The sequence below is a fragment of the Lissotriton helveticus genome, chromosome 11 (assembly GCF_964261635.1).
Source record: "Lissotriton helveticus chromosome 11, aLisHel1.1, whole genome shotgun sequence".
Lineage (NCBI taxonomy): Eukaryota > Metazoa > Chordata > Amphibia > Caudata > Salamandridae > Lissotriton > Lissotriton helveticus.
Genome location: NC_136072.1, coordinates 745,463,498 through 745,535,586, shown reverse-complemented (window position 1 = coordinate 745,535,586; position 72,089 = coordinate 745,463,498).

Sequence of the window (72,089 nt, the reverse complement as noted above, 5' to 3'; positions counted from 1 at the left end):
GGAGACATGACTCCAAAAAATATTTAAATCAGTCATAAAACAGTTGCTACACAATCATAAGCACTGTATGAGTCTCATTCGCCTCCAGTACGTCGACGGCGTTTCGACCCTTAGAGTGAGGGTCTCATCAGGACAGGGAGTGAGGGACGTCTAAAAGACATAATATATATTGTGGAATTTTAATTGTATGTAGTCACCTTGAATATTGGTAAATATTCTAAGAAAGGTGAAATGATTTACCTTAGAATGGGCTAATGAATACGTAACCCATGCGTGTAGAAGTAAAATAAATTTACTTACAGTGAACCCAGCCGGGCACTGTCGAGGGACAGACAAGAAGAAGCATATAATTAGCCACGTGCGTGAAAACATCAAGATTGTGTATCTAAAAGGCACAGAATGAACAGCTTACCACTGTCTTAGACACTTGGTAGTTGTGATATCTCTGTCTCAACAGGGGGAGGTAACGCCCATTAGCAAAATCAGTCAAGGTTCTGCAAATATAATAAACGGTGTCTGAATAATTTAGGAACTGGCAGTAGCTATGTAATTTAAAGTGCTGATTAATCATCACGCTGTGATGCCTACCTGAGCGTGTTGTCCACTAGCACAATTGCTAGCTTCCGTAGTTTGTTTTTTGACAACGGACGGTGCCGTCTCAGCGCGAAATGGCCAGGGGATCCCTGCAAGTGCAGCCAACAATAACGGAATTTAACATGGGCTGGCAGTGTCCCAAAGTTAACACGCGTAAAATCATTTCAATTCACAGAGCCTACCTGGGCGCTTTAACCACTTGCTGGATCGCTACTTTCTGAGAATCGTGTGGTGCCCGGCGGGTGACGTCACTACGTTTTAAGACGTCCGGCATCACACACAAGGTAGATATAAAGGAAAGACTTTGGTGCCGTGTTTATGTTTATGAAAGGAAAGTGAATTCCTATCATTTGCGCTATGGTCTAGGCGGAAATGTGTTAGTGTGCAAAATATACGCCAAACACAAGGATAAAAGAAAACAATTGAGGGAATTAAAAGGCAGGATTTGAGGAAGAAAATAGCATACATTATTTACAATTTCGTACATTTCTATATAATACTCTTGCAATATACGCTGCATTTGATAATCATAGTTTTACAGAGCCAATTCATTGTGTCATCACATACTTCATCATAGTTTCTACATTTCTCAGAGTAATATATTGATAAAGGTGTCTTCAAATGAGGATGATGTACATTTGGCTGTTTCATCAAAACTTATTCCTTGAGCGATCTGCGCTAATAATGCTCTGCGCTCATTATGATATCATTAACATACATATCTCATTTCTCTGTAGACTAGATGATCTGTAGTTTCTGACATTACAGTTCTAAGTAACAAAAATCAAGAGTTTTGACAAGCATAGACTACGTCAATGTAGAGACAAAACCCCTCCACTCATCTGCAGAATTCAAACCTTCATTGATTGAGTTGATTTTGTCTATCCAATGGCATTCACGGCGCTGTAAGATCTGGGTGATATCGCCACCTCTTTCGGGTAATGTTGCAATATCTACAACTTGCCATCGCATTTCATCCGCAGTGTGTTTGAATTCTTGGAAATGTGCAACGAGAGGAGCCGTCAGAACCAATTTTCTTATGCGGCTACGATGTTGCCCTATTCTGGCTTTTATCAATTGCTGAGTTTGGCCAATATAGGGTAGCCCGCATGGACACCATATGCAATACACGACATTTCGTGTATTGCAATTGGAAAAGAAGTCTAGTTTGTGGTCACAGTTGCCATGTCTGAAACTAGTGGTTTTGCAAGTCAGTGGGCAGATCACACAGTTGCCACAAGGATAGTGACCAAGAAGGGGGGGAAGGTTCCAAGCCGTTTCAAGGCTATTAGTCTTCTGAGAAGTTTTTTCGGTGGATGACCTCACTAGATGATCTTTCAAGTTTTTAGCCCTCTTATATGCGAACAACGGTACATCCATTTCGGAGTCAATGCTTTGGATTATTTTCCAATTTTTCATGATTGTTTTACGAATCTTGTTAGTATTGACACCGAAAGTTGTAACACAAACAATTTTGTTCATCTCTTTTTTTGGTCTAGTGATCAGTAGTTCCTCTCGAGGGCAATACCATGCCCGTTTGAGTGATCTACGTACTAATCTATTGGGATATCCTCGTAATATTAGTTTATTTTTCAAAACTTCTGATTCTTTCATATAGTCCTCTCGTCGAGCACAATTCCGACGGATTCTCAAAAATTGGCCAAATGGCAGACCGTCCCTCAATGCGCGCGGATGTTGACTTTTATATGATAACAGAGTGTTTCTCTCCGTAGGTTTTCTATGGAGAGATGTGATCAACATGTTGTCTGCATTCAAGATATTTAAATCTAGGAACGGAATTGTCTCTTTATGTATAGTTGACGTGAAAGTCAAATGGATTTGGACGGTATTCAGATACGAGATAAAATTGGTGAAATTCTCTTCACTACCTCTCCAGGTTAAAAAAATATCATCTATATATCTATACCAGCAATTAATGCTGGTATAGTATGGATTTAGAACATTCAAGACAAAGGCTCCTTCAACGTGGTTCATATAAATATTCGCCAGATTCGGGGCAAAAATTGCGCCCATACTGGTGCCACAACATTGTTCATAAAATTGGCCATTTGAGACAAAATAGTTTCTCTGAAGTGCTATTTCTAACAGAGAAATAATAAATGAAGTAGGCACATTAAATGGACGTGGTCTTGTGTCGAGAAGTTCTTTGATACAGCTGATACTCTCTTTTTGAGGGATATTCGTGTATAAAGATGATATATCAAGGGTGGCTAGCCAGTCAGTCTCATAGTTGTATGGTATTTGCTCAACTAAATTAATCATGTGCATCGTATCACGCACATAACTCTGTTGTAGAGGAACAAAGTCTCTGATAAAAAAATCAATATACTTCCCGATTGGCTCTAAAATTGAGCCACATCCAGATAGGATGGGTCTACCAGGAGGGTGTGTGGTGCTTTTGTGGACCTTGGGGAGAGTGTATAGAACGGGCGTTCTAGGGTTAGATGAATTCAAAAAGTCAAATTCCTTTTTTGTGATAAAGCCTTCATCCAAGCCTTCTTTGGTGATTACCAAAATTTTTTCTTTGATCTCAGAGAGAGGATTCCGGTTCAATTTTTTATAATGTTTCTCTTCAGAGATCTGTTTTGTAATCTCACTCTCGTAGTCCGTCCTATTTTGAATTACAATTCCCCCACCCTTATCTGCGGGTTTTAGTATTATGGAAGTATCATGTTTCAAATTGTTGAGGGCTTGTCTTTCTAGAAATGTTATATTATATGGTATGAATTGCTTATTCTTTTTCAAATTTTCCATCTCCTCCAAAATCATTCTTTCAAAAGTAAGTACTTCTGGTGGCATCATACTATTTGTAGGGTAAAAGGTAGATGGTAATTTTAACCCTGTTGTCGATTCCTGTGTGTTAAATTCACGATTTTTAAAAAAGAATTTTAAACGAATCTTTCTGAAGAACTGAAACAACTCAGATTTCAAATTAAAGTAGTTTGGTCTTTCAGTAATTACAAACGATAGACCTCTACACAGTAGGGAGATTTCAGACGATGATAACACATGATTAGATAAATTGAAAATTGGTATTGTTGCCATATTGTCTCTAGAATCTAGTATGGTTGGGGCCCCCATTGATAGTGCTTGTTCCTCGTTTGTCGCTCTCCTGAGTATTGGTGCCAGACTCTCTTCTTTGTTTTGCCTCCTCTGTCTAAAAAAGGTTGGCCCTGATGGTTGAAATTACTGGGCCCTGGCTGGCCGTCTGAGTCACTGGACCCACCTGATGATTCGGAGAAAGTGACCGGCTGGTTCCTTCTAAATCGACCCCAGGTGTTTTGTCTGTTTTGGTTGGGAAAGGTAGTGAAGTAATCTTCCTTCAAATAGGGGAAGGCTCTCTCTTTATTATAGTTTTTTATGTCCTTCGTGACCTTGTCTGCTTTCTTTTTTAGCTCGAAAGTATTGAATTCTTCTATTGTTTTATTCAATTTGTCAAGCAATGCCTTAGCTTCAATCACTCCGTCCCCACCTAGAAGTTCCTTCTCTAGCTCTTCTATCTCTTTCAACTCAGCCTTAGAATGTTCTATGGAGGTCTCTACACCGAGGACCATCCAATGGCGTGAGCAGGTAACAGAAATTCCACAGAAACTGCCCTTGAATTTAGGGTCTTCTTTAAAAATACCTGGTACGTTTCTTATCTGTAACCCTTGCGGCATAATGCCTGCACGTAAGTAGTCCGAAAGCATCCGACCATGCAGTTCAGTACGCACGTGTTTTTTCTTAGCCTTTTCTATTTTATCAATCAATACTTGTCTCGGGCTGCTGGTATTTACAGGTAAATTCGAAAACAAAGAAGGCCCACTTGTTAATTTAGTGATATAGTCTTCAGTATATAATGGTGCTTCTCTCTCTGCCATCCCTGTCTCCAATATAGAAGAAAACCCTATAAGTGTTTATAGGGAAGGGAAAATCCAACAGAGGTGGATAGATCCCTTGCGGTGAAGCCACCGCTCAAAAATGCGAAAACAGAAAACAAGGGAAACCCTACTCACAAGGAACCAGGGTGAAATGTTTATCCAGAAAAACAACGGTTCCTGTGGAATATCACTCAATAATTCTACGATAAAGAGGGTACTTAATACCTATCCAACTATTAGAGAGAGGGGGTGGCAAAGAGAAAAGACACAACTGAATCAGTATCGAACCATTCTTTTATATGTTTCAATTGAAAAAATCAATAATGCTTTAGACTACAACATATACTACAATATATATAAACAGTGCAATGTGTCCCCAGTGGTTTGTGAAGTAACCAAAACAACGTGTGTACATTTAAGTGAACTATACAGGTTACAATAGTGACTATTTACAGAAAGGAGACATGACTCCAAAAAATATTTAAATCAGTCATAAAACAGTTGCTACACAATCATAAGCACTGTATGAGTCTCATTCGCCTCCAGTACGTCGACGGCGTTTCGACCCTTAGAGTGAGGGTCTCATCAGGACAGGGAGTGAGGGACGTCTAAAAGACATAATATATATTGTGGAATTTTAATTGTATGTAGTCACCTTGAATATTGGTAAATATTCTAAGAAAGGTGAAATGATTTACCTTAGAATGGGCTAATGAATACGTAACCCATGCGTGTAGAAGTAAAATAAATTTACTTACAGTGAACCCAGCCGGGCACTGTCGAGGGACAGACAAGAAGAAGCATATAATTAGCCACGTGCGTGAAAATGTCAAGATTGTGTATCTAAAAGGCACAGAATGAACAGCTTACCACTGTCTTAGACACTTGGTAGTTGTGATATCTCTGTCTCAACAGGGGGAGGTAACGCCCATTAGCAAAATCAGTCAAGGTTCTGCAAATATAATAAACGGTGTCTGAATAATTTAGGAACTGGCAGTAGCTATGTAATTTAAAGTGCTGATTAATCATCACGCTGTGATGCCTACCTGAGCGTGTTGTCCACTAGCACAATTGCTAGCTTCCGTAGTTTGTTTTTTGACAACGGACGGTGCCGTCTCAGCGCGAAATGGCCAGGGGATCCCTGCAAGTGCAGCCAACAATAACGGAATTTAACATGGGCTGGCAGTGTCCCAAAGTTAACACGCGTAAAATCATTTCAATTCACAGAGCCTACCTGGCCACTTTAACCACTTGCTGGATCGCTACTTTCCGAGAATCGTGTGGTGCCCGGCGGGTGACGTCACTACGTTTTAAGACGTTCGGCATCACACACAAGGTAGATATAAAGGAAAGACTTTGGTGCCGTGTTTATGTTTATGAAAGGAAAGTGAATTCCTATCATTTGCGCTATGGTCTAGGCGGAAATGTGTTAGTGTGCAAAATATACGCCAAACACAAGGATAAAAGAAAACAATTGAGGGAATTAAAAGGCAGGATTTGAGGAAGAAAATAGCATACATTATTTACAATTTCGTACATTTCTATATAATACTCTTGCAATATACGCTGCATTTGATAATCATAGTTTTACAGAGCCAATTCATTGTGTCATCACATACTTCATCATAGTTTCTACATTTCTCAGAGTAATATATTGATAAAGGTGTCTTCAAATGAGGATGATGTACATTTGGCTGTTTCATCAAAACTTATTCACTGAGCGATCTGCGCTAATAATGCTCTACGCTCATTATGATATCATTAACATACATATCTCATTTCTCTGTAGACTAGATGATCTGTAGTTTCTGACATTACAGTTCTAAGTAACAAAAATCAAGAGTTTTGACAAGCATAGACTACGTCAATGTAGAGACAAAACCCCTCCACTCATCTCCAGAATTCAAACCTTCATTGATTGAGTTGATTTTGTCTATCCAATGGCATTCACGGCGCTGTAAGATCTGGGTGATATCGCCACCTCTTTCGGGTAATGTTGCAATATCTACAACTTGCCATCGCATTTCATCCGCAGTGTGTTTGAATTCTTGGAAATGTGCAACGAGAGGAGCCGTCAGAACCAATTTTCTTATGCGGCTACGATGTTGCCCTATTCTGGCTTTTATCAATTGCTGAGTTTGGCCAATATAGGGTAGCCCGCATGGACACCATATGCAATACACGACATTTCGTGTATTGCAATTGGAAAAGAAGTCTAGTTTGTGGTCACAGTTGCCATGTCTGAAACTAGTGGTTTTGCAAGTCAGTGGGCAGATCACACAGTTGCCACAAGGATAGTGACCAAGAAGGGGGGGAAGGTTCCAAGCCGTTTCAAGGCTATTAGTCTTCTGAGAAGTTTTTTCGGTGGATGACCTCACTAGATGATCTTTCAAGTTTTTAGCCCTCTTATATGCGAACAACGGTACATCCATTTCGGAGTCAATGCTTTGGATTATTTTCCAATTTTTCATGATTGTTTTACGAATCTTGTTAGTATTGACACCGAAAGTTGTAACACAAACAATTTTGTTCATCTCTTTCTTTGGTCTAGTGATCAGTAGTTCCTCTCGAGGGCAATACCATGCCCGTTTGAGTGATCTACGTACTAATCTATTGGGATATCCTCGTAATATTAGTTTATTTTTCAAAACTTCTGATTCTTTCATATAGTCCTCTCGTCGAGCACAATTCCGACGGATTCTCAAAAATTGGCCAAATGGCAGACCGTCCCTCAATGCGCGCGGATGTTGACTTTTATATGATAACAGAGTGTTTCTCTCCGTAGGTTTTCTATGGAGAGATGTGATCAACATGTTGTCTGCATTCAAGATATTTAAATCTAGGAACGGAATTGTCTCTTTATGTATAGTTGACGTGAAAGTCAAATGGATTTGGACGGTATTCAGATACGAGATAAAATTGGTGAAATTCTCTTCACTACCTCTCCAGGTTAAAAAAATATCATCTATATATCTATACCAGCAATTAATGCTGGTATAGTATGGATTTAGAACATTCAAGACAAAGGCTCCTTCAACGTGGTTCATATAAATATTCGCCAGATTCGGGGCAAAAATTGCGCCCATACTGGTGCCACAACATTGTTCATAAAATTGGCCATTTGAGACAAAATAGTTTCTCTGAAGTGCTATTTCTAACAGAGAAATAATAAATGAAGTAGGCACATTAAATGGACGTGGTCTTGTGTCGAGAAGTTCTTTGATACAGCTGATACTCTCTTTTTGAGGGATATTCGTGTATAAAGATGATATATCAAGGGTGGCTAGCCAGTCAGTCTCATAGTTGTATGGTATTTGCTCAACTAAATTAATCATGTGCATCGTATCACGCACATAACTCTGTTGTAGAGGAACAAAGTCTCTGATAAAAAAATCAATATACTTCCCGATTGGCTCTAAAATTGAGCCACATCCAGATAGGATGGGTCTACCAGGAGGGTGTGTGGGGCTTTTGTGGACCTTGGGGAGAGTGTATAGAACGGGCGTTCTAGGGTTAGATGAATTCAAAAAGTCAAATTCCTTTTTTGTGATAAAGCCTTCATCCAAGCCTTCTTTGGTGATTACCAAAATTTTTTCTTTGATCTCAGAGAGAGGATTCCGGTTCAATTTTTTATAATGTTTCTCTTCAGAGATCTGTTTTGTAATCTCACTCTCGTAGTCCGTCCTATTTTGAATTACAATTCCCCCACCCTTATCTGCGGGTTTTAGTATTATGGAAGTATCATGTTTCAAATTGTTGAGGGCTTGTCTTTCTAGAAATGTTATATTATATGGTATGAATTGCTTATTCTTTTTCAAATTTTCCATCTCCTCCAAAATCATTCTTTCAAAAGTAAGTACTTCTGGTGGCATCATACTATTTGTAGGGTAAAAGGTAGATGGTAATTTTAACCCTGTTGTCGATTCCTGTGTGTTAAATTCACGATTTTAAAAAAAGAATTTTAAACGAATCTTTCTGAAGAACTGAAACAACTCAGATTTCAAATTAAAGTAGTTTGGTCTTTCAGTAATTACAAACGATAGACCTCTACTCAGTAGGGAGATTTCAGACGATGATAACACATGATTAGATAAATTGAAAATTGGTATTGTTGCCATATTGTCTCTAGAATCTAGTATGGTTGGGGCCCCCATTGATAGTGCTTGTTCCTCGTTTGTCGCTCTCCTGAGTATTGGTGCCAGACTCTCTTCTTTGTTTTGCCTCCTCTGTCTAAAAAAGGTTGGCCCTGATGGTTGAAATTACTGGGCCCTGGCTGGCCGTCTGAGTCACTGGACCCACCTGATGATTCGGAGAAAGTGACCGGCTGGTTCCTTCTAAATCGACCCCAGGTGTTTTGTCTGTTTTGGTTGGGAAAGGTAGTGAAGTAATCTTCCTTCAAATAGGGGAAGGCTCTCTCTTTATTATAGTTTTTTATGTCCTTCGTGACCTTGTCTGCTTTCTTTTTTAGCTCGAAAGTATTGAATTCTTCTATTGTTTTATTCAATTTGTCAAGCAATGCCTTAGCTTCAATCACTCCGTCCCCACCTAGAAGTTCCTTCTCTAGCTCTTCTATCTCTTTCAACTCAGCCTTAGAATGTTCTATGGAGGTCTCTACACCGAGGACCATCCAATGGCGTGAGCAGGTAACAAAAATTCCACAGAAACTGCCCTTGAATTTAGGGTCTTCTTTAAAAAATTTTAAGATTTAAGATTTTTTTATCAGAGACTTTGTTCCTCTACAACAGAGTTATGTGCGTGATACGATGCACATGATTAATTTAGTTGAGCAAATACCATACAACTATGAGACTGACTGGCTAGCCACCCTTGATATATCATCTTTATACACGAATATCCCTCAAAAAGAGAGTATCAGCTGTATCAAAGAACTTCTCGACACAAGACCACGTCCATTTAATGTGCCTACTTCATTTATTATTTCTCTGTTAGAAATAGCACTTCAGAGAAACTATTTTGTCTCAAATGGCCAATTTTATGAACAATGTTGTGGCACCAGTATGGGCGCAATTTTTGCCCCGAATCTGGCGAATATTTATATGAACCACGTTGAAGGAGCCTTTGTCTTGAATGTTCTAAATCCATACTATACCAGCATTAATTGCTGGTATAGATATATAGATGATATTTTTTTAACCTGGAGAGGTAGTGAAGAGAATTTCACCAATTTTATCTCGTATCTGAATACCGTCCAAATCCATTTGACTTTCACGTCAACTATACATAAAGAGACAATTCCGTTCCTAGATTTAAATATCTTGAATGCAGACAACATGTTGATCACATCTCTCCATAGAAAACCTACGGAGAGAAACACTCTGTTATCATATAAAAGTCAACATCCGCGCGCATTGAGGGACGGTCTGCCATTTGGCCAATTTTTGAGAATCCGTCGGAATTGTGCTCGACGAGAGGACTATATGAAAGAATCAGAAGTTTTGAAAAATAAACTAATATTACGAGGATATCCCAATAGATTAGTACGTAGATCACTCAAACGGGCATGGTATTGCCCTCGAGAGGAACTACTGATCACTAGACCAAAGAAAGAGATGAACAAAATTGTTTGTGTTACAACTTTCGGTGTCAATACTAACAAGATTCGTAAAACAATCATGAAAAATTGGAAAATAATCCAAAGCATTGACTCCGAAATGGATGTACCGTTGTTCGCATATAAGAGGGCTAAAAACTTGAAAGATCATCTAGTGAGGTCATCCACCGAAAAAACTTCTCAGAAGACTAATAGCCTTGAAACGGCTTGGAACCTCCCCCCCCTTCTTGGTCACTATCCTTGTGGCAACTGTGTGATCTGCCAACTGACTTGCAAAACCACTAGTTTCAGACATGGCAACTGTGACCACAAACTAGACTTCTTTTTCAATTGCAATACACGAAATGTCGTGTATTGCATATGGTGTCCATGCGGGCTACCCTATATTGGCCAAACTCAGCAATTGATAAAAGCCAGAATAGGGCAACATCGTAGTCGCATAAGAAAATTGGTTCTGACGGCTCCTCTCGTTGCACATTTCCAAGAATTCAAACACACTGCGGATGAAATGCGATGGCAAGTTGTAGATATTGCAACATTACCCAAAAGAGGTGGCGATATCACCCAGATCTTACAGCGCCGTGAATGCCATTGGATAGACAAAATCAACTCAATCAATGAAGGTTTGAATTCTGCAGATGAGTGGAGGGGTTTTGTCTCTACATTGACGTAGTCTATGCTTGTCAAAACTCTTGATTTTTGTTACTTAGAACTGTAATGTCAGAAACTACAGATCATCTAGTCTACAGAGAAATGAGATATGTATGTTAATGATATCATAATGAGCGCAGAGCATTATTAGCGCAGATCGCTCAGTGAATAAGTTTTGATGAAACAGCCAAATGTACATCATCCTCATTTGAAGACACCTTTATCAATATATTACTCTGAGAAATGTAGAAACTATGATGAAGTATGTGATGACACAATGAATTGGCTCTGTAAAACTATGATTATCAAATGCAGCGTATATTGCAAGAGTATTATATAGAAATGTACGAAATTGTAAATAATGTATGCTATTTTCTTCCTCAAATCCTGCCTTTTAATTCCCTCAATTGTTTTCTTTTATCCTTGTGTTTGGCGTATATTTTGCACACTAACACATTTCCGCCTAGACCATAGCGCAAATGATAGGAATTCACTTTCCTTTCATAAACATAAACACGGCACCAAAGTCTTTCCTTTATATCTACCTTGTGTGTGATGCCGGACGTCTTAAAACGTAGTGACGTCACCCGCCGGGCACCACACGATTCTCGGAAAGTAGCGATCCAGCAAGTGGTTAAAGCGCCCAGGTAGGCTCTGTGAATTGAAATGATTTTACGCGTGTTAACTTTGGGACACTGCCAGCCCATGTTAAATTCCGTTATTGTTGGCTGCACTTGCAGGGATCCCCTGGCCATTTCGCGCTGAGACGGCACCGTCCGTTGTCAAAAAACAAACTACGGAAGCTAGCAATTGTGCTAGTGGACAACACGCTCAGGTAGGCATCACAGCGTGATGATTAATCAGCACTTTAAATTACATAGCTACTGCCAGTTCCTAAATTATTCAGACACCGTTTATTATATTTGCAGAACCTTGACTGATTTTGCTAATGGGCGTTACCTCCCCCTGTTGAGACAGAGATATCACAACTACCAAGTGTCTAAGACAGTGGTAAGCTGTTCATTCTGTGCCTTTTAGATACACAATCTTGACGTTTTCACGCACGTGGCTAATTATATGCTTCTTCTTGTCTGTCCCTCGACAGTGCCCGGCTGGGTTCACTGTAAGTAAATTTATTTTACTTCTACACGCATGGGTTACGTATTCATTAGCCCATTCTAAGGTAAATCATTTCACCTTTCTTAGAATATTTACCAATATTCAAGGTGACTACATACAATTAAAATTCCACAATATATATTATGTCTTTTAGACGTCCCTCACTCCCTGTCCTGATGAGACCCTCACTCTAAGGGTCGAAACGCCGTCGACGTACTGGAGGCGAATGAGACTCATACAGTGCTTATGATTGTGTAGCAACTGTTTTATGACTGATTTAAATATTTTTTGGAGTCATGTCTCCTTTCTGTAAATAGTCACTATTGTAACCTGTATAGTTCACTTAAATGTACACACGTTGTTTTGGTTACTTCACAAACCACTGGGGACACATTGCACTGTTTATATATATTGTAGTATATGTTGTAGTCTAAAGCATTATTGATTTTTTCAATTGAAACATATAAAAGAATGGTTCGATACTGATTCAGTTGTGTCTTTTCTCTTTGCCACCCCCTCTCTCTAATAGTTGGATAGGTATTAAGTAACATCCACCGTACGCGCAGCGGACGGGCGCAGCGGGCGCGCCTAAGGCAAGCCCGTCTGCGCCCGTCCGCGACCGGCCGGGACCAGGGGCCACGGATCCTGGCCAACTTGTGTCATATACCTCCGCTCAGCTATCTGCTCTTATGGCTCCCATTCCTGTCCCTCCTTCGTTAGTCTCACGCATTGCTTCACTTGGCATCTCTGCGCCTGTCTGCCCAACCTCATCCACCGCTTCCTCTCCCCCCACCTCTTCTCTGACGGCTCACCAGGCAGCCCCTTCTCTCACACCGTCACCCCCCGCAGCTTCGGCCCTCCTGTTAAACACCCGGTCAGCAGTGAAGCATCAAATTGAACTCTTCAACCTCCTATCCTCAGATTGCCCCGACTATCTTTTTCTCACGGAGACCTGGTTCTCTTCTGACTCACTCCCGACCTTTTAGCCATTCTTCCTGACACACACTATGCCCTTCGCATGGACCGCCCGGCCAGTAAAACCGGCGGCGGAGTGGCCATGATTATTCGTTCTTCGCTGAAATTTCAGCTTCTTGACCACTCTTCTATACCCAACGTGGATTTCCTGGTCGCCCGGTCCACTAATCTTGTCGACCCCCTCACTTTTGTCCTTGTCTATCGGCCCCCTCTGCCCATGCCTCAATTTGTTCCCCTACTACAAGACATTTTGGTCACTTTGGCAGTGAACAACTCCGCAGTTATCCTATTAGGGGACTTCAACTACTGGCCTGACAATCCCCGAGAGACTCCAGCCTCCAAAGATTTTTCTGCTACTCTCCAGTCCCTAAACTTTATTCCTTATATTTTTTCACCCACTCACGTTAAAGGTCACACCTTGGACCAAATTTGGTCCCTGCGTCGTCCCCTCTCCGTTCTCTCCACCCTTCCTTGTCTCTGGTCGGATCACTTTTTAATTTCTTTTAACATTCCCTTTCCCTTTTACACAAAAGCCCCTCTCCCCAAAAACCAGATTGCCCGCTGCTGGAACCAGACAGATCTCTCCCTTCTCTCTTCCTCTCTAGCTTCCACTGCACCTGACATAACGGACCTTCCCCTGGAAGATCAAGCCGACGCTGTCCGTGCCTGGCTATCCTCCTCCTATGACCTCGTCGCCCCTCTTAAAAATATCAAATCTGTGCGGCCCCATGAGGCCCACAGATGGTTCACTTATGAACTTAAAGAGCTCAAACTCAATCTTAGGCGATCGGAGCACCATTGGAGGCATAACTATTGCCCCCTTCTCCGTATCAAATATAAAGCACTGCTTAATAGTTACAAAAAAGCCATTATCGCGGCGAAAACCGATTACTTCTCTGAAAAAGTCGCCCGTTCTTTCAACAAATCCCGAGAGATTTTCTCACTTGTAAAACAACTTGCCACATCTGATCGCACTAATGCCAACCTCGCCCCATCCCTTTCGTTATGTCTTTCACTCAACAATTACTTTATCGATAAAATCACCACTATTAAAGCTAACATTCCTGTAGTCTCTCAAACCCAGATCATCCCCCCTCTCCCCCCCCGCCTCTTATGTTGGATCACTTCCCCCCTATCTCTGCAGCACAATTCTCCGATCTGCTCGTCAAAGTCAAGTCGGGATCTCCAGCTGACTGTGCGCCAGCTCGGATCCTTCAAACACTTTTCTCTCACTCTCCTGGACCCCCTCTTACGCTCCTTAATTCATCTCTGTCTCTCGGATCTGTTCCCTCGTCTTTCAAAGCTGCCACTGTTCTCCCAATAATAAAAAAACCTGGCCTGGACCCTTCCTCACCCTCTAACTTCAGGCCCATCTCCCTTCTTCTCTATTTGGGGAAGATCGTGGAAAGCCATGTCACCTCCTGCCTGTCCTCACACATTGAGAAGCATGGCCTCCTGGCTTCCCACCAGGCGGGTTTCCGCCCGGGTCACTCTACCGAGACTGTTGTCACCGCTGTCTTGGACGAGCTTAAGGGAAGGGCCGATTCCAATCTCCCCCAGGCGTTGGTGCTCCTCGACTTGTCGGCTGCGTTTGACACGGTTGACCATGCCATTCTTCTCGACCGTGTCAGCGCAGCCGGCATCAGGGGGGCAGCACTCTCCTGGGTGAAGTCCTTCCTTCTGGATAGGTCCCAGGCAGTCCAGCTCGCCGGGTTCTCCGCTCCTCCCCGCCCTCTTGTGTGTGGGGTCCCCCAAGGTTCCTCCCTTTCCCCTCTTCTCTTTAATCTTTATATTTACCCCCTTATTTTTTCCCTCCGTGAGCTGGGGGTCTCCGTGTACAACTACGCTGATGACCTCCAGCTCATCTTCGATCTCTCTACTCCCGATTCTTCTTCCTTCTTCAGTTCCACCTTAGTTTTTATTTCAGACTGGATGATCACGAACCACCTCAAACTAAACCCTGATAAGACGGAGCTTGTCCTCACTGGTGGTTCCTCCAATCCCTGGTCCCCTGCTTACTGGCCCCTCTCTCTCGGTACCCCCCCTCTTCCAGTCCCTTCTGCTCGCACTTTAGGCATCAAGGTCAGCAATGACCTCTCCATGCACTCCCAAGTTAGTTCTGTAATTTCATCTTGTTTTCTATCCCTCCGTCTCATTCGCAAAATCTCCCGTTTTTTTTCCACCGATGCCCTCAAATCTATCATTACAGCCCTTATCACTTCTCGCCTCGACTACGGGAATGCCCTCTATTCTGGCATCCCCGCTTTTGAGATGCGCCGGCTTCAGGCCATCCAAAATCAGGCCGCCCGGCTTATTTTTCACCTCCCCAAATTCTCCCACGTCACGCCCGTTCTCAAGTCCCTTCACTGGCTTCCTGTACGCTTTCGTTCCTCCTTTAAATTAGCCTGCCTAGCTTTTTTAGCCTTCACTCGTTCCGCCCCTCTTTTTATCGTTTCTCTGATCACTCCCTACACTCCCTCTCGCACCCTTCGCTCATCTTCTCAACTTCTTCTTCAAGTCCCCCGCTACCGTAAAGCCCGCACCGGTGGCACCCGTTTCTCGGTTCTGGCCCCTCAGTTCTGGAATAGTCTTCCATTATCCATTCGATCGATCCCCTCCTACCCAGCTTTCCGAAAGGCATTAAAAACTTTTCTTTTTCTCCAGGCCTTCCCCGGTTAGTCCCTCCGGTTGCAGTGTAGAATCCGTTTTTCCCCCCCAGCGCCAGGAAGCCGCTCGGCCACAGTGCGCTTAATTAAGTTTCTTTTTCATTTCATTTCACAATGTTAGATATAATCTACTAATTAATGTTATGTCTCGTTTATAGATAGGTTGTCTGTTTTTCGCCTGAAAATAATTTGAAATAATATCAGCAGAAACATATATACTGCTTGCAGACAAAGAGATGGTAGATTACATGTAATATGGTGCACATGTGCCTCAGATCACACCAAATCTATTGTATTTTCAATGCTTGTTTACTTTAGTTCCATCAAGAAGGCATTCAGATGTGTCACACATTTGCCATATATTCTGAATGTTAGCACTCTAGTTGTTCATTATATCAAGCTTCACTCACAGTGTGATTTTAGACAGATTAATAGGATTTTAGTTATAATGTACCATGTCTATCCCTGCCGACAGTATATGTGACTCTGCCTAACATCACAATAATGGGTGAATCAAGCTTCAGTCACAGAGTGATCTTAGGCACATAATCAGAATGTTAGATATAATGTACCATGTCTGTCTCTGCCAACAGTATGTGTGACTCTGCTTAAGATCACAGTGATGGGTGAATCAAGCTTCAGTCACAGTGTGATCTTAGGCACATCATCAGAATATTAGATATAATGTACCGTGTCTGTCTCTGCAATAAGTATGTGTGTCTCTGATCATATTATTTCACTCTCTCTACTGTACAAAAACAGGCCACCTATATATATGCAACACATAACATTAATTTGTCATTACATGTAACATCCTGCTCATGTGCCTAAGATCACACTGTGAGTGATGCTTAATTCACCCATCAGTGTGATCTTAGGCACAACGACCAGTATGTTACATGTAATCTACCATGTCTTTAAAAAACATGTACTTTCATATTTTTAAAGACATCAACTGAGCATACAAAAACACAATATGCTTCTTAAAAACTCAATATAAATATTTATAAAGTAGACTCTCTCAATGTTAACATCTCTCACAGCATTTCATATTCTTGTCTGGGTGCATATTTTATTATTCTGCAAGCATTTTCGGCTTGCACCAATGTAAAAAATTGAGCAAGAGTCTTATGAATAGGCCCCTCTTTATTTTATATTCCATCTCATTTGATACCATTACTGAAATACTTTATGCATCACTCCACCATTTCATATGGTTTTCTATCTGGTATTCCTATCCCTCTACATACATTCACTACTTCCACCCATGCTAAAGATTGCACAAGGCGCTTAAAAAAAAGAGCATATTTACAAGACCAATAAAACCATTACACAGTTTCTAAACCAGCATTGAATCCGAGCATAAAAAACTATTTATAAAGAAGTCTACCTTATAAACACACAACTATGTCAAAGATTGTGCACGCAGTTTGTAAATATGTCTCTCTTTTTTTGTATATATCAATTTATGCCATTTAAAAAAATAATTTCCAGCAATGCATCCTTTCACATGGGGCAATCTCATGACCTTACCTTATGTAATGTGAGAGATGTTAACATTGTGAGAGAGTCTAACTTATAAACACACAGCTATGTCAAAGATTGTGCACACAGCTTGTAAATATACACCCAGACAAGAATATGAAATGCCCGTGAGAGATCTTATCACTGTGAGAGTCTACCTTATAAAAACACACCTATGTCAAAGATTGCTTTGTCTGCCTGCATGTTTACAAGCTGCGTGCACAATCTTTGACATAGCTGTGTGTTTATGCATCTCCCCACCATTTCATATGGTTTTCTATCTGCTATTCCTATCTCTCTCCAGACATTCACTCCTTCTACCCATGTTACAGGTTGCACAATGTGCTTCAAAAAAATGAGCATATTTACAACTCCAATGAAACCATTACACAATTTCTAAACCAGCATTGAATTCAAGCATAAAAAACAATTTATAAAGAAGTCTACCTTATAAACACACAACTATGTCAAACATTGCGCATGCAGCTTGTAAATATATCTCTCTTTTTTTGTATATTCTATCTCAATTTATGCCATTTAAATTTTTTTATTCCAAAAATGCATCCTTTCACATAGGGCAAGCCCTAAGTGAAAGGGCCTGCCTCAGTCTTACACCTGCTGTGAGGCAGGCGCAAAATTTTGACACAACAGCGTCCTAAAAGTGACGCAGTGAAATCTCATAGATTTCACTGCGTCATTTGTACAATCCTTCTTTGCCTCAATACGCCCCCTTTGCATACATTACACCTGACGCACGTATAATGTGGCACAGGGCTTTACAAAGTGACGCATCTACCTAGATGCGTCACTTTGTAAATATAACTCAACAAGGTGCAATTTTTACACCACTGCTGTGTCAAAAAAAGTGACGCACCGGCGGCGTAAAAGTGACGCATGGCCTCATAAATGAGGCCCTCAAGCGCACGACAGGGAAAAACAGTATAAAAAATTGTAGTAAAAAAATAATTACCAGCAATGCATCCTTTCATATGGGGCAATCCCATGACCTTACCTTATGTAATGTGAGAGATGTTAACATTGTGAGAGTCTACCTTATAAACACACAGCTATGTCAAAGATTGTGCACACAGCTTGTAAATATACACCCAGACAAGAATATGAAATGCCGTGATAGATCTTATCACTGTGAGAGTCTACCTTATAAACACACAGCTATGTCAAAGATTGCTTTGTCTGCCTGCATATTTACAAGCTGCGTGCACAATCTTTGACATAGCTGTGTGTTTATGCATCTCCCCACCATTTCATATGGTTTTCTATCTGCTATTCCTATCCCTCTCCAGACATTCACTCCTTCCACCCATGCTACAGGTTGCACAATGTGCTTAAAAAAAAAGAGCATATTTACAACTCCAATGAAACCATTACACAATTTCTAAACCAGCATTGAATCCAAGCATAAACAACAATTTATAAAGAAGACTACCTTATAAACACACAGCTAACATTATGGAAAAAGGTAAAAATATAATTCCTTAATTCACAGAGACACACACTATGATACTTGTAAAAAATCTTTAAACTCTCTATCTTTTTTAAAAGAATCATTACTCACCTTTAAAAATGGTTTGGAAGATGTCAAACAGTGTCAGTCACAGTCAACAGATATTCTTAAGCAGAATCTCTGAACAATGCTTCCTTCACTGGCAGCCTTTCACTAATGGCACAGATTCTTTCTGATATCAGAGCCATATTCTTGCACATAGCCAATAAAAAGTCTTCCCCCACAAATTCAAAAACAAACTACACAAGACTTTGAAACTCACATAACATTCACCCATCCCCCCAGTGCTCATTTATTTATTTATTTATTTATTTATTTATAAGTTTATATAGCGCTTGAATCACTCCTACAGGAGTATCTCTGCGCTTTGACCAGGAATCAGCAGCATATAAACAAAACAAAAAAGGGGATGAGTTAGACTTCATATTTAAAAAGAGCTGTTTTTAAAAGTTTGCGGAAAGTCAGATGTTCTTCACATTGTCTCAAGGCCAAAGGTAGCCTGTTCCACAACTTAGGGCCCGTAACAGACAAGGCTCTGCCTCCATGTCTAGTCTTTTTTATGTGGGGGACCACCAGAAGGAGATTGCTACTAGATCTAAGAGACCGTACTGGGGCATAAGGAATGAATTTCCGTTCCAGATAGATAGGTCCCTTTGAGTTTAAACACTTGTGGATCATACAACATATTTTAAATTTGACCCTCTGTCGTATTGGGAGCCAATGTAGGCGGTTCAAGAGGGGTTTGGAAGCAGTTCTCGGGGGGGCATTCAGAACCAGGCGCGCCGCCGTGTTCTGGATCACCTGCAGCTTATCCAACACACCCTCATTGGCTGATAGTAATAAGCCGTTACAATAGTCAATCCGGCTAAGGATCAACGCTTGAACAAGTGTTTTCCTTGCTGCATCAGGTAGGAGCGGAAAGACCTTACGGAGGAGTCCAATAGTGTGGAAGCAGATCCCTGATATATAGTTAGTATGCTGTTTAAATGACAGGTCATGATCGAGTCTGACTCCCAGGTTCTTCACAACCTGTTTAGGTTCAGGGACTGCTCCAAGTTCTGACGGCCACCATTCAGGAGTCCAGAGTATTTTTGCGTCTCCAAATAACATGATCTCCGTCTTAGTGACATTGCATTGGAGGTAGTTGTTAGCCATCCGTTTTGCCACTTCTTTCATGCCTGTCAAAAAGGAGTTCCTGACCTCAGTGGTGAGAGTTTTAAAGGGAAACAGGAGTTGTGTGTCATCAGCGTAGGATATGGGAACAAAACCATATCTACGCAAAACTCCTGCCAGGGGTGCCACATAGATATTAAAAAGAGTAGGGCTCAAGCATGAGCCCTGTGGCACCCCTTTAGATATCTCAGTTTCCACTGAGCGGTATTCACCCATGGTGACTCTCTGGGTGCGGCCCGTCAGAAAACTCTTTAGCCAGTCAAGAGCCTTATTCTGAATACCAGCGTTCGACAACCGTTGCGTCAAGATGGTATGAGACACGGTGTCGAACGCTGCTGATAGGTCTAATAGTACCAGGATGACTGAAAGGCCCTTGTCCTGGTAGGCATGGAGATCATCAGTAACCGACAGAAGAGTAGACTCTGTGCTATACTTGGGGCGAAAGCCCGATTGGGACTCATCCAAGGCCTTTACCAGCTCCACATGAGCTGATAGATGATGGTTAACATGCTTCTCTATGATTTTTCCCACAAAAGGCAGCAAGGAAATGGGCCTAAGGTTCGTCAAATCCGACCACAATAGGGCAGTATTCTTCCTTATGGGTCTAATAAGCGCCCTTTTCCAGTTTTTGGGGACAGCACCTGAGTTGAGTGAAATATTTACCAAATCACAGATCGTTGGACATAAAAATTCACTAAGTGTGGGCATTAGTTTGGCAGGAATAGTATCCTCAGGACTGCCACTTTTAATTTGTTTTAAAAAATCTGATGTTCCTTTCAAGGATATCGGGGGAAAGACATCCAGGGAATGTGTAGTAGGTATACATTCTACCGGATCAAGAAGAGATTCTGTAGTGGTCAATGAGGCTTGGTTGGTCAATACAATTTTTTCATAAATGGTATTGATCTTATTAGTGAAGAAACATGAGGTGTCTTCACACAATTGTTGAGAGGTCATATCAGGGGCTTCGCAGGCTTGAGGTTTGACAAAAGTCTGTAGGATCTGAAAGAGAACTCTTGGCCAAGTAACCATGGTAACTCCCTCTAAAACCAACACAGAGTTCACACGTTCATTTTACTATGTTGTAAAAAAATCCATCAAGCCTGCTTGACCTCTCAATCTACTAGCTAATAAAATGCAATGTTTCTTTAAATGACTTTTTCTCAACCATTGAAATAACTTCTTACCAAAAGAAAGCATGCAGCCTAATTTTCAGTGGAGATTTTTAAGAAAGCTCCAATCATTTCTACTTATTCATCTGCACTGATTCTCAAACACTTTTTTTCATAATGAAACTGCCATTTCAATTCCACAACTCCTCTGACTAGAAGCACACCTACCTTCACTCACCTATCTTCAAAATGACAAAAGTCTGGTTTGTGGGGCATAGCTATGTCCACTGGGCTCAAAAATACGCAACTAACAGAGGTATTTACAATCTTGATTTACCAAATGTGGACATTGTATGGATTGGACAAAGAGGATTGAGAAGTCACCAATTGATACCATTGGTAAAATCCTTTATGCATTTACCACACCCTGACCTTATAATTGTGCACTGTGGTGGAAATGACTTAGGCACTGTGACTGGGGTAGGTCTGTAAATGCTTTTAAAGGACATCTTTGGGCAATTGATGTCACTTTTTCCAAAAACTGCCTTGGTATTTTCTAATATATGCCAAAGGCAAACATGGAACTGGTCTAACCAATTTTGTCCAGAGATTGAGAAAGCAAGGAAACATGTAAATAAATCTGTTTCTGCTTACCTCAGAGACTATGCTATGGGTTCCATTTACCACAACAACTTGCGTTACAACATGCAAGACATCTATAGGAGAGATGGTGTGCATTTTACAGATGAGGGGAATAGAGTTTTCCTCTTGAATATAAGACTCTGCATTGGTACCTACTTGTAGGTACAAAAAACACCCAATGAACACAACAGCTCTTTTCAGAGATAACTTACCACTAAACACTCTACAGTGCTTACCCCGCGAAAATAAAAAAAAATAAAAAAAATTTTTTTGCCCTTCAGAGTCCTTCTAGGCCCCCCTCAGAAAACCTAAGGGGTCAGGGGGTGTCTACTCTGCCCCCTTTTAATTATATCCCCCTTTCTTTTTTCACCTCTTGTGTCTCGATTCTACCGAGACACAAGATGCCGGACTCTCCGGATTGTTTAGAATGTTGCCAGACACCCGACAGCCAATCAGCAATCTGCTCGCGCACTCCCGTAGCGCACCGGTGAGCGCTAGGAGCGCGCCTATAGATATATATATGTGTTTTTGAAGTTAATTAAAAAAAAAAACACTGGAGCAATTTTCAGCAAACATAGCAAAGGCACATCTGCGTACCAGTCCCTACAATTTTGCCAAGTTTGGCGTAATTCCGTTCAGCGGTTCGGGCTGTAGACTTGTCAGACCGTCCTATGGAAATTAACATGGGAAAAACACGTTTTGGGACCCCCTTTTATCTCAGCCCCCACTTCACGAATCCCCCCGAAACTTTCACGGGAAGGAGCGCAGTGGAGCTGGCCAACAGTTTGGAGAATTTCACCCAAATTCCTCAACCGGCGCCAGAGTTATTCCCAATAGAATGTTGCAGATTTCCGATGGAAAACAATCCTAACTATAACTACCTACTGGCGACCGCCAGTAGGTAATATACATATATACATATATATATATACATATATATATATATATATATATATATATATATATATATATATATATATATATATATATATATATATATATATATATATACACTGAAAAAAAACGTAGGTTTCACACACGTTACAGTTAGGAGTTAGCATTTAAAAAACCTTGCAAATTCATTGAAAAAAACATAGGTTTCACACATATTATAGTTAGGAATTAGCATTTAGAAAACCATGCAAATTCATTGAAAAAACCATAGGTTTCACACGTTATAGTTAGCTGAACATTTCTCTCATACAAAACCTTTGAAATTCCTCCGTTATAGTTAGCTCAGCTAACTATAACTTGCGCGCCCCCAATGCACTGCTGATGACGTCACATATTACATCACTCATGACATGGACAGTGACATCACTCATGACATCATTGATGACATCTCAAATGACATTCCTGATGACATCTTTGATGACATCATCCAGTGAATGTGTGTCTTTCTGAAAAATATATTTATTTTTAAATATGTATATCTAAAGGTCGATGGAAGAATAAATGGGTAAATAGGTGTCTAAATGGATGTTTTTTTTTTTAATTGATTGTATAACTGACTTATTAAGTATATCTTAGTGAATAGGTGTACTAGCGAGTAATCTTTAAATATTTAAATATCTATATCAGTGTCTTACTTTGTATATAAGTGGCTGAATGGGTTGGTGAGTACCTACATGAGTGTGTATATGGGTTATTAGTTGGTTTTTTGAGTATCAAAATGAGTGTTTGTATGGTTCGGTGGAGAGTATTACTTAGCGCACAGATGCATGAATGACTGACTCACTGTTTGTATGTGTTTTGAAGACAGCGTGTGTGCAGGACTGTATGGGTGGATGAGTGTGTATATGGGTGTGTTAGTGAGTGAATGACTGTCTCAATAGTATCTTTATGAGTAACTACATGTTTTAAACTAGTATATGTGAGTATTGATGTATATAAGTGAGTATATCTGAGAGCGAGCGATTCTAAGACTTCCTGTATAAATAAGTATGTGTTTCTATAAGTGATTGTTTAAGAGAGTAAGTATGTCTACGATTCTGTAGAAATGAGTGTAGTGGTGGGTGTATAGCTGTATATGCAAGTAAATGGATAACTGATAGATTATTTGCATGTGTGAGTATGTGTGAGAGTAACTCTATAGATGAGTGTTGGTGTATAACAGGGATATATAGGTGTATGAGTACATATGGTGAGTGAGTACATGTATGAGTGACTATATAGAACTGTTGGTGAATGAGTGGATGTGTATGTAGATTTTGGGATTACTCAATAGGTTGTTCTAAATGGAATTTGTATCTCCATTTTTTTGAAAAGTTTAGTTTCTATTTTTGATTGTGTGTATCAAAGGTTATATTACAGTAAGAGGAGGTCTGCCACAAGGATGATGTCATCAGTGATGTCATCAGGGATGTCATTTTAGATGTCATCAGTGATGTCATGAGTGATGTCACTGACCATGTCATGAGTGATGTAATATGTGATGTCATCAGCAGTGCATTGCGGGCGCGCAAGTTATAGTTAGCTGAGCTAACTAAAACGGAGGAATTTCAAAGGTTTTGTATGAGAGAAATGTTCAGCTAACTATAATGTGTGAAACTTATGGTTTATTCAATGAATTTGCACTGTTTTTTAAATGCTAATTCCTAACTATAACGTGTGTGAAACCTATGGTTTTTTCAATGAATTTGCAAGGTTTTTTAAATGCTAATTCCTAACTATAACGTGTGTGAAACCTATGATTTTTTTCTGTGAATTTCAAAGGTTTTGTAAATGATAATTTTGAAATATACTAATTATTATATTTCTTTCTTTTTATATTAATTGCCTACATTTTTATTATAAATACTAATATTTATTTTATTTTTAAAGTTACATTTCATATGTTTAAAGTACAATAATAACAAAAGTAAATTCAAAAAGAATGCACTGCTAGTGATACTGCCTGTGTGAATTTGTAAATGTTTGTTAGGAGCAGATTTACAATACCCTTCTGCCTCTTTTACACCACTGTTGCATCACTTTTCTGATGAAGCGGTGGTGCAAAAGATGAACCATGGTATGTGGTATTTATGATGTGACGTATCTGGGAGGTGCATCACATTGTAAATCCCTGTACCAGAAGGAGACATTCCTACATGGGGGGGGGGAGGGCTGGCGTTCCGGCGCAGGAACACCTCCTAAAAGTGGCTCACTAAAATCTACAAGATTTCACTTTGTCACTTTTACGCTCATGCTGTGTCAAAACCCTGCACTACCTTGAAGCAGGTGTAAGGATTGACACAGCAGTCTGAGCATAGGGCCCCCAGACCATTGCTGGAGATACGTTGCACTTCCAACATAAGTCAAACAATGCACCACCTTTACAGCACAGATACATTACATACATGTGCCATTTTTGTCCCATGGTACACCGCATTGTAAATACGGCGCATCCATGGTGGTAGTGTCATGGAGCACAATAACTGACATATTCCTGGGGATATGCCAGTTATTGTGTATGTGCCCATTAGTGTTTTAATGTAGTGATAGCATTACTACGTACCGATGAATGAGTCACTACAAAACTAAAACAACAGTGAAAGAGTATTTGCTGGAAGTGAAACGATACAAACTAGTAAATTGAACGTATAAAACACAAATTTGCAAGTACATTGAAGACTGCATACATTGTCTATAAGGGTTTTGAAGTAGTCTATGCCCTAAGGCCTATTTTAAAGCATGAGTACTTAGATAGTGAGTGGATGATTACAAGACTGCAAGGAAAGAACCTGATTGAATTTATTACAGCCTCAGTTGTACCACAGTATACAGATAAACACATACTGCTGAATGGCTCACTACAATAATAAAACAGTAGTATGAGAAAGTTTCCTGGAAGTATTAGGATACACATTGTGGAATTGAACATATAAAACATAAGTTTGCTGGTGCATAGAACAGTGCATCCACAGTCCATAGAGGTTTGAAACAGCCTATGCACTAAGTCCTCTTTTAATCCATGACTATCTAGATACTGACTGGATCATTACACTTCTGCAAAGAAAGTTCCTCACTAAATTTATTACAGCTTCAGTTTTACCACTGTACAATCAAAAAGAACATACTGCTGAATGGCTCACTACCATACTAAAACAGCAGTGTCAGGGTGTTTGGTGGAAGTCTAAGAATACAGACTGGGGAATTGAAGGCATAAAACACAAGTTTGCACCTGCATACAAGACTGCATGTATACTCCATATGGATGTTAAGCAATCGATACCCTCAAACCCACTTTGCATATTTTAAATCAATACAAACATTTGAAGAATATATAACTGAATCTATAACTGCTTCACTTTTAGTACAATAAATAAATAAGTAGATAGTGCTCAAACCTTTATTATGTTTCAACAATAAATTTATTCTTGTAACATCTCATCATTTAACAGACATTCCAATACAACTTCATCACATATGTCATACGATCAATTTCCTCGTCAGCAGGTTCTGATTAAATGTGTTCTAAAATTTCAACATAATTTAAAACTTCAACTAAATCTGTATCAAAGCTTTCGTCTTCAAAATCACAATTCATGTCTGCAGCACTAATTTCCCCTTCTTCACTCTCATTGCCTGTGACAGATACGCTTAGTTCTTCAATTATACTCAAAGTAATATCCAAAATCTCCTGAGTATGAGGCTGTTCTCTTTGCATAATTTTTCTTTTATGTTCTTGCTGCTTGTATAAAAATATAAACACTTAATTTTATCACTTTTCGTAATATATAATACAAAACTACCGTTTTCACCTATTTTGGCCTACAAAAAATACTATATAAATACCATTATCTAATAACATTCCATTAGTAGACTTTTAGTCCTTTGCAAAATCATACAACAATAATTACTTATAAGGATATCCTGTTCTTAGCTTTTCTTAGATTTTGAATGCAGTCACCCCTTATGACTATAGGAAAAGACTCAGGCTGTTATAGTAAAATACACTACTAAAAAATGTAGAATATGTCTATTCACCTTACCCTTTCCAAAATAGTAAATGTGTTTTACTATAATGGAAAACATACTATTTATTGTCCTGAACAACAATGTGTATCTGTTTATATTTAGACATCATTATCACACTACTTGTTGAATACTTCATGTGTTTACTCTATCTCTATTCCTCATCTATAACTTAGTCTAACCCTACTAGTTACCTACCCCTTCCAATTTCGAACTAGCCTCTCCTCTAGTATTTATCTGCAACCTTGTAGCTTACGGTTCTTTATTTTTCTCTCTGCTTTTAACCTATATTTACCTAACATTCATTAACCTAGGCCTCTCAGTTTATTGTCTAATTTTTATATTATTAATTTCCTTCTGTTCTTCTACTAACTTTTCTTTATGCAGTTGCGTGTTATCTATTCTGTCAATTCTTCAATATCTTGTGTTTTTTCATTAATGTTCCTTCTTAATTCAAAAGTCTTTCTACTATTCTTTACTCAATGTGTTCTTTTCCCTTAAGACCTTGCTTAACACGAATGTTATCGTTTCTTCTTTTAAGATAGAGAAAATACATCGACTGAGTACATTCAATATTGTCTATAATGTCAGGTAAGTTTACTTACTCACTAACTTGTCAAACAACATCCTTTAACTCTCACAGAAATATTTCCACTTTCTCTTCACGAATGTCTAAAGAGCAACTGAAAATGGGGCAGACAGGGGGGCGTGGGAGGGGCAGGATGAGGGGTGATAAACAACGGAATCTGCATGATTGCAGCTAACTAAACAATTACATTAATAAAACGAATTTCGGGCCCTATTATCAATAAAACCCGATATTAACAAGAGTCGACACATTATCCCCGCTTTTATCAGCAGGAAAGTACAGATAAAGCGGCGATAATCCATCTCGTTTTATTCATAATATGACCCGAAATGCATGCTAATGGCTTCGTGGTGACGATCACGCGTGGTTAGGGGGTCATACATGCATGTTTAAGCTCTATTTTTTATTTTTTTATAGAAAAATCGCAGCGTACGCGTACAAAATATGTACAATTATGAGCAGGAGCTACATGCTGATTGGCTGTCAATACTCCAAACCAGGAAGTGTTGCAAGCCATCTTATTTGTCACGGCAGCCGAGTCACAGGGAAACAGTTAAACAAAGTTGACAAATAAGGAAAGGGGGCACGATAGAAACATTCTGAACCTATAGTGTTACTCAGAGGGTGGTAGATTTATTGTACGTGTACCAACCACGTATGGACGACGTACAGCTGTAATGTTGAAAGTCGTCACGTAAGCGTACGTAAGCAAGAAAACTAAAAATAATTTTAGATATTTATGAAGTGTATTTGTTTATTTGTTGTATGGCTCTAAAAGAGCCGTTGTGTTTATTACGAGATTTCAGTACCTACAAGTAAGTACCGATGCAGAGTCTTAAGTTTATAAGGAACACTCTGTTTCCCTCATCTGTAAAATCTACACCATCTCTCCTATAGATGCCATGCATATTGAAACGCAGATTATTGTTGTAAATGGACCCCATTCGGCAGTCTCGGAGAAAGGCAGAAACAGATTTATTCACATGTTTCCTAGCTTTTTCAAACTGTGGACAATAATGGTTGGACCACTTCCATCTCTGCCTTTGGCATATATTAGAATATACAAAGACAGTTTTGGGGAACAGTGTCATCAATTGGGCAAAGGTGTCCTTCATGATCATTTCCAGAGCTACCACAGTCAAAGTGCCTAGGTCATTGCCACCACAGTGCACAATTATGAGGTCAGGGTGTTCGAGATGCATAAAGGATTTCACCAATGACATCAATTGGTACAACTTTAACCCTCTCTGTCCAATCCATTTAATGTCTACATTTGGTTAACCTAGGTCCTTGTGAATTCTTTTCTGTTGTGCGTACCTTTCACTCCAGAAAATATAGCTGTGTCCCACAATCCACACTGTAAGTATTTTGAAGAGAGGTCTTGATGCACTCTGATGGCGTCTGTAAATGAAATGCTAGTTTCAAAAGTAAGATTTTTCTAAAATGGTGGACAACATGCAGTTTTCAAAAAAAGAAAATAAATGATTGGTTGTTTGACAACATTTTACAGAAAACTAGGTTCCATGTTTCTGTTTTATAAAAGCCTTATTTTTATTGGTTAATAAAAAGTGATAAAAACAATGTTACATAAGATAAGCTGGTATATTCTCCACTCAAGCACACTTGCTGTTTTAATTTGCAACAATGTATGATGAACTTTTCACCTGTGTGCTGAGTTAGGTGTTCCCTTAAGTGTTTCTATGGTAACTGACAGATTCTGGAATGGGGGAAGGGTTGAAAGTTCTATTAGTTCGAAAGCTTTGGAATGTTAAACCAATAGAAATGTGTGTTTTCTTTTGAATTAATGTGAACAGGATTTTAATTGGTTATTTATATGTATGTATGCGTAAAATGAGAGGGAAAATGTTCAATGTGACGGTTGTGCTGCAAACACTGAACTTCAGAGATTTTGTAGAAGAATATCCACTGTATGAGTGGTATTCTTGTTAATCTAGAATTCAATTTGAAAGGTGAGTTGAAAAGTTGTATGGGAGTGCGTGTGTGCGGTGTATCTTTGTACATTAACGAATTATGGGGTATATTATCAAGACTCGGCGATACAATAATCGCCACTTTATCGGCATTGATAATATGCCCCTATATTCATCCGTTGTTAAACGTTTTATAATAGTAAATGTGTTTTGCTACAATGCATGCTGTTATGTTTTTTTCTTTAATATCATTTTGTGCCTCTGTACATTAAGGGATTTTTGTCGTTTTTATCGGCAGGAAAATGCCAATAAAACGACGATAATGAGCTTGATAATATGCTCTTGAGAATTCCCATACCAGCCAAGGTTAACACTAGAACTTGGACTTCTATAGCAATATACAAGAACCTATTATCAGGCCCATTTTCTCCGTTTTATCTGCAGTTTCCTGTCCATAAAACGTCAATAATTTTAACACTGGTCCTTAATAATATGCCCGTCAGTGGCATATCATCAGTAAAGGGCGAAACATTATCGCCGCTTTTACCGGCAGGAAACTGCCACTAAAGCGGCGATAATGGGCTCCATAATATATCCTTGTGAATTTCCATAGAAGACCAGGTTAACACCATAAACTGGGTTTCTATGGGAATTCACAAGGATATATTATCGAGAGCATTATCACTGCTTTATCGGCAGTTTCTTATCGATAAAATCGGTGATAATGTATCGTCCTTTTTTAATAATATGGCCCAAAATCTATCGCCTTTTGTTGATAATATGTCCTGAAATTCATTTGATTAATTTAATTGAATACTTACCTGCAATGATCCAGGGGGCATATTACCAATGGGGGCAATAAGCAATTATCACCGATTTAGCGTCCATTTTCGGCCGCTAAGGAGCGATAATTCTAGCGCCCTATTAGCAACCTGTCCCTAACTGATGTTAGTGACAGCTTTTAGGTGATAGTGAGCAGTTTGGGGCCCGCTTTGCATGTCAGCGATGTTTATCGCTAATGACGTGCAAACTGGGCATACCCAACCAGTTAGCGACTGAAAGCAGTCGCTAACATCACTATCACCTATTAGCAAGGCAGGCGTACTCTTGGAAATATTTGCGCTAACCGCGAATATCTCCAAATACTAACACCTGCCCAGACCAGTTCTTAGCCATGTCATCCAATGGCAGGTGGATAACATGGCTAAGACCATTTTGTCTTTAATGCGTGAATATCGCTGTATTCTCAACGATATTCACGCATTTCGCCACTATCGCTGGATATTTTAGCACAATGGAGAAAAACGTTGCTAATAGCATGTTTTCTCCGCTAACATATCCAGCGATAGGCAGCGATAAAAAAATCGTCGATAACCCTATTTAGCGATAAATATTGCTACTTGTTGATTCCGTTGTTTATCACTCCTCACCCTGCCCCTCCTCCGCCCCATCTGCCTTCCCCATCACAACTCCCTCCACGGGCCGCGGCTGTTTCTATATTCCGTTATATTGTACTGTCTATTTATACTCTCATATTTTATTACATTTTCCTTGCTTCATACTCATTGTTCTTTTATTGTAAGTCCTCTTATTTTTATACTCCGAGGCTTGTCCTCATACTCCTCCCTTTCTTCTTGTAAGTAATATAATAAAATATTTGATATTTCTTTTTTGTAATGTCATATTTATTTTTTTATTATAGGTTGTGTTTATCGATACTAAAAATACTGCATCATGCCAACGAAAAACCAAAAGAGAAAGCAACGAAAGAAAAGTGTGTATTTGAAGAGAACTCACCAAGAAGATTTACGTGACGAGAGATGTCTTAACAAACTGAAAGAAAGTCCTGGTAAGAGCAGGAGCACTTTTTTGAGGAAAATACTAAAGACTAAGGGCCAGATGTAGGTAATTCATATTTACCGACTCTTAAATACCGAATTTTACTGATTCGGTATTTAAGAGTCGGTAAATATGAAGGGGGGAGATGTAGGTATTACAGAATCTGTAAATACCGAATCTTTAAGATTCGGTATTTACTGAATCTGTAAGTACCGAATCGGTATTGCCCATTGATTCCTATGGGCCTTGAAGCCCATAGGAATCGATGGGCAATACCGATTCTGTAATTACAGATTCGGTAAATACCGATTTTAGCAAGGGTGCAGGGGGTGTCACTTTGACACCCTCTAGCACCCCAAAGACGGGCATGTTTGCCATGTGGCACACAGACATGCCCTAAGGGCATGTCTGTCTGTCACATGGCTAGGTGTGCATGCACACATGTGCATGCACACCTGGAATCGGTATTTTACCACCCAATTGGATTGGGTGGTAAAATACCGATTCTGTAAGGCCTTAGGGACTCTGAAGAGTCCCACCTACATCTGGAAGGTACCGAATCGGTAAAAATACCGATTCGGTATTTTACAGATTCTGTAAATTTACCGATTCGGTAAATTTACAGATTCTGTAAAATCTGGCCCCTACATCTCAAGATGCCAAATACCGGTCGGAAACGGCCGAATTCGGCCATTCCGACCGGTATTTGCCACCTACAATGGGCCCTTAGAGTAGTGTTCAGAAACAGAAAAATGTCTTTAGTGTATCAGCAACGAAAAATAGATTGGTGTCAAATTTAATTAAACAAATTTAGGTATATAAGAAAAAAACAGTATTTTATAAGAAGAAGAAAGCTACAGAAAATAAAGTTGAGAAAGCTTTAGAATTGAAAAGAAAACTCTTTATTTTAGTAATGAATAGAATTAGATCACTAGATAAATCAATCCATTTAATGAAGGGCAAAAGTAGGTGGAAAAGACTAATTAACAGAAGTAATTTTGTGAGTTTTTTTGGGTGAATGGAAACATAGTTCAAGTTCTGAGCCTTTTTTATTGAAGAAAGTTATCTTCAGAGTAATGATTTGTTGCATGCAGTTGACACTACTGGTCGTGCTTATGAGGTTAGAAATGGTTGTCCTATTGAGAAAGAGAAAATTGTTCCTAGAAATGCAGAAGACGTGTTAGCTGGTGAAGTTTAAGGCAGACGTCCTAAAGCTCCAGTGTACACTTGGAATTGTAGTAGTATTTGCAGTGTGCGGCAAGAATCTATTGATTTTTTACGCAATTTCCTACGTAATTATACCCAGAAAAGTGTTAAACAAAAGATTAAGATGTTACAAGGACTAGACCCTTGCAGAGTGAGAGAAAATACTGGTTTGCAAGGTCATTCTCTGCCTTGTGTTTCTAAAAAAGTATGTTGAAGTGTTTTCCACCATTTCAGGATGTTAGCAGTTCATCATACTCAGATGAGGAAATTAGTCAGAACATTGTATTACACGAATAGTCCAGCACTAATGTTAAAAAAGTTGAACAGTGCTCTTTTGCATGGATCTGTATCAGATATAACAAATGTTTGTGATGAAATTGAGATTAGTTACTTTGGTCCTCAGGAAGACAGTGCAGAAAGTGAGAGATTAATAGAAGAAAACGTGGAAGAGAATGTAGAACAGTGCAGTGTAGAACATTTTGAGCAAGAAATTATGCAGTTTAAGCTGATTTCAGGTGAAAGGCCAAATTATTCTTCTATCTGTTGTCGACGAATTCATTATAAAAATCAGACCGAGACTGTTGATCTGTATTTAAAAAGTGAAAAGGAAAATAATAATGAGTGGAAGGATTTTGCAACTTATTTGTTAGTAGAGAATTGTTTTGATTTGGGTTCTGATCAGCGTATTTGTAAATATTGTTATAAAAAATTAGAAGAGAACAAAATGCCTGCTATAGCTGTGCATAATAATCTTGAGTTGGTAAATATTCCTTCTGAACTGATGGATTTAAATACCTATGAGTCTATTCTTATTCAATGTGTGCATCCATTTCAGGCTATTGTTCGTATGGAGCCTAAGACAGGAAAATTGCCTCCTTCTGATTTACAAAGAGTTGTATATTTGCCTCTAGATTTAAAGAAAAATATTGAAACTATTGGTGTAGAAAATGTAGAGGATGAACCTTTAGTTATTCTTGTTAATGGCGTTCCTACTAAGTAAGAAAATCTAGCAAGAATTAGTGGATGTTAGGAAAGTGAAAAAGGCAACGTTGTATCTGGTAAAAAATAATCACTATTACAAAAATGTGTATGTGGGAGAAGAAGAAATAACTGTACAAGAAGATACTGACTTGCCATCTGGACAAATTGAAAAAGTGGATCTGTCCAGAACTGAAGAAATCTACGAACATTACAGTGTGCATCCATTGCATTCCGAAGAAATGATGGGGAATGCCATAGAGTTATTTCAAATGAAAGAAGCAAAAGGAAGTTCTATTAGTGTATGGGAAAAAAGCTTGGAAGCTTGTTGTTTCCCTCAGTTGTTTCCTACAGGAAAAGGAGGACGATATGATGAACGACCTGTGCAGATTTCTGCTTCTGAATACCGAAGATCAAGATTATATGCAGAAGAAGCAAGATTTCGACAATGTTTTCCATATTTGTTTCATCTTTTGTTTGAGAGAGATTTGTCTGGACTTTCTTTTGCATTAAACCACATATTGAAAACAGGTGTACAACTGCAAAATGTTTCGGCAAAGGAATTTATGGATAAAGTACAGCACAAAGATAATGTTTTGGAAACTCAGCTGATTAATCTGATGGCATGTCAGCGTGGTACTAATGAGTACTGGTACCGTTGTCATGGAGAACTTAAATTTATGCTAAGGAGCTTAGGAACTCCTACATGGTTCCTTACTCTAAGCTGTGCTGAATATGCTTGGGATGATTTATTTCAATTTCTTCGAGAGGCAAATCCAAATATACCAAATATTGAATGCAAGACACCTGGAGAATTGTGCTCTTTGGATCCTGTTAATGTATGCAGGTATTTCAATCATAGATTCGAAGCTATGATGTCTTTTATCACCAATCAAAAAAAATCCTCCTGTTGGAGAGGTTCTGGATTTCTTTTGGAGAAAGGAGAATCAAGCGAGAGGTGCTCCTCTCATACATATGCTATTATGGATCAAAGATGCTCCCAAATTTGGAACAGACTCAGATGATACTGTGTTGTCTTTTATTGAACAATATGCTACATGTAAAGTACCCAAAAGTATACAAGATAAGGACTTAAGACAACAAGTCTTATGATTCCAAAGCCCTCATGGTGGCAAATACTGTCGTCGAAAGTGCAAATCTAAGGACAAATTCTACAGCAAATGCCGTATTGCATTTACTCGACCCGTAATATCGAAAGGAAGAGTGAACAGTTTTATGTCATCTTTGCGACATAATATCACAAGAAAGTCTCCAAAAAATACCTACAACTTAAGAAGAAATGAACAGTGAAAATACATGTATGACTATAACTCAGTCATTTTGTCTATGTGGAATGCTAATATGGATATTCAATATGTTGCAGACAATTCCATTGCTGTTGCTCGATATGTGACATCGTACATAACAAAGTCAGAAAAGACAGAATTGAAGGAAATGTGGGAAGAGATTTCCCATGAAAAGAGTCTAAGTAAGAAATGATACAGTTACAGTTTGAAGATGTTATCTCATCGAGAAATTGGGGCGTATGAATGCTCGGATCGCTTATCATCTGCAAGTCTATACTCCAAATCTAGAAGAATCATTTGGGTGAGTCTAGGTCTTGCTGCAACACGAAACCGAGTTCTTAAATTTGTACAAGAAATTGAATATTTAGCTGAAAAAGAGCCAGAAAGTACTGCTATTGTGAAAACAAATATGTTGGATACATATTATCCATTGAAGTCATCATCTTGAGAACATTTGTCTCTATGAAGTGCTGCAAAACTATATTTTTAAACGGAATACTACCGAAAACATTAATAATGGTATATATACCGTTATTGGTTCTGAAGGATGTCTGGTGAAACAAACAAAAGGACATTTGATAAATCACTGTAAACTGAGTTGCGAAACACCTGACAAAAGGGAATTTTACTATTTACCTCTTTTGCAATGTTTCAAGCCATGGCGTTCAGAATTGAAATTACTTGGAAATTTTGAGAGCTATGAAGATTTCTTAAATGGAACTAAAGATACTATAGAATGTCCTGTTTTTGCAAATTATATCAAAATGTTGAATGACAAAAATTGAGCAAGAAGCTACAATTGCAGCTGAGAGTGCTAGAGACAGTTCTCAAGACAGTGAAACTTCTGCTCCGTTGAGTCAGGACCCACTGGGAGAACCAATTGTTCTAAATGAAGCAGCAACTGCTATGGAAGAGGTGGAAACATTAATGTATCAAGGTCAAGAACATTTAACAAACTTAGGAAACTTGGAAGAACAACTAAATCTTGAGCAGAAAGAAATATATGAGCAAGTGAGAGAACAGATTGACCATGGATTTCTTCATGAGAAGAAAGACTGCTCTTGCTCATCATTTGGACCTATCCGTATGTATGTGAGTGGACAAGCTGGAACAGGAAAAAGTGTTTTAATTAAAGTAATTACAAGTTTTCTACATAAAAGAACTGACTCGCATTTGTCTTGTGTTGTCACTGCGATACCAAAGGGGATGATGGACGGAGCGTTTGAGCAAATGAAACACTCACCCCCAGTCAACTGATCTGGGTTTAATCCATCACCATTCTTTAGCCCACTCAGCCACCCCAGTTCAGACATGGCCATATGCAAATCAGTCTGACCCTGTGCCTCATGGGAACAGTCCAGCCCGAACTGCCAAGCCATGTCTTCCCTGGACCGGAAACAAGCATCCTGGGACCGGTTTCGGATTCATAATCCTAATCAGCCAGGCTATCTTGAATCCAGTGGCCAAGTGAGCAAGGGACTCACGTCTGAGCATACCCTGCCACACTTAGGGTGAACAACGCGATACAAAAGGGGATGATGGATGGAGCGTTTGAGCAAATCAAGCACTCACCCCCAGTCAACTGATCTGGGTTTAATCCATCACCATTCTTTAGCCCACTCAGCCACCCCAGTTCAGACATGGCCATATGCAAATCAGTCTGACCTTGTGCGTCATGGGAACAGTCCAGCCCGAACTGCCAAGCCATGTCTTCCCTGGACCGGAAACAAGCATCATGGGACCTGTTTCGGATTCATAATCCTCATCAGCCAGGCTATCTTGAATCCAGTGGCCAAGTGAGCAAGGGACTCATGTCTGAGCATACCCTGCCACACTTAGGGCGAACAAAGCGATACAAAAGGGGATGATGGACCGAGCGTTTGAGCAAATCAAACACTCACTCCCAGTCAACTGATCTGGGTTTAATCCATCACCATTCTTTAGTCCACACAGCCACCCCAGTTCAGACATGGCCATATGCAAATCAGTCTGACCCTGTGCCTCATGGGAACAGTCCAGCCCGAACTGCCAAGCCATGTCTTCTCTGGACCAGAAACAAGCATCCTGGGACCGGTTTCGGATTCATAATCCTCATCAGCCAGGCTATCTTGAATCCAGTGGCCAAGTGAGCAAGGGACTCACGTCTGAGCATACCCTGCCACACTTAGGGTGAACAACGCGATACAAAAGGGGATGATGGATGGAGCGTTTGAGCAAATCAAGCACTCACCCCCAGTCAACTGATCTGGGTTTAATCCATCACCATTCTTTAGCCCACTCAGCCACCCCAGTTTAGACATGGCCATATGCAAATCAGTCTGACCTTGTGCGTCATGGGAACAGTCCAGCCCGAACTGCCAAGCCATGTCTTCCCTGGACCGGAAACAAGCATCATGGGACCGGTTTCGGATTCATAATCCTCATCAGCCAGGCTATCTTGAATCCAGGGGCCAAGTGAGCAAGGGACTCATGTCTGAGCATACCCTGCCACACTTAGGGCGAACAAAGCGATACAAAAGGGGATGATGGACGGAGCGTTTGAGCAAATCAAACACTCACTCCCAGTCAACTGATCTGGGTTTAATCCATCACCATTCTTTAGTCCACACAGCCACCCCAGTTCAGACATGGCCATATGCAAATCAGTCTGACCCTGTGCCTCATGGGAACAGTCCAGCCCGAACTGCCAAGCCATGTCTTCCCTGGACCAGAAACAAGCATCCTGGGACCGGTTTCAGATTCATAATCCTCATCAGCCAGGCTATCTTGAATCCAGTGGCCAAGTGAGCAAGGGACTCACGTCTGAGCATACCCTGCCACACTTAGGGCGAACAAAGCGATACAAAAGGGGATGATGGATGGAGCGTTTGAGCAAATCAAACACTCACCCCAGTCAACTGATCAGGGTTTAATCCATCACTATTCTTTAGCCCACTCAGCCACCCCAGTTCAGACATGGCCATATGCAAATCAGTCTGACCCTGTGCCTCATGGGAACAGTCCAGCCGGAACTGCCAAGCCATGTCTTCCCTGGACATTAAACAAGCATCCTCACACCGGTTTCGGATTCATAATCCTCATCAGCCAGGCTATCTTGAATCCAGTGGCCAAGTGAGCAAGGGACTCACGTCTGAGCATACCCTGCCACACATAGAGTGAAGAAAGTGATACAAAAGGGGATGATGGACGGAGCGTTTGAGCAAATCAAACACTCACCCCAGTCAACTGATCTGGGTTTAATCCATCACCATTCTTTAGCCCACTCAGCCACCCCAGTTCAGACATGGCCATATGCAAATCAGTCTGACCCTGTGCCTCATGGGAACAGTCCAGCCCGAACTGCCAAGCCATGTCTTCCCTGGACCGGAAACAAGCATCTTGGGACCGGTTTCGGATTCATAATCCTCATCAGCCAGGCTATCTTGAATCCAGTGGCCAAGTGAGCAAGGGACTCACGTCTGAGCATACCCTGCCACACTTAGGGCGAACAAAGCGATACAAAAGGGGATGATGTACGGAGCGTTTCAGCAAATCAAACACTCACCCCAGTCAACTGATCTGGGTTTAATCCATCACCATTCTTTAGCCCACTCAGCCACCCCAGTTCAGACATGGCCATATGCAAATCAGTCTGACCCTGTGCCTCATGGGAACAGTCCAGCCCGAACTGCCAAGCCATGTCTTCCCTGTACCGGAAACAAGCATCCTGGGACCGGTTTCGGATACATAATCATCATCAGCCAGGCTATCTTGAATCCAGTGGCCAAGTGAGCAAGGGACTCACGTCTGAGCATACCCTGCCACACAGGGCGAACAAAGCGATATAAAAGGGGATGATGGACGGAGCGTTTGAGCAAATAAAACACTCACCCTCAGTCAACTGATCTGGGTTTAATCCATCACCATTCTTTAGCCCACTCAGCCACCCCAGTTCAGACATGGCCATATGCAAATAAGTCTGACCCTGTGCCTCATGGGAACAGTCCAGCCCGAACTGCCAAGCCATGTCTTCCCTGGACCGGAAACAAGCATCCTGGGACCGGTTTCAGATTCATAATCCTCATCAGCCAGGCTCTTTTGACTGGGGGTGAGTGTTTGTATTGTCAACGCTCCGTCCATCATCACCTTTGGTTTTTCTTTGTGTTGTCACTGCTCCAACTGGGTTGGCGGCACACAATATTAAAGGAATTACTTTACATCGTTTATTAATGCTACCAGTAGAGCATGACAACAAATTACAACACCACAAGCTATCTGGAGAAGCTTGTTATGAAGTTTCAAGAGTGTTGAAGAAAATGAAGCTTCTCATTATTGATGAGGTAAGCATGGTCTCAAACGTAATGCTTACCTTTGTGCATTTAATAATGCAGCAAATTCTTAAAACAGAGTATGACGTATTATTTGGAGGAAAACACGTCATAGTTTTTGGAGATCTTCTACAACTTACTCCTTTAAAAGAACAGCCAGTGTTTAAAACACTGGTGCATGAAGATACTAGACAGTCCTTGGGGAGTATAGGCAATGTAAACATTTGGTCATATTTTCCGTATAGGAACTTACTACAAATATGCAACAAGCAAATGATGTTGATTATGGAACTATTCTTCAAGATATAAGAATTGGAAAATTGACCGAACATGGCAAACAAGCTTTACAGACACGATTACTTTCCAATTTGTTTCCAAATGCAAATATTGTCAGAGAGATAATATACATGAGAATTGCAGAAAACAAATCTGTAATCTGCTTAATGCTAACACTGCGTGAATGTTATATATTCAATGAAGAAATGTTAAAGTTGGAAAATGAAGAAATTATAAAATTGGAAGCAATTGATAAAATAGAACATGAAGGAATCATTATTATTTTGAGTGAAACTTGAAGAGGAAATTGGATTGTTTAGAGAAATTGATAAGTAAAACTGCTGGTCTAGAAAATAATTTGTATGCATGTGTAAATTGAAGGGTAATTTTGTGACATATTTTGAATGTGCAAAAAGGTTTAGGTAAATGGAACAATAGGTAAAATTGTTGATTTTGTTAATTATGTAAACAGACTTGGCATTGAATTTTTAAAAATCAAATTTGATGAAATTGCTGAGGTACAACAAGTTAGTCATTGTGCAGCTCGTTTTTTGCTTGTAAAAGATTTGTATGTCTGCAGAAAACAGTTTCCTGTTTGTTTGGCATATGCGGTGACCATTCATAAATCTCAAGGTTTAAGTGTAGATTGCGCTTTAGTAAATATTGGAAGTACCGTGTTTAAAGAAGAGATGGCATATGTTGCTTTGTCTCGAGTCAGAACTTTATCTGGATTGTACTTGATTGATTTTGATGAGACAAAGGTTTCTGCAGATGCAAACTGTGTGAAAGAGTATAATAGGTTAAGAAGAGAATATGCACCCAATTTAGGTCAATATCCAGTGATTGAAAAGCGTATGGTAAGTAGAAAAAGAAGATTTGAGAATATCTGTTCTGAAACTGTAGAGAAAGAAAAAAAACAATATGAAGTTGCGCCTCCAAGCACAAAGACAAAGGACAGTGTTGAAGAGAATGTTGGTTATCGGTTTGAAAATAGTTCTGGTGTCAACTGCTATGCTAATGTAGTTGTTAATGTTGTTTTTTTTCTTCAGAGTGTCCAACAGCAAATTGTAGAAAATCGGGACAAAATATTCTGTTCATTGTTGAAATTTGTTTATGAGAAATGTACTAGTGATAAAAGTAAAATACAAAGTGTTTCTGATATTCGAAATGTTTTGGACATATGTTCTGGTTCTAGTCAATTTACACAGAATATTCAGCAAGATTGTCAGGAATTTTTATTGTTTATACTTGGTGTACTGGAAGATGAAGGTATAGATGTTGAAAACCTTTTTGGCCTTTCTTATTAATGGCATCATGACTGTGGAAATTGTTTGTTTACATGTAGCACTGACATAGACACTGAGAGATTAATATATTTGACTTTACCTGACTGTGAATCAGTGTCTTTTAACAATCTAATTAAATGAGCAAGTCAAAACATGAAGTGTAGCCAATGTAAATCAGAAATGTCATCAACATTATTTATACAAAGATATGGACAGTATGTTATTTTAATGCTGCAACGTTGTAGAACTAATGGAACAAAATTTAAAACTTTAATTAAAAACTTTGTAGTTGGTCAATGTTCAATATCAGGAAGAACTTTTATAGCTGTTGCTATTATTTTTCATGATGGACCTTCTACCACATCTGGACATTACATTGTTTATTTAAAATGTCTGAAAGGTTGGATACAGTGTAATGATACTCAATTAGTTTTTAAGCAACGTTTGCCCAAAGAGTTACCAAATTCTTATATATTATTTTTAAAGACAAAATTTTAAGATTAAACTTTGCCCTTTAGGATTACTTCTGTTAAGGTACGTTAGTCCGGTGTTGTAGAGTATTTTGTAAGTGAGGTTGAGGAGCTTGAAGGTGATCCTTTTGTTGATATTGAGGCAGTGTAGATGTATCAGGTGGTGGGTGATTTGGGTGCAGCCGGGGACATTGATGATCAGTCACGTAGAGATCTTTTGGATTTGTTGTAGTTGTTGTAGGTGTTTGGCTAGAATTCATGTGTAGAGTGTTTTACCACGGTGTAGTCTGCTGCTGATGAGGGCCTGTGTCACTGTTCTTCTTCTTTTGGTTAGGATCCACTTGTAAATGTGGCGGAGCATGTGGAGAGTGTTGTAGCAGTACGAGGACACGGTGTAGACTTGCTTACACATGGAGAGGGAGCAGTTGAGGTTGAATCCTATGTTGTGCACATGGTTGGTAGGTGTTGGTACTCTTCACACTGTAGTCAGTTAGCACAAGTTGTCTGAGGCTGATGGAGTGGGTCTGAGGATGAGTACCTTCATCTTCTGCCAGTTTGTGTTTACAGTGCTGCTCTTTATGTAGTTAGTGACGTCCTTCATTGTGTCGTGGAGGTTACCTTTGGTAGTATGTGGCTTCTTGGTGAGAAAGAGGATGAGCTGGGTGTTCTTTGTGTAGGAGATCTTGTTGAAGTTGTGATGGTGGGCTACTTGTGTTAGGGTGCCCATGTAGATGTTGAACAGCGTCGAACTGATGGATGAGTCCTGGGGGACCCGTACATGATGTCGGTGGTTTTGGATCAGAAGGCTGGGAGGCGGACGTTCAGGATTACTATTGAACAACTTCCAAACAAAGCACTTGATGCATACTATTTGGCCGTAAGGAGAAGTGTGCAAAACCATTAAGGACTTTTTGCTGTGTATTTTGTCAGCATCTATTTGTAAGTAAAATTATTTACAGTGTAAGAACATTAATCAGAATGTATTGTTATTTTATAATTGTTTGAGATATGTTATATTTACATAAGAAATTGCTCTTAGAAAAAAACATTAAAGATATGTTTTATTTCTATTTTTTATATTGTTATTGAGAATATTGACTGTTTTTTTAGAGATATCCTTATGGATTGTCTTTTTTATGTGAGGAGTGCTATTGAACTCACTGTTTATAGTGAAATTCAATATATTCTGAGAACAGCAAAAAAGGCAAATGAAATGTTTTACAAATTAATTTGTTTTGTAAAATACATCTAGTAACTGTCTTTTCTTCTATCTTCCACAGGTGACAATTTAAAAATATATACTTTTTTTTATTATTTATTACGCTTAAGGTAAGTACAAGTAACTGACTCAGCAGCAGCCCGTGGAGGGAGTGTGGTGAGGTAGGCAAGTGGGGCGGGGGAGCGGCAGGATGGGGGGTTATAAACAGCGGAATGTGGATGATTGCAGGTAAGTAAACAACTAAATTAATAAAATGAATTTCGTATACTGCGCCCTGCATCACAAAATACGATGCAGGACACGAAATGAAGTGGCATATTATCAACAAAAGGTGATACATTATCGCCGCTTTTATCGGCAGGAAAAATTCCGATAAAACAGCGATAATGGGCTTGATAATAGGGCCTTGGAAATTCCCATAGCAGCCAAGATTCTGGTGACAACTTGGGCTGTTATGGGAATTCACAAGGGCCTATTATCAAGCCCTTTATCGCCGCTTTATCGGCAGTTTTCCTGCCAATAAAAGCGGCGATAATCTTAATAATGTGTTAGTGTTGACAAACACGCGTTGTAATGGCTGAGACTTACGTCCTTCAAATTAGTTTTTAGGTATACGTGTGACCAAGTCTGATAACATCAGAGTTTAAGGACAAACTCCGTGGTGTCTGTGCCTCAAAATCTTGTCGATCACAAAGAAAATATGAGGACGATAAAATGAAAGTAACAGATACAATAAAAACAATGGTGAAGAACTACTAAAATGGCGGTGGACGGAGTACCTCATCAACCTTTGGCGCCTCGACACTACGTTCTTGTACTAAAGTTGGGACCTTTTTGAAGAGGTAATAAAAACCTTAACACTTTTTTGTCCTAACTAAAGATAGTCTTTAAAATACTAATAACTGGTTTCAGGGACATAACCAAGGCCCTAACAGTTGAATTAGGAGATTTGGAAAAACAGATCAATCGAAAAAATAAAACTAGCTAAAGGCAATTTTTCATTTATTTGTGAGGTCACTTATTGAAAGAGTGGTATCAACAAATGCAAAGTTGTAGATCCCACCGCTGATCACCAATGTAGGAAGCTGGATCTCCATATAGTGTACTTATAAAAAGTACACTGTGCAGACAGTCCAGATGGGTCCAGATTTGTTTACATCAGCACAAGTAGATAATACTGATGCTCTCTTTTGTGGTAGTCTGGACGAGCAGTTAGGCTTATCAGAGTACATCGCTAAGTATTTGTTGTATAAATAAATGAGACACACACTTAAGAATAAATCCAAAATCAATTTTAAAAAATAACAAATATCTTTATATATGTTTTAGGCACCAACTTCAGTATGATTAGGCAAGTGCATTTAGAAAATACAGTAGAAAACAATTGAAGAAGATAATGCTTAAACACCGTCAAGTATTTACCGTGATGGTCAATCTAGAATACATGGCTGTAACCTGCGTCACCATCAAGCAATTTAGAATTGCAGGCAATGGAGGAAATTGGATGATGGACAGGACTGTCAATCACAAGACCTTTGCGGTCGGGAGAACAAAATGCTTAAACTCCATCAAGTATTTTCCATGATGGTCACTGTAAAATACATGGCAGTATCCTGCGTCACACTCAAACAATTTAGTATTGCAGGCAATGGGGGAATTTGGGTGACAATCAGGAACGTCAATGAAAGACCGTCCTGGTCTAGGGTTAAAGCACATGGGTCACTTGGGGTTGGATTTGGTTTCTACTCTTTCAGAGCAGAGGTCTTTGGTGTCTTAGGACCCAGGTGGAACAGACAGTTCTCGAATACCCTTAAGGATGTGCAAAGAATTCCCCTCCACTGGTGGATTTAACAGAGTTTTGTCCAAACATTAAGTTGGGGGGTGAGAGAAATCGTGCACTAGACCACCTCCCAGCGAGATTTCTGAATGTGGGCTGCTGTGGCAGGTCACTACCGCTAACATGGAGAAAGCTGCCTCTCGCGTTGAGGAAGCTGCTGTTCTAGTAGAAAATCTACTCGAGCAGCAGACAGAAGCAGTGCCTTCTGGTGTTCTGCTTAATGCCTATCATGCTGATTTCAAAGAGCAGGAGAAAATTTGGTGCATAAAATCAGAGTGTACATCACGAAGTAGCAGCTTATGCAGCTTGTGAAACTCCGTGTAGAGCAACATAGTTTTTTAGGCACTTCGCAAGAGTTAAAAGTAGCGCAACCCTGCAAAGTCTGCCCAGGCCTAATTACCTTTCCCAGGGACACTGGATACTGGGACACATGGAAATGTCCGTCATCGGGGCGGGTGCACCAAAGATGCACCTTGGTTGGTCCATCAACGAACAGTGGTCATGCCAAGACAGTTTCCACCTCACAGTCAAAACCATCAAACAGGAGACGCAAAATCAGAAGAGCAGGGTTGTTTCTGTTGTCACTCAAAGATGCTGTGGTGTGCCCCCTTGTTGGAGTGAAGACTGAAGGAGTACAACAAACCTTGGGTGTGGCAAGCAAAGTTGAAAGGGACCTCACAGACTGGAGGCCATTGGGAGTGAGGTAGGGGCGCCGAACCTCAGTGAGAGGCAGCTACCACTCTTGGAGTGCTCTTGCCACTTCGCTGCTGATCACCACATCGACAACCTAGCAGTGAGAACTTTGTTGCCGCTTTGCACTTGGCCTGCGACATCGAGGGGACTGGTTCCACCAATCCAAGGGAGTTCCTGGTTCTTATTCAAAGGCAGACAGGCCTCCTGGGATCCTGAAGTACAGCTGCTGGACAAGTCGGTTTTGATGCAGGAGTCCAAGGCAACAGGCAAGCTGGCATGGTTGGTGGCAACTCAGTCATGCGTCCTCTTCTCCGTGCAGCTTTTCTGTGTCTTTCTTCTTCTTAGATCGACAGTATCTGAAGTTCAAGGCCAAAGGGTTCCCCCAAATTCTAAATTTAGTGGTGTTAAAGGGAGTACCAGATAGAAAGAGGGTCCAAGGGATGTTTATAGACCTGCACGGATAAATCCCCTAACCATATATGACAACAACCGCAAATACGTGGGACTGAAAAAAATATATATATTACACAGAAGAGACCAAAAAATTGCACCCAAGAGGAGCTAAAGAAAGGTGTCTCTCAAAGAATTAGATTCCCATCAGTCACCATAGTGATGTATCTCATCATGTGGGAAACTCTTCTGTGCCTCCTTGTTGTTAATTTAGGAGGAGCTCACAGATATAAAAAAATAGATCTGAGAATGAGGCATGGTGAAATGCCGTGACTGTGCAGTGTCGTGATAAGTGATTAAAATTGATTACCAAAAGGAAAAATATGTTTATTATGTATCCTTTGGTGTCAAAAAGATACAAAAGTGCATGAGCGCCCTCAATAGATGTATGGGCGCACTAATGATGCGGTCGACATGTTTCAGCCAGTTACAATGAGGCTTTCTTCAGAACCATAGTGAACTACTGCACATAATACTGTGAGAAAGTGAAATTGGAAATAACACAATTATATTAAAACGATACAGCCTTATACCTGTTCACATTAATGTTGTAGCAACAAGGCATAGGTGTCAAACTCCTGTAAAAAATTTGAAGAAAATTTAGAGGTGCAAAAGAGGACCTACGTCTTAACAGTGAAAATACATTCATGGCACATTGTACTAAATATGTACCTATACAAAGCCAAACAAAATGATCGACTTTATAGAAAAGACTCCTTACCCGTTGTAAATCGGGAGGGTACTCACCGCTCCTGGCAACCGCTCAGGGCATGAGGCAATGCTCTGTAGAAAAAACGGGAAGTGATTAAACTAATCCAAATCTATAAAAACTCTGGTATTCAACATGGTGAAGAAACTCCATCGTAAAATATCAGGTAGAAAGTAAAGAATTAGAAGAATACATAGATTGCACAAGGTCTCAATGCATAGCATACTGAAGCATGGATTTAACAAAGTTTATGCTAGGCAAAAAATGTCTAGAGAAATGACAGTTCAAAAACCCCTAAATCTCATCGGTGGCTCGTGGCAATTCGAACAACTAAGAAATTGACTAAAACAGAACCAAATTGTAAGCAGGAAAACGCGGCTGAATGCCGTGTTCTGAATCACTCAATAGAGGTCTGTGACTAGCGCAAAAAGTACATATAAAGTCGAGTCCTCCAAAGTTAATGCAAAATTCGGACAAGCTCACTCACCTACTCCATCGCTACCCCGGGCCGGAACCTGAGAATTACCGGCGGTGACGTCCGGTCCGGGGTGGCGGTTTAAATATCACGTCACAGCTTGTCAAATTATTTTCAGCTGCGGTGATGCAGCGTGGAAGAGACTCACAGAATTATGGGAAATGTAGTATTTCCACTCAATAACGTCACGGCTCTACCAAAGTGCTGCCGGAAAACGAAAATTATATTTTAAATAAAGACGCATGTTCGGAAGCTATATTGATAATTGCCAACATGCGTCTAATAGAAAAATTCTCAGCTAATTAACTGAAACAGGAGAAAACGTTCTCAAAGTACTTCAAAATACACCTCAGATTTATGGGAGATGTAGTTTCATGTTAATTAACATATTAGATCTCGCCAACAAATTGCCAGGTGCTGGAAAAGTAGAAAGCAGATAAAAGCTCGCATAAGGTTGTTGTATTGTTCTTTGAGAACGCGCATCTGGTAAATGAAAAAATTATATTAATGCAACTTTTTGAAAAAAGAATTTGGGGTATTTGTAATGATGGATGTCCAACCCATGTATTCTCTTTGGTTTCCTTACACACTTGCAATATCCAAGAATGGACTTAGATATTGCAGTCATATCTGCCTTAGGGCTGGAAGGCCTGCAGGAGGGGTGATTCACCAATATATCATGCAGTGTATATGGGCATAGTACACCGGGATATGTGCCATGTTGACTCTTCACATTTTTCTGCATCAAGACACGCAGCCTGCAATGAAAGTTTGTATGGCCTTGGTGAGGGGTCGCTAGGGTGGAACATTTTGTGCTGCAGCCCTAGAGGACCCTCTACAGTCCCGATGACCTAGGGACTATTGGCACCACTTACAAGGGACCTACAGGGGTGTTGAAGGCGTGCCAATTGTGGTACAGTTTTAGAAAAGAGCTCTGGCACTGGAAACCTGGTTAGCAGGGACCCAGTGCACTTTCAGTCAAAAACACATCATGCTCCAGGCAAAAAGTTTGGGCTAACCATGTCAAAAGAGCAACTTTCCTACATATATTTATTTTCTAATTAGAGTGATGTTGAGTAATGAAACTGCACTAAGTGTTGCAGAAGCTTGAAATTATTTATTTTCTATTGTTATGCCATGATTTGTGCAGGCCCGACAAGGGAGGCAAAGTTAAAGGTGGCAATTGTTTATTTCCTTGAAGCTTTAGTACTGCTTGATAAATCTGCACGAAATGCAGCAGGCAGAAAGCAAGCTACACCAAGTGCAGATATTTCAGATGTTTTGCAGAATCAGTTGGGGGCAAAATTAAAGGGCGGTCCAATGTTTTTGATTTACTAATAACTTTGCGCTGTTTCAGCATTTTAGCGTACTCTTGGTTATCTCAACTTAATGCTGGTCCATCAACTAACTTGTGGGTATATATTAAGGGGTTTATTTCCTAATAATTGTGGAAAAATTACATTATTCTACATGAAATTTAGTAGAAATTTAGCAGGCATATCTTTCTGTTGATTATTTCAAGTTTGGAACCGATCTATTGATGGTGCAAAGATGGATGTGGAGGAGTAAAAGTTCAATTTGCTTATAACTTTGCTATTAAAATGTGCATGAAAATTAACAGGTAGTTAACAAATTAAGCCAGTGCAAGATCCAGCATGCCCTGCTGCCATTCTGGTTGAAGTCGATGCATTGTGCAGAATAGGTACATGGCATGTGAATGTCGAACATGATAAAAAACCTATGAAGTTTGATGAAGAAAACATTTAAAGGTTAGTTACGATTCAAATAACACAAAACCCAAAAAGCTCACAATGCACAGTGTAAATCAAGTCTCCCATCATGTTCAGTAAACATCATTCCCAATGGTGGGAAAAATAAAAGCAATTTTGGAGAAAAAGGGTATAGTGATTTGGAGGAAACAAGTGGGTTTCTTTTGATGTAGCTGATTAAAAGCTTGAAAACTCTGTCCCACAGGGTTGTATCAGCATAATCAACCCCCTATGTTAGGAATGGCTAAGTCAGGATTTTATGATCTAATGTGTGCTAAAATCATGTGGGCTGCATTGTAAATATCGTGCTGTAAATATCGATATTTGCAAGGTAGTCCATCTTGGGTACGCCCAATAACGCCCGATTTGCATCTCATTGGAGATGCAAAGTGAGGCGTTGGGAAAAAGGGTGCTAACATACGAATATGCATGTTAGCACCCTCTTGTAAATAGGGCACTGGTTGTAGCTCCGCTTTTTTGGCTTTGTAAGCCAAAAAAGCGGAGATAATGCCCTTGTAAATATGTCTCTGAGATTTCTGATTCCCCTGTGGTGGTGTTAGAGCCTAGGGCACTTTACTACTGTAAATACAGTGTGAAAGTGCACACGCCTTCTTACACCTGTTAGGAAATGGTACTTACCTTGTGTCTAACATATGTGTTGTCTGTGCATTGTATCAATGGTGCTCTTAATACATGTCCCGCCTGCCAGTGTAGACTGATGTGCATACTTTCATGTGTACTCAGACTGGCCTGTTTAAGTCACTGGCCATCCTGAGAGGACCTTTCCCTTCCACAAAAGTATCTCAAGGGTACATCCTATGGGGTGAAGCGAGTGGTAGGTGGAAGGCAGGGCAGGTACACATGTGTCTCACCTGCCCAGGTAGTGAGGAATAACCATGCGTGTTTGCAATACCTATGAGGTTTACTCTTTCCATAGGTTAACATTGGGGAAATGATGGATATTGCTTCAGGCTGCCATAGTGGATTTCAGTGGAGCATCCTCATGATGTTTCCTATCATTAGATTCACAGTGACAACCCCTTGCGAGTAGTCAGGGTGGATTTGTCAGGATTTGCGTGTTGAAATGCCACTATTAGAAGGTGGGCTTTTCCATGCACTAAAATTCTTTGTATGCCTTGGTGCTTGGCTCCAGTCCACACTGGAGTTTGAGGGAACACATCTGGGTATTCCCCAGTGACAGTTATAAAATATTGGCCATTCATTTGGAACAACTGACCTCTGCCATTTGTGGCCTGGCTGCAGACACTGTAGAAGTAGGTTTTGGCACTTGTCCTCCAGGGTCAGATTGTGGCCCCACTGAAGATTAAGATCTGCATTCCACGGCCTCATGGAAGACAGAGCAGAAATGTAGGAGAGACATCAGTGGCTCAAAGGGAGACCCTTTGAACCACCACCAATTTCAAAGGCACACTCCAGTATAACTACTGGTGCCACACTGCATCAAATGGTGAGATATGCTTGTGGGGTTGTTGGACCGGAGAACTTATTATTAATAGCATTTGTTAAGCGCATGGTTGCACAAAGAACAGTGCGTCCCCGCGCTGAGAATCCCAATAATCATCATATCAGCCTAGCTCAGAGAGGAGGAGCACTAGGCCCGGGAGGAAAAACTAAACTAATTAGCCTTGGGAAAGAGAAAGGTTTTCAGCTTCTGTCTGAACCTCGCTTCAGACGGTTCCATCCTCCATTCGATGGGCAGGTCATTCCAGTCTTTACTGGCCAGAAGTCTAAAGGACCGTCCTCCCATCCTTGCTCTGTGGATCCGAGGAACCACTAATAGCATGCTGCCCATCGACCTGAGAAGGCGCGAAGGACGATAGATAGGAAGCAAATCCTGGAGATACGAAGGTGCCTTTTTGTGAGCTATGCGATGGAAATGGATGATGCACATTGCTAGAGGACTCTGTTGTGCAAATGGAGGATTACTACCATTGAAAGGGACCACATGCTCTTCCAAAATAGTGGCTAGCCTAGGGCGACTACCTGCTGCTGTGTGGCACCCTGAAGTGTGCTCTCCAAGGGCTTGTGAAGCTTGCCCCCTGTTCTCTCAGAGGTCTCAGAGACATCAGAAATCTCCCAAGGTGACCCACACCATCTACCTGTGACACCTGAAGATTGGTGCCCTCTCAAGTGCCCACATCATATGACAGATTCCAGCTGGTAGCACGGTGGGGGAATGGAACTAACAATTGTGCCTGAAAACAGGATCCCCTTGTGCGTAGACCCAAAGTCTGGCCTGCATCTAAGGCACTTGACCCCTGCTTCATGGGGACCTTGGCACACATAAGCCTTGAGCTGGAGGTGAGTGGATTCACTGGTTGCGGGACCCCTTGTGGCCCACTTTGTAGATCGTACTGCATGTCTCTCGTGCGACACCCCGACAGCATGCTCATTGCAAGCATTAGGATGATGAGTGTGTATCTGTTTGAGTGCTTCCATATGGACTTGTCTGATATCCGTAGCACTCCCTAGCAGTACGGGGTTGGTGCCTGTGAGTAACAGTAGGGAACTGTTCATCCCTTAGCAAATTCCGTAAATGTCTCAAATTTTTTCTTTTCCCTAAAACCTTTTAAATTCCCTTGCCCCCCCTTAGAGCTTCTTATTTTCGCATGGTAGCGCTGGGACGCTCACGGGCAGCCATGCGCTTTATAAATCCAATTTCATTTCATTTCCGTGATTCACAACACTAGACGACGGTTTGGGCAATACATTGATTTCTTGCCAGAAAAGCATTTAGTTTGACATTGGTTTTCCCCGCACGGACTGGGGTGCTGTTAAAAAGTGGTATCATTTTGTGTATATAAATATTTCTTATATCATTGTGACAATGGTTGCATCCTCTAACTGTGTGATCTTGAATTATATAAATTGGTGAGGTGGGCCCGGGGTGGACAACGTTTTGCACCACATAAGGGTGCTGGGGGGAATGTAGCAGATCTTTCCCATTTGTGCATATAGTTGATGTCAGTTGATCACGGTTGGGCCTAATACGGCTAGTAATATTTCCACTTGTGATTTTTGCTCAGAAGTACATAATGTTCATGTTGTTGATTATTATGTGTGTTAAAAACAAATGTTATTTACATACCTCACATGTTACGTCTCTTTTGTGACACTGACGGTGTTTATCATGAGTGACTGCTGCACCAATGCTTTACACAATGCCACTGTGGTAAGCCTGACTGATCAGTGCCAAGCTATCCAAGGGTGAGCACAAGTTATACAGTGTGTGCATTTACCTGCCCCTGACAAGAGTAGTAGGTTCTGCCTGGCTGAGGAATCACCTTAGTCAACCAGAAAGTTCCCAGTTTCAACATTTTGGGGGTCAAGCGATGGGATGGGACTTACACAGCATTGCACATAAACTATTTGAGCGCTACAAATTCACTTAAGCAAAGTGTTCCCTAGTTTCTTAAGGCACCTCTAGAAGGACGGAGGGTATAGCACAGGAGTGGCAAGTAAACTGTCTTCCTAATTTATCTCTGTTTCAACTTCCACTAGCTTGTTAACATGTCTGCGAGCCTACCAGAGGTAGAGTTTGACCTGGCTGACCTAGAAACCTATACAGTGGCACAGCTCAAGGAGCTCTGCCATGCAAAGGTGGTGGCTTACAAGGGAAGTGCCAAGAAGGCAGATTTGGGGAAAGCCCTGAGGGCCTGGGCAGATGCCCACCCGAGGGGGACGTGACTATTGAGGTAGAAGTAAAGTGTGTGGAAGAGTGTGAGTAGGACTAGGGGGCCCAGATAGACCACCTGTAGAGGGTGAGGACCCTCTTGCCCCAGACCTGGGGGCAACTCTAGAACTGACAGCAGTATATCCTCAAGGATCCTGTGCTTCGAGGAGTGGGAGGACAGGAAGGAAGAAAGGAAGTTAAAGTTAGAACTTGCCAGAACTGCCAAGGAGCAGCCCCTAGCCCTTGCTAAAATTAAAAAAAGAGCAGGTCCTGGCCAAGTTGCACAAAGAGCAAGCTGTGGCTGAAAAATGACAACCCATGGAAGAGAAAAAGATGACCCATGAGCCTAGCCTCAGAGAGTTGGACCTTAGACCCCTACAACTGGGGTCCAACAGCAGTAATGGTGGCAGCACCCCTCCGGTGCCTAACAGTGAGAATAAAGGTTGTATCCCAAAGGATATTGTACAGGATTACCAAGTGGAGAACAACATCGATAAATGGCTTGCAGCCTATGAGGTAACCTTAAAGGTAGATCAGGTCCCCGAAGAGAGCTGAGGAGGTAGTTTATGTTGGTACATGCCCCCTGTGGGGAGGGACACTGTTCTTACATTGGACATTGGAGACCAGACCAATTACCCGGTTAATAAGTTTGCATTGACACTGGAGAAATACCACCAGAGATTTAGGGCCAGGTGTAAGCTGTCCACCCAAAACTCTGTGGACTTCTTGGGCTACTTGGGTAAGGAACTGAAGGGTTGGGTGTTGGGTAGTGAGGTCAAGGATTATGAGGGAGTGTACAACCTGGTCTTGAGGGATCCTCTCCTTGATACCTGTTTCGCCAGCATATGGTAGACAGCAAGTTGATGGATTGTCGGAAGCTTGCTGAGGAAGCGGGCCTCTGGGCCAGCACCAGCGTATCCAAAAAGGTAACTGGGTCACTCTCAAAAGGGGGGCCACAGTCCACACCAAATGAAGGATGGGGGGCGACAAAAAGGAGTCTTCTGTCAGCCTCCAAAGACATTTCCGGTGGAAGGGCCTGGCCTGACTTCTCAATCTAGTCCCCCAAAGAAGACTTACCTGAAGAAGAGTTTTCTGCCAAGGACTTCTAACTGCTATGTGTGTGAAGGGTATGGACAATACAAAGGAGATCCTAAGTGTCCAAAGCGAATGTCCACGCCCACTGAAGGGAAGGCTCTGGGGGTGGCAAGCATGGAAATGGGGGAGGCAGTGTTTTCCGACAATGGAAGGAGTTTAGTGGTGTTATCCTAGTGTCCCTGGGTGACAATAAAATAGTTCGCAGGATCCAAGTGCCTGACAATACAGCAAAGTATTGACCAAGGTCCACCATCAATGGGAAAAGGGTAAAGGATCTGCAAAATACCAGGGCCAGCATTACTTTGGTAAGGAGTAAGCTGGTCTACCCAGAGCAGGTAAATCCCCAAGCCATCCACCAGGTGGTGGGGGCTGACAACAGAGAGGGTGATTTCCCAGTTTCCCAGTTGTCATTAGGATGGGGGAATGTTGGACCCGGCCTCGTGGCGTGGTCCTACCCCTCCCGCATGGCGGGCCCCGGGCGACATCGGCCCTCCATCCAGCCCGGGTCGGCCTCGGGCACACCTCTGCATGACCTACAAACCACCAGATCCGCCACCCGGCGGCCCCCAACCACTGACACGGCACACTCGGGCCGCCCCAGCATTACCGGTCCGGTGCCAACCCCGGACCCTCATTCCAGGCCCGACGCCATCTTGGGCCCATCACGTCACAGACACGTGGTCCCGGCCCAGCCGCGGCCACGGCCCCAGCGAGCCCGCCATCGAGGCACCAAGAGCCCTCCGGGTGGTAGAGTGGCCACTCAACCAGAGACAAGGAGAGGGGAGTTTCGATGGCTCCTCAATCGTCCCCGGATGCCTTGTTTCGATCGGCCTCCGGCCTCCCTGAGCGCGGGCTCCACCCCCTGCTGGGTGTCTGGACACCATCATCCCGGCCCCTCGGACCCCCAGGCGAGAGGGTCCGGACATCAAAGGACTCCAGACCTATATCTGGGCCAGCCCCGGGGTAGGACGGCAGTTGTATCCCGGAGTCGAGAAGCCCTGCTGACGCTGTCGCGGCTGACCCTGAGACAAACTCACCTTGCTGTTCTACCTGGAACTTGCTGGCGCTGCCGCGGTCCATCTTCGCTGTAACCCCCTTGGAGCCTGCTGGCGCTGCCGCGGTCCATCTTCGCTGTAACCACCTTGGAGCCTGCTGGCGCTGCCACGTTCCACATTCGCGGAACCATCTTGGAACCTGCTGGCGCTGCCGCGGTCCACATTCGCTGAACCATCTTGGAACCTGCTGGCGCTGCCGCGGTCCACACCCGCTGAACCACCTTGGAGCCTGCTGCCGCTGCCGCGGTCCACATTCGCTGAACCATCTTGGAACCTGCTGGCGCTGCCGCGGTCCACACTCGCTGAACCATCTTGGAACCTGCTTGCGCTGCCGCAGCCCACATTCGCTGAACCATCTTGGAACCTGCTGGCGCTGCCGCGGCCCAACCTTCCGGAACCCCCCAGCTCGAGGATTGAGAGCTGTGCATAGAGTCTCCTGGCAACCGACCATCTGTAAGACTGTCCCGCTACCTTGCCCCTTGTCATGAGACTTTCCAGATCTCTGGATCTTCTGTATATATTGAAACAATACTTATTGCCAGATAAAGATTGAAAACTCTATCTACGTGTGGCGTACATTTGTAGTGGTGTGATTACTCTGCTGTACGATCCTAGGAGAGGGCCCACACGTCGGAGGCCTCTCGACATCGCTCGGTCCCTTCTCTGAAGGAGGGGTAGACCTAGGGGTGGTCAGTCAGACACCTTCTGCCTCCCCCGGGTTCGCCTTTCTAACATTGGTGGCAGGCGCTGCGATCCGAGCCAACGCAAAATCGTACAGAGAGTGATCTACCCGCTACGACGGAAAAACACACAGAGACCATGACGCCCCAAGGAACCAACCTACCTGCCGAATTCCAGAAAGAGAAGATAGAAGAATACAGCCACAAAGAACTAAAACAATTCTGTAAAGACATGGGTATCGCTACCACTGGCCTGAGCACAAAAGAGGACTTCAAATTGGCCCTACAAGCCTGGGTGGAAACCCGAGACAGACCACCCCAAGAGGAGAATAGCCCGAACGGGCAACAGGAAACCAGCGCACCCCCGACGGGGGAAAGAACCGCAACACTAAACGCGTACCTCATCTATAAAGACGCTCAAGAACGGGAGCACAACCGGCTACACGAATTGGAGCTTGCACGACTCCAGCTAGACGGAGAACTCCAGCTAGCGGAGAAAAAGATAGCCCTCGAGCAACTACGGCTGGAGGGGGATCTAGAAGAGAAACGGAGACAACGTGACCTCGAAGAAAAACGACTAGCATATGAACACGAACGAGGCCTGAGAGAACTAGAAATCAAAGCCAAGATCAACGAAGATAGCGCGACCGGGGCCAAGACCTCGGCCCCTCCCGTGGACACCAAGGTTCACCTACCGAAATAGGTAGTCAAAGAATACTACAAGAACGATGATATCCAGCAATGGTTCAAAGCCTACGAGGTGGCCATGACCGCCCATCGGGTGCCCCTGGAGGATTGGGGCGCCGGCCTGTGGGGGAAGTTCGTCAACGAAGGGAGGGACGCCCTGCTGGAACTCCCTGACACCGAAATGACCTCCTATGAACACATGAAAACGGCCCTACTCACGCGCTACGGACTCACCCCCGAAATGTACCGGCAGAGGTTCCGAGACTGTAAAAAAATCCCCGGTACCACTTGGGTGGAATATGTGAACTTTTTTAGCAGAGCCTTCGAGGGGTGGGTCAAAGGCAGTCAGGTCACCACCTACCGGCAGTTGGTCGACCTTATGTTATGGGAGCACCTCTCCAACAACTGCTTCATTGAACTACGACAGCACCTCCTCGACAGCAAGTTGACCGAGCCGCGAAAGCTAGCGGTCGAAGCAGATCGGTGGGCGAGCGTCCGCGTCCACCGGAACACCACAGGAGAATACGGACGAGGGTCCCTGGGGAACGACCGGCCGCGAGGCGGCGGGTCTGGCATCAGCCGAGGCCGAGACCTCCCGCCGGGGTCTTCGCCCGCCTCCTCTACACCAGCCTCCAGCCCGAGGGGGGCCCATCCAGCCCGATCGGGGCCACGCCCCAACGTTACGTGCCACAGATGCCAGCGGCTGGGTCACTATGCCAATGATCCTCTCTGCCCCATGAACCAGCGGCCCGGCCCCACCAGGCCCCCCGGTCGACAAATCACTGCCGCTGCTCTGAACGAAGAAAAGGATGAAGAAGAAGAGGTCCCTATGGAACCAGAAGAATGGGAGTCCGCGGCCATGTGCCTCGCCTCCCTGGGCGACAAAGACATGATCCCCCGAGATCAGATTCCGATCAACACCCAGAAGTACCGCCAGTGGGTCACCATCAACGGACGTCGGGCCGAGGCTCTCCGTGACACGGGGGCCAGCATAACCGCCGTCCGCTGCCATCTGGTGACCCCAGAACAAATCTTGCCCCACGTTCTGTGCCCTGTCCGGTCAGCGGACAATTCTGAGAGCCTGTGCCAGATGGCTCGCATCCCCTTCGAGTGGGGAGGAGTGTCCGGCATGCTGAAAGTCACCGTCCGAGACGATGCCCCGGTGGACTGCCTCCTAGGGAACAACCTGGAAAGTTCCCCCTGGGCACAGATCGAGCGAAGAGAGCATCTGGGGATGCTAGGCCTTCCTGAATGGGTTTGCGTAACGACCCGATCCATGTCCACCCGGGACGCCATCCCAACCGAAGACAATCTGCCCGAAGAACCTGAATGGCCGGCACCTCCGCCACCCGCCACTGCCACGGCCGAACAAGAACTGGGGCCACAGGGCCCCAGCCATGAAGAACTTCCCGAGCTCGGGCCCCTTCCCGAACTAGCCCAGTGGCACCAAGAAGGGGGCCCCACCCGTGAGCAGTTCTGTCGGGAACAAAATACATGTCCTTCCCTTGAGGGACTCCGACAACAAGCCGCCACGCAAGCCACAGGAGACTCCTCGGGGTCCCACTGGATCTATTGGGACCAGGACCTCCTGTACAGTGAACAAAAGATCGCCGAGCTGGGGGCCGGCCGAGTGCTAGTCGTCCCCCTCCACTTCAGAGACTTTCTCTTAAACCTGGCACATGATGTGCCCCTCGCCGGGCACCTGGGGCAGGACAAAACCTACAGCCGCCTGGTGACCCACTTTTATTGGCCGAAGATGCGCAGCGATGTGTACAACCACTGCCGAACCTGTCCGACCTGCCAAGCCAGCGGAAAGAGTGGGGGAAAATCAAGGCCCCACTCCAACCGTTTCCCGTGGTGACCACTCCCTTCGAGCGAGTAGGGATCGACATCGTGGGGCCCCTGGATCCTCCAACCTCTCAGGGGCACCGCTTCATCCTCGTCCTGGTGGACCATGCCACCCGCTACCCAGAAGCTATCCCCCTCCGGACTATCACAGCCCCCGTAGTGGGTCGGGCGCTAATGGGGATCTTCTCCAGAGTCGGCTTCCCCCGAGAGGTCGTAAGTGATCGGGGCACAAACTTTATATCGAAATATATGCGGTCCCTGTGGCAACAGTGCGGGGTCGCGTATAAGTTCACCACCCCGTATCACCCTCAAGGGAATGGACTAGTGGAGCGATTTAATAGGACCCTGAAAGGAATGATCAAGGGCCTAGAAAGGCCCCTCCGGCGCAAATGGAACGTTCTGCTGCCATGCCTCCTGTTCGCCTACCGGGAGGTACCCCAGAAGTCCCTGGGGTTCAGCCCCTTTGAACTATTATATGGACACCCTGTGCGAGGCCCCCTCAGCCTGGTCAAGGAAGGCTGGGAGCTGGCCGCCTCCGATACTCCGCCCGATGTTTTCCGATACCTCTTGACTCTCCGCAACCAGACTCGGAAGTTCCGGGAACTGGCCGAAACCAACCTGAAGGCCAGTCAAGAGGAGATGAAGCGCTGGTATGATGAAAATGCCTCGTCCATTGAATTCGAGCCGGGCCAGCAGGTCTGGGTCATGTCCCCGGTCGACCCCGGCGCCCTCCAGGACAAATGGACGGGGCCCTTCAAAGTGGTGGAGCGCAAGAGCCCCGTCACCTACCTAGTGGACATGGAGTCCCCCCGGAACCCCCTCCGGGTCCTACACGCCAACCGGCTCAAGCCCCACTTTGTCCGCACCGAACTGAGCCTGTTGTTGGCTACCGATGACGGAGCAGAGGACGACTCCGAGCCTCTACCAGACCTCCTGAGCACCTCCGAGAAAGATGGCTCCGTCGAGGGGGTCTCCCTCTCTCCCGCGCTGACACCCAAACAGCGCCAGGACTGCCAGAAACTGCTGGGTCAATTTGCGAACTTATTTTCCCTCACCCCCGGAGTCACCCAGTGGTGTGTTCACGATGTCGACACCGGGGACAGTCCACCCGTGTGGCACCGAGCCTACCGAGTCCCCGACCGAGTCCGGGCCTGCATCCAAGCCGAAGTTTCCAAGATGCTAGCCCTAGGGGTAGTCGAACCCTCAGACAGTCCATGTGCCAGTCCCGTCGTCCTGGTCCCTAAGGCCGCCACCCCCGGGGTGCCCCCGGAGCTGCGGTTCTGTATCGACTACCGGGGACTGAATGCCGTCACCAGGACCGACGCCCATCCCATTCCCCGAGCGGATGAACTGATCGATCGCCTGGGAGCCGCCAGGTACCTCAGCATCTTCGACCTCACGGCCGGATACTGGCAAATCGGCCTCACGCCAGGGGCACAAGAACGATCCGCTTTCTCGACCCCCGATGGCCACTTCCACTTCAACGTGATGCCCTTCGGCATGAAGAATGCTCCGGCCACCTTCCAGAGACTAGTGAATCGGGTGCTGGCAGGGCTGGAGGAGTTCAGTGCCGCCTATCTGGACGATATTGCGGTGTACAGCCTCTGTTGGGACGAGCACCTGACCCACCTCTGGAAGGTCCTGACGGCCCTCCAACGGGCCGGACTAACAATAAAAGCCAGCAAGTGCCAGATCGGACAAGGGTCCGTGACCTATCTGGGACACCAATTGGGGAGCGGCCAAGTGGCTCCCCTTCAACCCAAGATCAACGCCATCCAGGCCTGGGAGCCCCCCGTCACCCAGACCGCCGTCCGAGCCTTCCTGGGGCTCACTGGATACTATCGGCGGTTCATAAAGGACTATGGGAGCATTGTGGGGTCCCTCACAGAACTAACCTCCAAGAGACTACCCCCGACGGTGCACTGGACCCCCGAGTGCCAAGTAGCCTTTGAGACACTAAAGACTGCCATGTGCACCGCCCCGGTGCTCCAGGCCCCCGACTACAGCCGAGAGTTCATAGTCCAAACTGACGCCTCGGAACACGGCATTGGGGCCGTACTCTCCCAAATGAACTCTGACGGAGTTGACCTTCCTGTGGCCTTCATCAGCCGGCGCCTGCTGGCCCGAGAACAACGATGGAGCACCATCGAGAGGGAAGCATTCGCCGTCGTATGGGCCCTAAAGAAGCTCCGGCCCTACCTCTTCGGCACCCACTTCCGAGTACAGACCGACCACCGGCCCCCGCGGTGGTTGATGCAGATGCGGAGCGAGAACCCGAAGTTGCTACGTTGGTCCATCTCCCTCCAAGGGATGAACTTCACCGTGGAGCATCACCCTGGCAACGACCACGCCAACGCTGACGGCCTCTCCAGATTCTTCCGCCTTGGCGAGGAGAATCCCCAAGAAGATGGGTGACTCTCCCCTGCCTTCAGCTGGAGGGGACGTGTGTTGGACCCGGCCTCGTGGCGTGGTCCTACCCCTCCCGCATGGCGGGCCCCGGGCGACATCGGCCCTCCATCCAGCCCGGGTCGGCCTCGGGCACACCTCTGCACGACCTACAAACCACCAGATCCGCCACCCGGCGGCCCCCAACCACTGACACGGCACACTCGGGCCGCCCCAGCATTACCGGTCCGGTGCCCACCCGGACCCTCATTCCAGGCCCGACGCCATCTTGGGCCCATCACGTCACAGACACGTGGTCCCGGCCCAGCCGCGGCCACGGCCCCAGCGAGCCCGCCATCGAGGCACCAAGAGCCCTCCGGGTGGTAGAGTGGCCACTCAACCAGAGACAAGGAGAGGGGAGTTTCGATGGCTCCCCAACTGTCCCTGGATGCCTGGTTTCGATCGGCCTCCGGCCTCCCTGAGCGCGGGCTCCAGCCCCTGCTGGGTGTCTGGACACCATCATCCCAGCCCCTCTGACCCCCAGGCGAGCGGGTCCGGACATCAAAGGACTCCAGACCTATATCTGGGCCAGCCCCGGGGTAGGACGGCAGTTGTATCCCGGAGTCGAGAAGCCCTGCTGATGCTGTCGCGGCTGACCCTGAGACGAACTCACCTTGCTGTTCTACCTGGAACCTGCTGGCGCTGCCGCGGTCCATCTTCGCTGTAACCCCCTTGGAGCCTGCTGGCGCTGCCGCGGTCCATCTTTGCTGTAACCACCTTGGAGCCTGCTGGCGCTGCCGCGGTCCACATTCGCTGAACCATCTTGGAACCTGCTGGCGCTGCCGCGGTCCACATTCGCTGAACCATCTTGGAACCTGCTGGCGCTGCCGCGGTCCACACTCGCTGAACCACCTTGGAGCCTGCTGGCGCTGCCGCGGTCCACATTCGCTGAACCATCTTGGAACCTGCTGGCGCTGCCGCGGTCCACATTCGCGGAACCATCTTGGAACCTGCTGGCGCTGCCGCGGTCCACACTCGCTGAACCTCCTTGGAACCTGCTGGCGCTGCCGTGGTCCACACTCGCTGAACCATCTTGGAACCTGCTGGCGCTGCCGCGGTCCACACTCGCTGAACCACCTTGGAGCCTGCTGGCGCTGCCGCTGCCCAACCTTCCGGAACCCCCCAGCTCGAGGATTGAGAGCTGTGCGTAGAGTCTCCTGGCAACCGACCATCTGTAAGACTGTCCCGCTACCTTGCCCCTTGTCACGAGACTTTCCAGATCTCTGGATCTGCTGTATATATTGAAACGATACTTATTGCCAGATAAAGATTGAAAACTCTATCTACGTGTGGTGTACATTTGTAGTGGTGTGATTACTCTGCTGTACGATCCTAGGAGAGGGCCCTCACGTCAGAGGCCTCTCGACATCGCTCGGTCCCTTCTCTGAAGGAGGGGTAGACCTAGGGTTGGTCAGTCAGACACCTTCTGCCTCCCCCGGGTTCGCCTTTCTAACAGGGAATATCGGTCCAGTTGAAGGTTTCCATAAGACCCCCATGCCAGTAGATTATATGTTGGGTAATGACATGGAGCATACTAGCTGGAGGGAAGTGGAGCTCATGCTCATGAGGAGATGTTGGGTTGCCACACAGTCCATGGCTGCCTGAGAAGGGAGCCAGAAGGGGATGGAGTCTGGAACAATGGCCCAGCCCCCTGCTTAGAAGGGAAGAATACAAGGGTGGGGTCAACTTGCCCCAGAATGTACCTCCGGTGAGATGGAGGAGGAAATGGCTGAAGCAACTCCTGAGTCTCCCGTAGAGGATATCACTCATCATGGTGTCCAGCCTGCACTTGACGGTTGGCTAGTAAAAGGACGTTCAAGCAGTAGCACTTCTTTAGGCACAGAGAGTGTGTCCCACCCTTAAGGCCACGAGGTGACAAGCTGAGGCCCAAGCAGGGGGTTACTGGGAAGACAACCTTATGTACAGTTAGTCTAAGGCTCCTGTCCAGGGGGCCCACTGGGCCTTGATGGTCCCCCCAGTATTATTGAGTCTTCCTATTGGACTTAGCCTGTGACATTCCTCTGCAGGACATTTGGGTCAGGATAAGACATTTGCCCAGCTTGCTCCTTGCGTTTATTGGCCCAGACTCAGGGTGTCCTCAGATGCATTCTGCAGGACTTGTATAATCTGTCAGGCCAGGGGCAAGGCAAGAAGGAAACTTAAAGCTCCCCTTAACTCTTTGCTCGTAATTGACACCCCATTTGAGAGTTTAGGCATGGACATAGTAGGAACTACGGATTGCCAGTTGGCCACAGGGCACAGGTTCATACTGGTTCTGGCAGTTCATGCCACACTGTATCCAGAGGCAATACCTCTGAGGGCCACAACAACACCACATGTGGCGAAGACCCTTATGAGCATTTTTGCCCAGGTAGGGTTTTCCAAAGAGGTTGTGTCTGACAGGGGCACAAACCTCATGTCTGCCTATATGCAGACCACGTGGAAGGGGTGTGTAGTGACATATAAGTTCTCCACCCCTCACCACCCCCAAACTAATGGGCTTGTTGAAAGATTTAACAAGACCCTGAAAGACATGATCAGAGGCCTGCCAGAGGCTCTGAGTAAAAAGTGGGACATGCCTGTTGTTTGCCTACCGGAAGGTCTCTCAGAAGGGAGGGGATTTTAGCCTGTCATGGGGACCTCTAACTTTGGTCAAGGAGGGCTGGGAGAAGACTCCTAAGAGAACTCCCATAGCTGTAGTAAGTTACATGCTGGCCTCCCGGAGCCAAATGACCAAGTTGTGGAGACAAGCCTCCCACAACTTAGAAGCCAGCCAGGAGGTCATGAAGGAGTAGTACGAAAGGAACGCCGCCCTTGTGAAATTGACACCTGTCCAGAAGTGTGGGTGATGGAGGCTGTACAACCGGGGTCCCTACAGGACCAATGGACTGGGCACTATGAGGTGAGTGAGAGGGAAGGAGACCACCTATCTGGTGAATCTCAAGAACTCAATGCAGCCCTTGTGGGCACTGCACTTAAATTGCTTCAAGCCACACTGTGGGAGGACTGAGGCCACGATGCTTATGGTGACGGATGGGGAGGAGGAAGAGGAGAGTGACCTCCTGGACTCAAAGGAGATGAATGGGTCAGTGGAAGGAGTAGTCCTATCCCCCACACTCACTCCAGACCAGCAGAGAAACTGTCATTGAGAGTTAGGGCAGTTTCCCTTTCCGTTATTTCTTATTTCGGGGAAAAGCCACCTTTGTACCCATGATGTGGACTACCTCCCTGTCAAGAGAACATTTTACAAGTTGTTGGATAGGTAAATGTCTAGCATCAAGACGGAGGTGTCTAAAATGCTAGAAGCTGGGTAGAACCCCCTATCCCACTTTGGACTTGGGGAGGACACCTGTTGGACCTGAACCCTTCAGGTAACGTTTTTCTGAACCATTTGCTTTTCACTCCTGGATTTTCCTGATTTTTTTGTGTCATTTTCAAGAACAAAGAAAAACCAAGGATATTAAGGGACCGAGGGTATAAGTATTTTTAAAGGAACAAAGGTCCATTTCCAACAAAGTAACTCAAGGAATTGATATATAGAGATACAATGAAGTCTATGTTAGATGTCCAAAATAGAAAATCAATACACGTATTGAGTTTAAAATAGCACATCAATACAGTGGCAGAGCAAACAAGAGAGAAGATTAAAAACTCCTAGTCTCAGACATTTCTCCATGTGACTACAATGCTAACACAATATTTATGTCACATATATTGTTATGTACCTAATCTCACATGAATAATTATATACCAACAATTCAAGTCATGATACAATGGTTGACAGTGTTTTGGTCACCTTAGATGATGTAGGGATCATTATCAGGACATAAGAGATTATGCTTTAGACAAATATACCTGCTAGAGAGGAGAAGAGAAGGGAAAGGAAGGAGTACGGGAAGAGGAAAAGGGAGAAAAAGAATAGAAAATTAGAGAACCTATTAAAATTTAGCAGATCCAATCACTCAAGCTTTACTATTGTGACATGGTTCATCATACGTCTCTTCATGGAATGTAGACCATGAGTTCATCAAGTTCATCAGGCACCTGAAACGTGTGTGGGAGTGCAATGATTTCAACGTCATGCTACTGATTTGAATTTTAAGTGGAGAAATCATCTAAATAAGCCAAGGTGAAGTGAGATGCAATAAAGGAGGGAAAAGTCAGATCAACTGACCAGAAACCATCAGCGATGGTCTGGAAGCAATGAACAATAGATTGCATTGAAAAAGATCTAGTTGTCAAGAGAGCACTAAAATACGTAAGTAGAAATCCAATGGAAATTATAGGATCAATGCCTAAAACAAACAGGACCAACCTTATAAAGTGGCCCGTCGGTGCAATGAACTGAACCAAGGCCGCAATTGAGTGGTAGGAGTGGGCTGCAATAACCAGAGAACACAGTAAGCAGTGCACCGATTGGCAGAAAAGGCCAACAATAGGTGTAATCAATCACCAGAGATTACAGTAAGCAGTGCACCAATTTAAAGAAAAAAGGCCGAAAAGTAAAAGTACGGCCTATTCCACAATTTGGTGCACTGCTTACTGTATTCTCTGGTTATTGCGGCCCACTCCTACCAAATAGAAAAAAGGCCTTTGGTGTTTTTTAAATTGACATTCAGAAACATGCATTGTAGTATGATTTCTTTCAATAATCTCAAAATTATTTTACACTTGGCCGCTTGCTGATTAATACATTCTACCACAGTTAGGTTGTCTGACCAGAATACCACTAATTGATTGCAGAACTGCTCAGGCCCTATTGTGAGGGTCCCAAAAATGGGGAAGAGCACAGGAAGCCAATGTTTGCCACCAAACCGGATTCCACCCAGTCTCCTGACCATCACTGTGCACACCAAGATGCACCCAATATAAGGCCAAAGCCTGCGCTACCTGCAGAATCTGTAAACCGAACTAACTCCTGATTGGTCTTGGCATGGCCTGACCATACTACTGGCCCATTGAAATCCCTCAAAAAATGGTTCCCATATTCTTATATCCTGGCAGCCCTCACTTGACAACCTAATATGATGGTGTTTCAACTTCAGACCAGACATGGCCTGCGCTATTGACCTGGAAAATGAATGGTTTAATGAGAAGCACAAAATTCAATTGCCCAACCACAACGTGCAATTGATGCAGTGTCACCTTCTTGGCTACCTGACATTCCTCCAATTCCCTTGTGAACACTCTGACTTTCTCCTGTTAAAGACTAGACATGCCTGTTACGGAATCCAAGTAACAAGTAATTCCCTTTAGGGGGGAACACACAAAATTCTCAAATTCTCCATAGGGATGGAATCAAAAGGACCTGTCACCCTCCCGAGGTTCATCTTCTCCTAAATCTTATTCCTGACAATGCTAGGATTAGCTCCTAGTGACTGCTGATTGTTGCAGAAAGTCATGTCTACACGACCCTCAATCGGGATTCTGAAACTGTTCTTAAAACCGTCAGACTCAGCTACATCTGTGTAGTTGTTACCATTCAACTATGATACCATTGATTGCTAGTTAACTAGGGCGGGGGCCTTGACCAAAATTGGTTGCTCAGTCCTGTTTTTTGGAGCCTCTATCCTTTGTCTTTTGAAGGTACTTGGACTCAGGTTGTGACAGTAGGCCACAGAAAGAAAACAGTGCTTGAATTTGCACATCCCTGGGCCCTGGAGCATGAATTTTTTGTGAAATTCCAGCATGACCCATTCTTTGCCCTGTCCCTAAAATTTCTGGTTGCCCCCCGGCCCTCCTGAAGGGGCTGATTTGGGTCGGCCTCAACCTTCTGCAGCTTCATTAAGCACAGCCTTGTGATCACATTGGTCTAATCACATCCTAACGTGGGTCTAGTGACCTTAATATGCCTAAATTATTTGTCGTAATCCCTCCATGCTGTGCCTTCAAACTCATCATGTGCACAAACTATCCTATTCTCGTAGCACACATGTTGTGCCCCCAGGGTGGGGAATCGCTCTGCCACAATTGCTAGAAAATCAAGAAACCTTTTACCCAATTCATCATTGTCTTTTCCACCATTTTCTTGTAAGGCCAATGCCCACATTCTCTAGAATGTGAGCTCTACTTGCACCTTTTGCTCTCTTCTCGCTCAGGCATATCTGCAATGAATTCACACGACTACATATTTGCCTTCCCAGATATTTTACTTTACCTCTGTAGGCACATGCCTGCCCAACTGGTTGTTCTCAGAATGCACATTCCCCAAACCAATGCTTGGCAATGGTGCCAACATACCTGCTGCATGAGACTCTGTGGGGAGGAGTAGGACCCCAGCAGCCGCTGGTAGTGCTTGCACCACACACCCTGCTTGTGAAGTACGAGCCACCACTGTTGCTAACCCCATAGCTAATAGAAAATCTGGAGAAGCACCTTCAGCTTCCGATTCAGGAACGCCAATAACTCCAGCTGGCCCTTGCACACCTTGTCCGCCTACACAATACAGATAGGCCACAAGCTTTCTGGACCTTTCAATGTGTTAACTCTCCACTACACCTGCCAAGGCACGCCCCATTAAAGGTGCAGTCAACATGACTACCTTCGGAAGCCATGGCATAATGCTGGCCAAATTTGGCTGCACCACACTGCCAGCTGGTGTAATTCCAATTGCCATGCACTTTAGCGCTTCTTGTACAGCACCCAGATCTGGCCAATCCCCTCCCATGGCTTTGACCCCATGTCCGGGGAAAATACCCTACCCCGGTGATGTGCCCCAGCTTGCTGCCATATTAGTGATTGGGAAAGCCTGTGGAATAACAGGGTTGCCATTTTCCTTAATACATGTAAGGGAATCAAAAAATATAGAAGGTACTGGGTCTCATATTTACAAGACCCACATCAGTGCAGACTGTGCACGTACCATCAGGATACACAAATTAATTTTTTAGGTCTGGCTAGTGAATGCAGCGCATGCGCTGCATCACTTGCGAGACTCTATTGCTGCCGCTTTCTGTCCCGAAGGGAGACAGGAGGTGGCACACGTGGACAGGAGATGTGCACTCCGTACACGTGCACATCTCCTGTCCCAGGAGGCTGGCAGCGTGTGCATCGCACGCTTTCAGTTTCCCTCCCCCCGTCGGAGCCAGTTTGTATTTTTTAAGCATCTACCAAATACTCCTACACGGGTGATAATCCCTGTGCCGACGTGACGTGAATCACCCCAGCTCCACCATCCACCACCGTCCACTAAGTTCCGGTTTTGCTAAGAAGAAACAAAATCGGGTAGGGGCATGGCTCTGTCTCCTTGCTCTTTCCCCCAATCAATATAATTGCTTGTTTATAAGTATCATAATACAAGACCTGTATCCTTAAGGCCAAATGGGCAAAACGTGCCTGTGATTTTTGAACATCATTTAGGCTTATCTGTTTTTGGCGATCACGTTTCAAGTGAATGTCACGTTCAGAGGCATATGGGGTGTCCCATGTGACGTCACTCCGAGCTGGCACCCTCGAGCTTGTGCTATTTAGAAATACAACGAATTGGGATGTCCAACCCCAGAAAGTCGCGGTCGGCTAATGAGTCTCACTGTTTCTTGTTCCCATAGGTGCTTCCTCCCTCTTTTCCATCTCACCCCTCACCTGTCCTCTCTTCTCTCGCTCCATTTTCCTGTGCCTATTTCACTCCACCCTCCCCTGGCCATCTAACTCACCCGCTTCCCTTTTTCCTTCCCTGTCTAATCACACTTTCTCTCTCCACTGCCCTGTTTCTCTCTCTCTCTCTCCCCTCCCTCACCTTTCTTCTTCGTCCTCTCTGTCTGGCTGTTTGCTCCTCTCCTCCGAGCCCCCTCTCTTCCCGACTTTCCCTTTTCTTCGCCCGTGTTAGTCTTGTCCCCCCCGCCCATCGGCACTCTTCCTCAGGCCCTTCCCGTCTCCCTAGCAGCCTCCCACGGCCCGTGCCACTCATGCCCTCTGCTTGGTCTCAGTGGCTGAGAGCTGCTGCAGTTTGTGCCCATGACTGTCTGACTTTCCCTCACTGACCTCACCCAGTCAGGGCTGAGCCCATCACTCACAGGCTAGGCTGAGAGGGGGGGGCACACTTGCACTGGGCTCCCGTCTGCAAAGGACACGCACCCCCACACTCTGGGCTGGAGGAGGCAGCACTCTCACATCGGGCTCACTTCAAAACACACGCTCCGAGTCACAGCTGTCTTTTATCTTAGGACGCACAGGGCTTTCTTCAGAGGTCACACACTCACATAACGGTGCCTGCTGAAGACTCGTACTCCCACTGGGCTCTTTTCTGAGAACATGCACTCTCACTCCGGGCTGACTTCTGAAACCACGCACTCTCACTCCGGGCTGACTTCTGAAACCACGGAGTCTCACTCCTGGCTGACTTCTAAAACCATGCACTCTCACTCCGGGTTGACTTCTAAGACCATGCACTCTCACTCCCGGCTGACTTCTGAAACCATGCACTCTCACTCCGGGCTGACTTCTGAAACCATGCACTCACACTCCGGGCTGACTTCTAAGACCACACACTCTCACTCCGGGCTGACTTCCAAGACCACGCACTCTCACTCCAGGCTGACTTCTAAGGCCATGCACTCTCGCTCTCTGCTTAGTTCGGAAACCATGCACTCTCACTCCGGGCTGACTTCTGAAACCACACACTCTCACTCCGGGCTAACTTCTGAAACCACGCACTCTCACTCTGGGCTGACTTCTGAGGACCCGCATTCTCACTCCCAGCTGACTTCTGAGGACACGCACTCTCCCTTCCGACTGACGTTTGGGGAGCCACACTCAAACCGCGCTCCTTTGAGTACGTTCAAACGAAGTCGGTACAGAGGGCACCCTGTCTTACTGCACCCCTTCTGTAGACGGGGCATACACGTCGGGGTCCCTTCTGAGGAGGGTTAGGACTTGCCTGGGGTCTCTGAGGTTTGCCTCCACCCGCAGCTGGGCGCAAGCACCACAACTGTCCCTTTTTGGGTAATATATCTGTGGACATCGCCTTTCATCAGAAAGAGCAAACAAGCAATTGCAATGCAATAGTTCTCGCATTTACGCAAGTTTGAGCTATTGACATTGACACAACAATGCATTTTTTTTTGTTTTGTTTTTAGAACATAAATAAAAGGCATCGTCATTTACTATGTCAATAGCTTAAACTCGTGTAAATGCGAGATCTATTGCATTGCAAATGCTTGTTAAGTTGCTGTCCGGGAGCCAGAAAACAGAAGTTCCTAAAAAAAACTGGTGTTTCTAAAAGAGACACGTTCGGCCGTGCAAGGATGCGCTGACCTATTGTTTGCACATAAAAGATGTGTCAAAATATCCCACTTCAGAGAAGCATCTTATCTTAATTTTTATATAATGGAATCTGCACACTTAATCATAGAACATGTTTTAGAAAATTTTTATTAATTTTTGACCTTTCAGCCATAACAAAGTAAGGTGATTTCTTCAGCATTCTACATTGTTTGTTGACTTTGTAAAGTCGGAAAACCACATTTCCAGATTAGGCTATCAGCGTAATCTAGACTCAACACGAAATGGAATATCATTTAAGACAAATGTAGCAAATAGTAATTCTTTGTTCTTGTAACCGTGCAATTAATGTGGACAACATTATTTTGCTAAAAGATAATTAATGAAATAAATGCAAAAATAAGGACACACAATCTCTAGGGCGGGGGCAGATTCAGCAACACCACAGACCCTTTAAGGCTTTGACTTTGTGGCTACATAGAGAAGGGCCGCTTGACACTTTAACGTGACCCCTTGGTACTGTACCACAGGTCAATCAAATACTGCTCTGGGTATACATCATTATTGGTTAAGTGACACAAAACAGGTTCCACAAGGCTGCCCCCTCTGATTACGACCACAGTGATGGTTGCAATTGTATTAGTGTGTCTCTCAATGACTCTGTGAGCTGACACACTATGAGATGTTGCATGGAAGTATTAGGTCCATTAGACCGGAACTTGACACAAGATAAATATCTAATTTGATCTCCACTGTACTGTGAATTTTCTGAAATAACCCTCGCCTGCTGAGCACTGTGGGTGGTCACATGTTTAAAGAACCAGATTGGGGACATGTAAGAAGAATGGTAGGCAGAAATGTGTTCATTTCATGATTGCTTAAATATGATCAATATTGGAGGAACGTGCACACCGAGGAATGTATGTGCATCTACCAGAGTTTTAAATACACAAAAATAATAATATTGTGGCTTCTGCAACTTCAAGTTGACAAACATATTTTTAAAAGTGTTTGTTTCAAAGGGAGACAAGCAAAATTGGTTATCTCACACGTTCAACAAATATTTTATAAACATAAATGGAAAGGCTGCAATAAGGCCCTTTAATGCAATGGCTGTGTGTTACTATTTGATTCAGGATAAAGTGACTTACTGCCCCCACATTGTACCAGCTGACCCCGGTGACAACTTACATTTATTACTGTTGTTGAACGAGTTATATTCCATGATTGTTAATTGTGCCACTTTCATGTTTAACCAGAGGACTTACAGTTTACGAAATATTAGGAATTCACTTGAAAAATGTTACAAGTAAATGCCTCTGTGGCTTTTTACAATCAGATGAATGAATGGATACATCTGAAATCACTGGCAGCATAGATGTGAAGGAGACATGGAATGTTACAGGGAAAATTCCTCAGCATCAACAAATCAACTATTAACAGATGCCCTGGTCGATCAGAATTAACCAGCAAAACGTAAATAACACGAAGATAGCTAAATATAACAAACATGTATTAACAAAATAACTCAAATATTCATATGGGAAAATTGATACACATAGATTTTACGTAGGTTAGGTCTTTGATTCCTTAAAATAAGAATTTGTTATTAATACCCATTAAAGGGTGTGGGAGATATACATACTGATTAACTCGCTGAAATGTTGTAATTGGTAACTTTAGTGGGACAGTGTTAGTTTAGCAAAGGAGGTTTGACTTGGTGGTAAAGGTACCTTGAAACATGGAATACATTATGAAGCTTAGTTTTCTCAAGGTGGAGCATTTCGAAGGTAAAGTTTGGGCTCCTATAAATCTTCCATTACCCTGAGACCTAATACATAGCTCTCCTTCACCTTAAATACCAATGATTATAAAGCTCAAGTAACAGATGGTTGATTTAGCATCGTTAAGACCAATTCCAAGAGACCCGAACCGTGTGGTGTGTGCTGTATACATCTTGTGAGTTTGTCAGTGAATCTTGGGTGTTCTGCGCCCTTAGAATGGCCCGTAGTACATGCTTGGGTTGAATTAAAAAATGCACATGGAAGAGGAACTCTTTAGAATCTGAAGGAAGTTACTCATATTCCTAATTCTTGCAGTGTATTTTTATCAAACGGATCTCTTTTAGATAGATTTTCACAATCAAGTAACAAGCAGTGTCCCTAAAGGCATCCAAGTCAAGAGGTATAGTTTCCCACCATAGATGATGGGCAACCCTGTGGAAGGGCTATGTTCAATTGAGAAAAACATCAGGATTCTAGTATCACGAGCCAAAGTAGTGTTTGCTTTTCCATCGCTCTTCCTTTGTGTTGGCTACTGGTCCCAGGTGAAGCAGGACTACATTTTATAATTTTGAACTAGCTATTTGAATTCCCCATTGAAGAAACTGAATAAAGATTTCCCTTTTCTGGTAGCAATATTGGGCTACTGTGAGCAGAATTCTGTTTGGATGAGTGAAACTGCTCCTTTTGAATGTCACAGGTTCAAGAGCTGGCTCATACATTGTGTGGAAAACAAAAATACCTTGGGGACATTAAAGAAAATGACAATTCCCAGTTCTCAGGGAGACCAAGACAATCTCAAGTGGAGTAGAAAATGTTTGTAAGGCAACATTTAGAGTTTGTAGAACGCTCACACTGACAAACCGGTTGTTCGTGAGCCTCATTAGAGTTGGTTGTAGTGCAGTGTTTCCACCATTGGACACTCAGTGGCAACCCTTATTCTGGCAGCCCATCCAAATGTGATCCTTCAGGACATAATTATATTTGTCTTACTCTCTCTAGATTAGCCTTTCCTTCTGAGTACCAACATGTAAATCACAGCTGTGCTGGATAGAGAACTTCATAAATCACCACAAATTCAGACAGAAAAGTCTCTGTACACCAGGATCAATGATATTTTATTTTTTTAGCTTAAACACCTGATTTTGGAATTCTAATCCAATAAACTTTATTCGGATTCATAAAAGAAAGCCATAAAAGTTAAAACATACAGAGATATAAAACCTACTTGCATTAAAATTATACATACAAAATAACATTCCAGTAGCGGAACCCCCTCAATTTAATGTATATAACCAAGTATGTAAAAAGCACAGGTTAAGAAAAAAGATCACATCAATACATATAAAACATAACGTGCAGTTATAAAGTGCCACGTGCCGAGTGGGACATTTCTCCCTCTACATATTTGACCTTGTAATGTGGGCTAGAAGTTCATATTGTTTCAAAAACCTAGTTATCGGGCACTAACTAGGAGTCCAAACAGGCCCTGGTCTTTACAATAGATTTCAAGTATCCCACAATAAAAAATAGACAATCCTCTTTCAACAACTGCAAATAGAAAAGAGTAGGGCGAGCCTGAGAGAAATTCAACTTCTTTAAAATGGGAACCAGGAAATGCCTTCGGGGGGTGTTCAAAAAACCTACATATAAACATAAAATGCAGCAAATCCTGTGGAGATTGGTCGTCGCAGCCACAGGATGCAAATACTTGTCCTATACTGAATCCCTTAGGCCTTGCTAACAGGAGGTGAACAAGATTCATCCAAAACCTTATTAATAAAAACCTCTCATGTATAGATAAGGACTCTAACAAGTAGGGCTCCATTAGCGGGGTTGTTTTAAGCATTAAAA